This window comes from Lactuca sativa, chromosome 9 (genome assembly GCF_002870075.4).
Source record: "Lactuca sativa cultivar Salinas chromosome 9, Lsat_Salinas_v11, whole genome shotgun sequence".
Classification (NCBI taxonomy): Eukaryota; Viridiplantae; Streptophyta; class Magnoliopsida; order Asterales; family Asteraceae; genus Lactuca; species Lactuca sativa.
The window spans coordinates 6,599,688-6,656,429 of record NC_056631.2 but is presented as its reverse complement, the minus strand read 5'-3'; the positions used below and the strand labels follow the sequence as shown (position 1 = coordinate 6,656,429).

The window sequence follows — 56,742 nt, the reverse complement described above, 5'->3', positions numbered from 1 at the left end:
TCCCGAAGCTACTTGTGCAAAGCAGAAAATAAGAAGATTGTCAACACTGGAGCATAACAGCAGGTATGAGTCGATTCTTTGGGACATATGACTGGTCTTATGAGTAGTAAATGCTCAATTGAACTTAAAATGCCAAATTCAAAAGTTCATAAAAATAATGCAAAATCTTAATGTCCCGCCTTCCAGTGCTCTTAAAAGTCATTTCTACCCATTCCCTTTTATATACCATGTTTGGGGACATAGCTTTCAAATATACTTACGGCTCTTTGCATGTTAACCTTTAGTCCCTTGAAAAATGTCTTAGAAGTCCTTACGGTAATAGACCGTGAGATGTCCCACAATAGAAAAGTCAAGGACGAAAATATAAAGAAATTGGCCAAATAAATAAATAAATAAATTAATAAGAGTGTTATGTGTGTTATGTGTTAACCTAGATATTTGTATATGTGTTACATAAAATAAAATAAAATAAAAATAAATATACAAAAAACGCTATTATTAAGTTAATATGTGACCTTTGGGATTCGAACAAGTAAACTCCGAGGGGTGTTTTACACCTAATCACCTAAAGTTGAATAGTTTGGGACTGATTGAGTTGAAAATTCGTTACATGGGTTCCATAGAAAGTCATGAACTTAATAATAGCAAATAAAGCTAATATGTGGCCTTTGAGGTTCGGGCAAGTAAACCCGAGGGATCTCTTTAAATCTAGCACACTAAGGTCATTTGATTTGGATGTGTTGGTTGGAAGCCCGTTACACGGATTTCAAAGAAAGCCATGAGCTTTATTTGTAATATATATATATATATATATATATATATATATATATATATATAATTAAGAAGTTTGTATACAATTGTGTTTATAGGTTAATTGAATATTGTGTTTAGGAAAAATATTTGGCTGTCAAAAGATTCCCTTGGACTTGGATTTGAATTTATGACATTGGACTGAATGTTAATTACTTTGACTGGTGTAAGTGGTTTGAAGTTTGTAACCAATCTGGATAAATATTAGGGAATTTTTAGAAAAGATTTTTCAGAAAAAGATTGTTGGTGACCAACAAATAGCTGGAATCAGACATTGTTATATTTTATGAAACAAAGATGATTGAGCATGTTTTGTCACATACAATTTCATGAGAGTAAGACCATAATTTGTTCCATGAATTGACTTGATGATATTGAAAGGGAATAAGTGTTGTGATTTTTGATTCTGTTGAGTTGTATTAGGGAGTGACCAAAGTCTTATTTCTATTATCATATAATATTTTGAGACTAAAGCCAAGTTGACTCAAGGCATGACATGTACATTCTCAACTATGGTACAAAACAGGGTAATTGGGTTGGATCTTTTCATGTTTGTTTTGATTTCATGCATTAAGTTTCAAATAGTTTTAACTTTAATTTTCTTTTCTTTTATTCTATTTTATTTTCTCAAGTTTAAATCTTCTTGCTCTTTCTTGAGGACAAGAAAGGTTCAAGCTTGGGGAGATTTGTTAGGTGCATTTCATGCATTCATTTTGTAGTTTTAGTTCATAAAAGTGTATTGCATTTAGGTTTAAACTCATGCATTTTGCATATTTTTCGGGATTTTTCATGATGCAATTCCATTCACACACTTCTATGATATTTCAGGGATTTTTGAAGGTTGGATTTTGATGGAGGAAGTTAAAAAGAGTTGGAGACAAAGTTTCAAAAGTTTTGGAGCATTAAAGAGAGAAAGAATGAAGAAATAAAGAATTTGGCTTCACAGGAGTTTACACGGCCGTGTAAATGATCGTTTATAGTTTACACGGGCCGTGTAAACGCATATACAAGAGCAGTCTACCTTTCTGTTTACACGGTCGTGTAAATGGCACCCTTTAATTTACACGGGCCGTGTAAACGTCTCGACGGTTTTTAGAGTAGTTTTATTCTCATATAATTCAGACAATCAGTTTTGTTGGAGTCAAGTCGGATTTTGGGCAGAGAGAAGGCGATTTTTAGGGCTTTTGGAAGTAGATTAACACTTGGAAACACTTTAATTTCCTTTTTGTAAGTCAATTTGAAGTTTAAACTTGTTTGATTTGTAGATTAACCTAGACATGTGTGTTTGATTTCATCATCATTTCCGAATCTGAATTCCTAAGTATGTGTTGTTAGGTTGTAACTTGAACTTGATTTGTGTTTAACATCTAGTAATCTTTGATTTGATCTCAATCATGTGTCTGGTTTATTCTCTTTTTCACTTGATTAATGAATTAGGGTTTTGTCAATTTAGTTAATCAAATTGTAAAATTCGTATATGGTTTATGATTTGATGCTAGTAACATACACTTAATTGATTGTAATTAAATCAAAATGAGTGTAATCAAAGATTAAATGTTCATAATCCCAAACTTATGAGGAATATTGAAAATTGTTGGTAATTGTTGCAAGAACTTAAAGTCATTTAATGATTTGATGAAAGAGCTTATTTGAATCAAATCAATTAAATGAAGTTTTATTTGAAGAACATGTTTTGAATAAAATATTTTTTGTCAACTTGGATATTAGAGTTTATTAGTATCTAAATTACCAACCTAGATAGAACATAATCATATTCATTTTGCATCTTTCAACATAATACATATATAAGAATCAAAATCGAAAATGTATTTCTTTTACTAAATTCTTTTAACAATCTTGTTTATTTATGAAGTTTAAATCTAGTTTAAACACAATCCACCATTTTAATATTATTTGTATTATGTATGAAAATATGGCAAGATAAGAAGTCCTGTATTCCTGTGGACCGACTCTGCTTACTCTATACTATCTTTAGTATAAGAAATAGTAGTGATTTGAGCTTTATTAATATTATTTTATCCCATTATTTGTTGGTTTGACAGCCAAACAGTAATGTAAAAAATAATTTTTTGATAAATTATTTTTTATCCTTATCAATCTAAACGAAAGTCGTAGTATACATTAAACCGATAACTTGCATAAAAAGAACGCCCAAATCTGACTTCGTATGAGGAAGTTATGATTTTTCTAAGATTTAGCATAGCAGTGCACAACCCGGAACTCGAATTTTAGATCGATCGATTTTTGGCCGACACAACCTAAATGAGAATTGAATATTTCACTGATAAGAGCTCAACGATAAAAAGACAGAAGAAAACGGAGTCGTATGTAGAAGTTATGAATTTACACGGTAGTTTAACAGTGTAATCTTCTTATACTGTTAAATTTAAAATCGTTCGAGAATTAGCCGATGGGGTCAAAAGAAAAGTTGTAGATCTTGTCAATACTTACGCGTTGACATAAAGAACGTCGAAAACATAGTTCGTATGCGAAAGTTACAGGGTTTAGAAGTCGACAGGGTGCTGCTGCAAAAGGGGTGATGTGACACAATATAAGCCACTATTTGTCCTCCATCAAAATGGTGACACTTGTCATCTACTTGACGAGTTGGAGGCCCAAAACTCATCGATTTGAGCCAATATTCAGCTATAAATAGAGGTGCGAGGGTTGCTTAATTCTTCACACCAAAAAGCCATTCTTTATTTCTCTCTCTACCCTCTCTCTCTCTCTAAACTTCCCAAACACCCCCAAGCCTAGGAAACTTCCCTAGCACTATAAGAAAGCCCCGGAGCGCCCGAAAGCTCCAAGAAAAATAGTTTTTTGGTTGGGAACTCTGCCCCCGCAGAGCCCGGTTTTCAAGCAAACCTCTCGGTTTCGTCGAAGCGAAGCGTTGTCCAAGTTAGAATCACCGCCTTATCAAGTAAGTACATAGTTACTTTCATCTTACACAAATATATGAAGTATTTTATATAAATTACCGATTGGTTTGAGCCATAAGAACATTCCTATGTGCACATGCAAACCCTAATGCTTGGATCTAGGTTTCTCTGATGAACATGCTTTTCATCCAAGACTTGCAAACCTTAGATCTATGATATACAATTCGAAATTAACATAACAAAGTAGATCTAGATGATTACCTCTTCTTGAAAGCTTGAATCTTGTTATCCTTGAAGCTTAGAGTCACAAATGTCACTCCTCTAATGGCTTACAAACACCAAGAAGCAAGAGAATGATTTGGAGAGAGGTTGTGGGCACAAAATCGGCTATAGCAACTCCTTAGGGTTTCTGGTAGCCGATTTCTGTAGCCCTTGGGGTCTTTAAATACTTGAGTTGCTAGGGTTACATCCTGAAACACTAATTGGATAACTTAGGCCTTAAGCAGTCCAATGATCCTTCTAGAATAAGGCTTGGACGAATTCAAGGAGTCCAGACACCTTAATTTCGTCCACCCTATAATCCATAAGGATCCACAGCCCAAAACCAACTATTACACAATTGACAGTTCCAACCCCCTTTATTTAATTAATCTCTTTTAGCCACAAAATTAACTATTAATTAATCCTTGTCTAATATTAATTAAACTATATGATTTCTCCTTTAATATATTAATCATATAATATATTAATAAATCATAAAAACCTCTTTATTTATAAATCATCCTATCATGTTACTTTGGTGAAGGCAACCCAAAAGGACCATGCACAACCGGGTCAAGTACTTACCAAATATAGTGACAGGCTTATACACTAATCCAACAGTCTCCCACTTGGATAAGTCTAGTAACTATAAATGTAAGCACGATCTGATTAGCAATCGTAGCTCTCAAAGACATTGTTGATCTCTGATCTTATCAGCAACCTGTCCTTTAGATAAGGGATCGTATAGTCCTCTGTTCTAGATATCGTGCGGACAGTTACATGGAACATAGTCATACTTATTGTACAACAGTTTGTTTCTCGATCTCTGATTCGTTTGACATAGAACTTAATTAAACACATCAATTCCGTCCTAACCGGGCCCGACACATAAGTCAAACTAAATCATCGAGGGGCCCCGATATCGATTTTATCCTCTTAGGATAAAAGGAACATATAAACTTCGACTTATATGCATTTATTCACTAACTAATCATACACAACAATGCATTTTATAACATCAAGTTACTGATGCATTTTCGCATTATCAATGCATAACCAATTACCAAACATGTGCCAATTAGTCCATTGGTTAAGTTTTTAGGTTAATTTGTGTTAAATAAGTCGGCCACCACCCAACTACGACCTCGGGTAGTGGTGGTCAACGACAACTCATGGCAGCAGCCACCACCTCGTGGTGGTGGTGGTTATGATTCTAATCCAAAACATGTCCAACCAACTCAATTAACAATCCGATCACACATAAATGCACACCGCCACCCAACACGGCAGTTGGTGGCGGCAGAAGGCAGCAGCCACCACCTCACGGTGGTGGGGGTGGCGATTTCCTTGATTATTTCGGCCAAAAATACGATTATACAACATAATATCCAAAGTAAACACACACACATGCAACCACCCTTGTGGTGGTAGGAAGTGGTCAGAGGTGCTAGCCACCACCTCACGGTGGTGGTGGTTCTCTTTTGATTTCCGATCATGCAACACACACATGCATTTCACGAGATCTGAATGCAACCACCCACCTGGTGGCGTACAAACGAACGACAACAACAACTCTAACAACGGGTGTTAGCGGCGACAGACTGAGCTGGGACATAGCACCGACGAACGACGAGGAAACAAAAGAAGAAGATGTGGCTTCTTTCGACACCCGTAGATGGCTTCTTTCGATTGACCGCTGCCATAACACCCCAAGGCGGTCTTCGTCTTCAAATGCGGTGGGTGCGACGGAGGAAATGGTGGTCGCGCCTCCACCGGAAAACGATCACAGTGGCCATGGCTCCCGGTCCATCCGATCTTCACGATGGCTGCAGCTCCGTCCCCGACTTCACCGACGACAATAACGAATACGGTGGTGCTCGGCCGTCCATGCGAGGCTAGGTGATGGCGGCGAGCTCAACTGCAGTGATGGTGGCTGGAGAGAAGGTGGCGGCTACCAAAGTTTAGGGTTAGGGTTTGGGAGTGATAAGGTGACGGGTTATATGCTTCCGTCCATTCTCAATATTTGACCATATTAACGTTTTCAGTCCCTCCTCCTCTCATTCTTTTCAATTAAAGTCCATAAATTACCATTCAGCCCTCAACACTCCAAAATCCTTTCAATTTAAGTCCAATATTACCATACACCTCCTGAATTCTGAAAATCTTTACAAAACCAATCCGGAACCTACACTTTTAACCCCCAAAATCCAAAATTATAGCATTTAACTCCTCGAAACCAACACCTTACTAAATTATTATTGATTTTGGCTACAATAATATAAAATAATAATAAAAATTTGCATCTCCGGGTTTTTAGAGTATATAATTTATTTAATTTCAAATAGAATGTTACATTTTGTTTCCTAACTACATCGATCTAAAAAAGCTAAAAAAATCTAGTGGTATGCCAAACATAATTTAAAACCCATAAAACATTTCAATAAATCAAACTGTGGTTACGAATAATGAAATTGATTTTAGCGAACCATACTGCTAATGGATAATTATATGCAAGGTAACGATCTATTGGAAAATGTGTTGCTCATTCAATCCATCAAACAATACTAACAAGTCACCGTATGAGGTTGGACATGACTCTCATTTAATGGAGGATCAGTCACGGTCTACGGTCCAAGGCATTGGTAAAAAAATTGAATTTTGACAACACTTCAAAACACTATATTTCTCTTGCTTGTTTGAACTTTGAAGTTCACTTATTAGTTTATCTACTATGTCAAAGAATAATTAGATATAAGAACATACGAGATATTTGTATAGACTATAGAATAGCCATGGTATCATATACAATACATATCTCTATTCTAATCCTTATACTAATAAAAGAGTAGCTCTTTTGCCATGTGTCATCATATTAGACATTTTAATTAATATGTTGTCACTTGTCAATCTATTAGTTTTCCATTTTAAATTTATTAGATCTCTTCATTAATGTGATTCTATTTTAAATTTTAAATTTTAAATCATTGTTTTCATTAATTCACAAATAAAAAATATCTAATATATATTAAAAATTAATTTTATATACTTATTTGAATCATGATTATAATTTCACATAACTAATAAAAATATATCTTAAATTAATAATTTATTTAAAATAACTTATTAATAATTTTGAGTTTTTACTATAGAAGTTTGATTAACTTTATAACCTTAGTTCCCACGGGTTATAAACTAGTAAATGAATAATTTTAATCTCCATTTGACATGTGTCACTTTAATACAACTCTTTATTAATATCATGTCACATGTCAAAGAGATATATTAGACAACAATTCAAAATTCAAATTTACTTTTTATAATTAAATGTTAAATTTGAAATTATAATAACTTTAAAAATTTAGTATATATCTCATAATTAATGGTTTATTTAAAGGAATTGATAAATAATTTATGAATTTTTACTATAAAAGTTTAATTTATTTTATAACTGTGGTTCCCACAGGTTATAAACTAATATAACTATAAAGAACATGTCTATATCATTCCTATTATAGACGCAACCATAAAAATATGAAATAATACACCTCAAAACCCGTCCTATCTCTCTCTGTCTCTAATACTACCTCATTCACCATGTTGGAAGATTTAAATGTTCCATGATCAAAATAATTATATTTGGTGGATTATGCATCATGATTACATACTGTTACTTTATTAATGAGCACTATGAACTAATTCACCTAAAATATTTGGTTGATGGGTATTCTTCAACGAATATATATATATATATATATATATATATATATATATATATATATATATATATATATATATATATATATATATATATATCCCAACCCGAATATTCTTTTCCGCTTCATATTCTGGATTAGCAAAATCTGTGATTACTAAACAATATATTACAATCGATTTAAAATACCTATGATTATTTTTCTCTAAACAATTTTGTTATTCCTTTAGTTCTTCATTTACAAATAAGATAACAAATAAAACAATTTCAATATCAGTTTCGATATTTTGAGATAATGTTACAAGTTATTCAATTTTTTAATAATAGAAAATCAATTTAAAAACAATGTTTTTGATTTTTAAATAGATTAATTATCATTAAATTAATTACTGGTTATACATATAAATTTATAGGTTTTTATCAAGATATACATATATATATAAAATTTTACAAAGATATAGACATAATTATATAAAAGTTACAAGAATATAAACAGATTTCTCTCAGTTTTATCCAATATATCCAATATGTCAATAAACTTTATTGTGTTTTCATGTTACATCATTACATTTCAACCAGTTAATTCTACTGTTATCCATACAATATCAACACCAAATAATGAATGTCACATGAATGATATATGATTAAATAACAGTTTATCCGGTTAAAGTTTATCATAATATCAAAGATATCTAAAATAAAATTTAAAAATACAATTAAAAGACAAATAAGCTACATAGCAATTCTATTAAATTGTCATTTAATAACATTAACATACGCATAATGAATTGAAATATGTCCATGTGATGTACATGGGAACATCTAAAAGGATCATCCACAAAACATATCTGATATGCTTATAATTTATTAACTCATGTAAGATGTAAGATATAAATATTTTTGTCTTTTACTTATTAAATTATATGTTACTTTTTAATCATTTTTCATATTTAAGTCACTTGAATTTGGTTATGAATATTGCTTTAGACCATATAAAAAGGAAAGATTCCAGGTTTAAGGAAAATAGTCAAACAGTGGATGAATCAAGAAATTTGAAAAAGGGTGGCCGGCTATTTTCGAGAGAGGGTAGTTGGAATTTCAAACCAACTTCATTTCTGTCTCGATTATGATAATCACAAGTTCACAACACTCGCTTTCAAAATCTTCCCCGTTTTAACTCGATTGATACATTGCTACAGACATATCTGAAAGAAAAAAACGGGGCTGTTTGATGACAGAAATGGTGGTTGTACCAAGAGGAGCTGGGTGCGCCGCCGTATGTGGCGGCGGTTGTGCCGGAGATGACACAACAAAAGGGGGTTCTTCAAAAGAACACCAAAACCACCTCTCCTTAGTGGCTCTCATCATAGCAGCTCTAAGAAAATCAATGACAGCTTGCCGAGTTGATGATCAGAGGGAAGAATCAAAATCAACAAAACCAGCAACTCTTCATCATATGGAAATCGGTTGGCCAACTGATGTTCAGCATTTGACTCATGTTACCTTCGATCGATTCCATGGATTTTTAGGTCTTCCTGTTGAATTTGAAGTTGAAATCCCCTGTCGAGCCCCCAGTGCCAGGTGCTATAATTTTTAGCCTTTCTTCATTAATAAATCACTTTTAAGAACAATTTGCTCTAGATTTCAAAAACGTATGTGTACCTTACGATACAAATCGATTCCGAATGGAACCCACTTCTACGTTAGTGTTGAAATTTCTGTAAATAGTCCGAAATCTAGGGTTTATGAGTTCATTGACAAACAGAAAATGGTGCAAATTTGTCAAAGGAAATTGCAGCAAATGCCAAACTGGGACCCTCATATTACTAGCAAAACAATGAAAATTTGAAATCCAAAGTTGAATAATTGGAGTCCATTGACTGAAAATTTGAGCAAGGCCAGGTTGGATTAATGTTTTAAAAGCGATTATTCAGTTGTATATATCCATTGTTATACACTCTGTTGATGCAAACTAAGAAGAGCTAGGGTTTTAACTTGTTATGTGAAACCAGTGATAAAATGTTTTTGCAGTAAATTGAAATTGTGGGTTGGAGACATTTTTGCATTTGGTCACTTTGATTGTGCTTTTGACATATGTTTTGTTGTTGTGTAGTGTAAGCGTTTTTGGGGTTTCAGCAGAATCGATGCAGTGTTCTTATGATTCAAGAGGCAACAGTGTCCCGACAATTCTGTTGCTCATGCAGGAACGTTTATATGCTCAAGGAGGTCTAAAGGTATGCTACTTGTTACATATATCAATATATCATACGAAAAAGAGATAAGTATTTGGTAGAATCTCACACAATGAAAAGTGCTTGTGGATTGTCCCTCTTTAGGACGCCATGTGTTACATAGGTCCGGACAAAATATTTTTGATGATGATGATGTAGAGGGCATTCACGTCTTTTCCATAAATAAGAGATCGAAAGCGAGTCTCTGTCCACTTATTTCAACTTTTTGTCCCTCCAGCCTCCACATCCAATTCAAGCCAAACATAGTACAATGTCTTAGTGTTATGTTTTGTCCCACACACACAACCCCCAATCGATACCACAAATTTGGGTAGTGCTTGGTATGATGGAATCAAGAAGGGAATGGAGTGTAACAAACATGGGGTGTTTTTTTCTTCATTTGATCATGGAATGGAATGAAAATTTGCAATATAGTCCATTTTTATTTAACTAGATTATTATAACACAAATCCCTTTCAGAAGATTTTTGGATTTATAACAATTGTACTTTCTAAAAGTAACTGGAACATACTATATTTTTTATTCAGATATTATTTGGATTTTAATTGGCTTTTCTTTTGTTAAAATTTATTAATCACGATAAAATAATGTATATGATAGAGTTAAAACTACACGTTGTGTTGTTATGTGATGGATCATCTCTAATGGTTAACCTCTCAAAAGCTTTTTTACTTTTGTCCCATCATTTACCTTTTATTTGACAATTGATAAAAAGGTTTTACCAATTAGCTTCTCCAATGGTTAACATTTTTCAAAAGTTTTTTTCTCCAAAATTAACTAATTTATCCTTTATCTATCTTAAATGTTTTATCAAGCCCACTCATATAATTTATCATTTTAGTAACATTTATCTGATATTTTTTTGCCGAAACTATAAAAGATGATAAAATTAATATATGTAGTTAAATAAATAACTATGTAACCGCAATATTTTATAATATTTGATAATTTTTGAATTTTAAAAGTTTTGACAACTATTTTTAAATTATATTATTTTTTCATTAAATATATTAATTTTATTTTGTTTACGAAATCAATTACGTAACTAAATATAAAGCCTAAAAGAAATTTAATATCTAAATATAATTATGGTATAAAATAGAATGTTACTAAATGTACGGATCAAATGTGACAAAGCCTAAAAGAAAATTAAAAGGTTAGTGTAAAGTAAGTGTTTGGAGTGACCTCTCAAATCAGCCTTTTTCTCCAATGGCGAAAAGTTTTTCAAAAGCTTATTCAGATAGTAAAAAGCTACCATCGGAGATGCTCTTGATGTAATATAAAAGTTTGATAAAAAAGATTCATTCCATTCCATTCCATTCCTACAGACCAACCATTACCAAACACACATTTAGACTTTTATAGTATTGAACCACCATATAGGGTATGATGTATTGTATCACACAAGCATGGATGGAGATGGACGTTGAAAATTATTTTTCTCAGTCTCGGCAGTAAGTCATATTTTGTAGGCGGAAGGAATTTTCCGTATAAACCCGGAGAACAGTCAAGAGGAGCGGGTGCGGGAGCAGCTAAACAGAGGCACGGTGCCCGAAAACATCGAGGTCCATTGTCTTGCGGGTTTAATCAAAGCCTGGTTCCGGGAGCTTCCAAGTGGTGTCCTTGATGGCCTCTCACCCGATGAGGTTCTACAGTGTAACACAGAGGAAGAGCGCGTTGAGCTTGTGAAACAGCTCAACCCCACACAATCTGCATTGCTTAATTGGGCTGTTCATCTCATGTCTGATGTCGCCCAACAACAAGAATCCAATAAAATGAACGCCAGAAATATCGCCATGGTCTTTGCCCCCAACATGACTCAGGTAGTAATACTAAATCTAATGAAATTCCTTTTCATCTTCTGTCTTGGTCATTTCCCTGATTATATGTTTAATTGGTGGTGGATTTTAGATGTCGGATCCGTTGACAGCTCTAATGCACGCTGTACAAGTGATGAACCTGCTCAAGACATTGATCGCCAAAACCCTAAGAGAACGTGAAGAGACAACCGCCGGAGTCTCAACGGTTTCATGTCCTTCCGACCATCATCAAGAGATGAAAACCAGATGTGAACCGGGAAGACAACCATCAGCATCATCATCATCCAAAGAACAAGAACAAGATGATGATGATGAAGCGGAATCATCGCTAAGCGAGATTGAAGAAAATTTTCTGAAACGAATCGAGGAGAACAAGAAAGCAAAGGATCGGTTCAAAAGAGAACTGGATCATCTGGTGACACAACGTTCAAGTCCAACGAGCGGGTTTGACTTTCAAGAGGAATCATCGGGTGCTAGTCTTAATAGTCTGGTTTCTAAAAAAACTGAAACCGCCATACACATCGTAGGCCGACATGGTAGACGGAATGGGAATGTATGAACTCATAATTTTCTGATTCTTGAAAACTTTAAGCAGTTGCTGCATATCAAAACCTGCTTGCCATGTCATGTTTTAGTTTTAATAATAACTTTGTAAAATGTAAACCAGCATGCCATGCCCTGTTTTATGCCAATCTTCTAACATATCTTCCTCATCTTGGTCTAGGGACTAGGGTTGCTTTGTTTGACTTGTTAATAAAGAGTCGGAAAAAGCAAACAGTCGTCCTTAGATTCTTTTTCTAGCGTCCACCACCATTTTCTTAAACATCCACGACTTTTTAAATTTTTATCACAAATTTAGAGCAAAAAGTAAAAAGGCACTGTCTAAATTCATTGAAATTTCATTATCTGATAATTAAATATAAATGTATACATGCATCACGGCAAATTACTTGGAATAATCGCCGTGATTATTCCAAGTAATTTGCCGTGATGCATGTATACATTTATATTTAAAGCTTTAAACCGTTTCCAAGATTTATAAATCAAACACAGATTCATTCCTACCAGTCAAATACTATTTGTAGATCATATTTCATATATAACACATAGATAGAGTTAAAAAAGACTAAAGGAAAGAAAATATAAGCTCAATCTGCTCAAACACCAAAGTTTGAGTTAGAACAGAACCATCTGTGTGAATTCGTTATTTCCTTTTTTTTAATAGCAAAATCACGAATCCAAACAAGTTTCCCAGAATTGTCTGTCATCCAGACTTGAAGAATCAACACACAACTCATGACATCTCTTTTCTTGGCCTATCATCTTGCTCTCACCCCAATTATCGTCGTCGTCGTCGTCGTCATCATCAACATCATCATCAATCTCTTCTCTATTACCATCATAAACATGGCGATGATCATGATCATATTGACCATGACCAACACCATACGCATGAACTTGATGATGGTTATCATGGATGGTTTTGACATTAACATGGAATGAGTGATCATAACTGCAGGATTCAACGTCATCATCCATGGATTCTTTTTCTTTTTCTCCATGTTTTTCTTGATGATGATTATGGTAATGATGATGCCGAAGAACATCATCTGCGATGGCATCCTCAGAATCAGCAGATGACTCAAACAACAAGAATGGTGTCACATCAATCATACTATTCTTCATCTTCCAGTTACATTCCATAGTTTCAAAGGAATCAATGGAAATGAATTCAAGTACTGTTAATCACTTGGATTCTTTAATGCTGTAAGTGGCAAACTTTAGAAAAGTTATCAACTTTAATGAGCATGCGATATATATATATATATATATATATATATATATATATATATATATATATATATATATATATATATATATATATATATATATATATATATATATATATATATTCTAATAGTGAGGTGGACGACGGCGGCAGATGGCTAAAATAGAAAATTAGGATGGGATTTATTGGAGGACTTTGACTGGTAGAGAAAATTAAAGTTCAAATGCAGTGATTATTATATACAGTTAAAGCAGATCATATTTTTTTCCCTCTCAAATAGAGTGATTATAAAGTAAGTTTATCGTGATGTTTGTGATTATCCATAAATTACATAATCGGGTAAACAAACGTAGTTGTTCTAGAAAAAGTATACACGGATCTTTAACTAGCACGTGGGCATCACGTGTTTGTAACTTACCGAAAAGTAAACAAAAACTTAACGCCGTAACGACCACGTTGTCCTTTTTCAATTGTGAATAACTGAATATAGGATGAGAAAACCATAAAAAAAAAAAGTAATTTAAATGTATATAATATGAATAAAAAGTTTAGAACATGTTTTCGGTTGATTATATATATATATATATATATATATATATATATATATATATATATATATATATATATATATATATATATATATATATATATATATATATATATATTGTTACGAGCCGGTTATTATTTTGGAATTGGGATATTGCCATGAATATTCTTTAAGATTTTTGAGTTTTTATGGTGGGTTTTTTTCTTCTATTTTATCTCATAATTTATTTAATTTTGGTTTCAATCAGTGGTGGAGTCAGAAAATTGGATTTTGGATATAAACATAGAAAAATTCAAAATAGTGTTCGACTGTTTGTACAAAGTTGCTTAATAGTAATTAGATATATTACTAATAATTTCGAATAATATCTACCATATGGAATTATATAAATTAATATTCAATAATCGATGACTGACTGAATAAAAATTGGAATTTGGAAAGCAATTTATAGAGAGCCCTAAAATCAAATTAAAACAAGTTACAACATTCAATCTAGTAAAACTACACAATACAAACCAAATTATTTCTTGCTACATTGATAGAATTTCATGAACGAGAATATGATCCAATGAATAAACTCGGGCTTAGCTCCAAACTTCATAGAGATAACCCTAAAAATATCATCTAAAATACTACAAATTTATTCTCAACCAGGTTTCTACTTCCTAGTGATCACGAGCATTCAACTTGAAGAATGTAAATAAATATGCATGAAAAAGCAAGAAGTTACCAGAGACTTAGAGACTAAATTGCTTTTAATCCAGCAATCTCTCGCAGCTTCTCACACAATATAAATGTGATTGTTGTTTGTGGACCTAATCGTGCAAAAATTGCAAAGCCCCTGCAATATTTTTGAAGTCAAATCCTCATGCATCAGTTACATACGAATGAGGGCCTTCATGTCTTTTGCACAGACGAGAGATCGAGTGGGAGTCCATGTCCCACCTTATTGCAATTTTTGTCCTATTTACATCAGTCCCAGTCTCAGTCCAATACCAGACACAATACAACCTGTTCTGTAATGTCATGTCTAACAAACACAGGAGCTAAGGGAACAAGTATTGTTGGGGGTCTCACCCTTTGTAGAGTCCTCGAGGTCCCTCCGTGATCAGAACCTAGAATTCATTCCAACAACATTTGTGAATTGTGATTATAAGTTATTTAAAAAAAGGAGGATAAACAAAGAAGTTACCTTATATGTACAATGGAACCCGTTTTTGTAAGCTCCATCACTCATAGATTCTCGTTGTAACATGAGACGCGTTTTAACCATGTCCATAGGTGCAGTTATCAGTGTGCTCACCAAACCCGCTATTGTACTTGACCTTCACATCATGTAAGTCGCACTTTGAAATAACTATAACTATATATGTAATGTATTTACAATGTGACAAGTTATTAATATAGTATTTAAGTATTTCATGTAAATTGAAAGATTGTAGGCAGGGATGCTTACATGAGATGAAGATAGAATCCTTCTTCAAGAGGCGTCCGTTTCATTAAGACCTACATCATAGCCATATAAACAAAATTTATAACATGAATTACATATATATAAATGAAGAAAAAAAAAAACAGTTTTAGAAGTTCACCCGCTTAAATTCATCATATGTTGCCAGCTGTGATGCTGTTAAAGCTCCTGCCCGGGCCATAGCGGGTCCCACCCCCTTCCAAAGAGCTGTTACGCCCTCTTTTCTGACAATTTTCTGCAGTTCATTAATTGCTCCTCTACGTGCATTAGGGTTCATTTGCAAACGCACCTATTCAATATGTTATGGATAAAAACTCAATAATATGGATTAAAAAAAGTGTTTCCGGGTCGACCCAACCCGTTTTGACCCATTACCCAACCGCCCGTTTTGTGTAAAAGGTTAAGAAAGAGAAAGTGGTTTTTACCTTACCTTTAGAACTTCAACAGGGTTGGTAAGCAAAGTGGCAAAAGCACCAGAAACAGCTCCAGATGCAATCTTCATGAAGATGTTAGTGGACTCAAAGGCCAGTTCACAGAAATTTTTACAAGGTTCATACAAACCTAAACGTAGACCTCCATAAAGAACTGACCTTGTCAATGCTGGTGTCAAACCAAGATACAAGGAACGAGTTCCTTCTTTCTTAACAACTTCAACAAAAGTTTGTCCCTGTAAACACCCAAGCATCAGGGCATATCAGTCCATTTTTCTTGTTAAAGCAGATATTTATGATGAATAATACCCAACATGACCTCTTCATACCATTCCAATTAGTGGACCTCTTTGTCCCACCAGTTGCATCTGCAGTCTAACTTTGAGTACATCTACATACAAATTGGAAAAAAAACATATCAAATCAAATTTCAGTATATAGGGATTGTTATAAAACAAGTGAAACATGAAATTATTGAAAATTGAAGGAAGAAACCTAATGGATGGGTGATGCCCGTGGCTGCAGCAACAGCAACACCACTTGTTCCAAAGTGAGATGCAACTTTAGAGGGGGAAGCACACCAATTTTGATTGAATTTCATTCTAATTTCGCCTGAATATTCAAAATCACAAATCAGATCCCTACTTTCTCATCCAAATACCATGTTTACAGAAGTTTTCTAACACCAATGTCCTTTTCATACATGATTTTTACTCAGATGAAATCAAGCACAAGCACAAATTCGTCTGTAATGCAGAAACTTAGCTAAACGAACAAAACGGGAAACCACGAGCCATACCTTATGCTCGCGAAGAAGGGGTCAAAGGCATAAAACAACCAAAATAATCACAAATTTCAGCAAAATTAAGAATGTTTAAAAAGATTTAATCTTTAATGAAGTATATGTTACGATTTAGCATTAAAATTAAAGGGTTATAAGAGAGAACCTGAATCATTTGAGGGGTTCTGGAGAGAGGAACCATTGTTGATTCCTTCGGGCATCTGGTTAATTTTACTTTTCCTATTCGATTTTTGCTCCCCGCCTTGACCCACTTACGTCAAATGCAACTTTTGGAATCATTACAATAATGATCCTTTGGTTTATTGATAACTTCATTATATACGCCTTTGCCGTTCATAATTTGTTTTAGACAAAATTATGGTATCTATAGTTTCCTATGTGTCACAACTTTAGTCCTTATTAATTTTTTTTGACAAATATGATCTTTGTGGTTTTTAAAACTTACGTGGTTGATCCATGTGGCTTCTAAATCTTACGTGATTAGTCCTTGATCCACCTAAAATGACCTTTCTATCCTTTTTAATTTCTTTCATCTTTTCTTTTAACAAAATCTATTTATAAAAATAAAAGAAAATAAACAATTACCTTAACCCTTTACATCATCTCTTCCTTCGCGTTTTTTTCTTTCATTCTTACCCACCGACCATCATTTTTCCCTTCTTCTTGCCGGTAACCCCATCTGAAATCTAACATGTCTAAACCGTCAATAGTTGCTGCCCTTCAGCCTTCGTCGGCAATCCATCCTTACCTTCATCTCTCTTTATTTCTTGTCGCACCACATCAACTTACATCATCTCTCTTTCCAATTCTATCCGATGAAAATTACAGAGATCCTTCAAAAACTATAAGTCCTCCAACCATTCCCCATCATACCATTAAAACAAGATTATTGTTCATCACCAGAATAGAAAGACCCACGATTCCATTCATGATCTACTCGTTGGGTGGAATCACTGCCATGGGAGCTCCATAAAAAAGCTTGATTTGCTCCAAGAACTTTTTTTGTTGCAGGCTTGATATAAATCCATTGACATTCAATGGTAAATTAGCAAGTTGGAACGCAATCGTGTTACTATTCTGACCTGAATCTTGTTCTTCTACATAAAACTTACCGCCTCTTTTGTTCTCAGATTTCAGGTCATCGATCCTCCACTTCCCTCATCTCCTTCTCTTCTCCAATGGTTGTTAACCAACCTACAATTTCACTAACAGCACCACCTATGCCATTGATGAAACCTCTCTCGTAATGGACAAAGACCAATTAAACCCAACCATTGCCGCTTGATTCATCGCTACAAATGACAGTTGCCCTTCCTATTTTCCAGAGGCCAACACCATCGCCTTGTTGTTATAATCGGAACCGTTAGATTTTATATAAGAAATGGGGAAGTGGAAATCAGAACTAAACTCCAGAGAGAGGAAAAGACGGGAAAAATGAAATAAGAACCTCATTGTTACCATCATCATTACCGGCGCAAAACAATGACATCTCTGTATGAAGAGGAAATATCAAGCATTGACGGTCCCTATATGCTTGTTCTTCAATCCAAAAAAAAAAGAGGCAGTGAGAACAGAGAAAAACAAGAAGGGGTAAAGGTTGGTAAAGAAGTGGGTTTGGTGGGCCCAATCTAACATTTATTTTTTTAGTTAAAATTAATTAGAAATTATATAAGAAAAGTCTAAAAGAAATTAAAAAGGGTAAAAAGGTCATTTCACATTGTTAGGACAAGACTTACAAGTTTTAGAAACCACATGGACTTTGTATAAAAAAATAAAAAAGGACGAAAGTTGTGCTATTTGATAAACTACATGGACTATTTATGTAGTTTTTCCTTTGTTTTATTAACTTCATATTTTATAATATTTGAGCTAACTTCTATAATAATGTATAAACTTCTATAATTATATAAATATATCCTTATAAAACCTAAGAGCTTCCACATCGGTCTATCAACGCTCTTGCAAACAACAAATAAAAGGCCACGTGTGTATTCTTCTTTCAAACTGTGAAAGTCTTTCAAAAGGCTATGTGTTCCTACAATTTATTAAATCTCTAACTAGGTATGAGACTAATGTATTATATTTGTTTATTTAAAATATAAAACTAAATATAAGATTCTAAACATTTGAAAAGTTTGAATTTATAAGAAAAATAAAAAACATATTGAATCATAAAAATTAAAGTAATTTTTTACTAAATTTAAACAAATAATTTAGATAAATAAATATATGAAATTAATGAAACTTTAATTTAGTAAATTTTAAATTAAAAGGAAAGTTCATTAAGGAAATTAATATGCATTTATTACTGCATTTAAATACTATATAAAATTAATAAAATAGAAAAACCATAAAATGATATTTGAAATAAAAATTAATTCAAAATAACCACAAAATGACATTTGACAAATTGAATGAGAGTGTGATAAGTGGCAACAAAAACTTTTATTTATTAGAGTAGATTTCATAGCATTTGTATTTATTGTGTATCAAAAACTTTTATTATTTTGTTATTTTATTTTAAAAATATTATTTTAATTATAATAATAAAATTTATGTTTATTTATTATTAAGTAAATATTTTATATATATATATATATATATATATATATATATATATATATATATATATATATATATATATATTGTTGATGTGGCAGTGAGGACCACTATTGAAAGATGTGTGTTATTGTATTGATGTGAGTAGTCATTGCAAAACTGATGTGTCACAATTGAAAGATTAGTGGCATTGCACTGATGTGGATGGTCTAATAGTTGCAAATCGGGCCATTGTATCATATTTTTTTCAACTAACACGAAAACGAATTGATTAGAAAACAACAAACACGACACAACAAAGATAACATAATATAAAAATTAATTTATTTAATTAATACATAATTATACATATCACGACTGAAAAATCCTAAATCGTGTCAATTTCGCGTCGAATTTTGAACAAGAACACGACACGAAACGAAATTATGACGAAACCGAAATAAGAGATTATTTAAGGGCATTTTTGTCATTTTAGGTTGGGTTTGGACCAAAATCACAATATATATATATATATATATATATATATATATATATATATATATAGAGAGAGAGAGAGAGAGAGAAAGAGAGAGAGAGAGAGAGAGAGAGAGAGAAATAGGTTCAAATGTTTCTCACAAGTATTGTGTGCATGTAAGAGCCACTAGGAATTTAGGAATAATTAAATAATTAAAAATTGTTATAAGGGTAATTATATAATTTTAGCATGACAATTCAAATAAAATCCCTTAATTCATGGAAATTACCATAAAAATCTCTTTGACCAACTATTTAACCCTAGCCTCCATATCATACGTATTCTATTTCTGCCTCCTCCCATTTTCTTATTGACGAATGAATATCGTCTGATCAAAAGAGGTAGTCGAAACCTCTTGCTGTAAATTTGTTTCCCCATTCCGTTGATTAAGAAGACTGTAATATTTAATATCTATCGCTCCCACCGATTTGTACACATGGTACTGATGAGACAAGATGAAGATGTTATTCTCGACGGCTCCATCTCCAATCGAAGCTAGCTTCTATCTCCAATCAATTCAATTCCATAACAAAATAGCCACGTTCTTCGATTTTAATTTACCATACTTGCAATTCCATTCCATAGAATACAAGTTTTTTTCTTCTTTCTTCCAACTAGCTAATTTCTATAATTTTAGCCTTTTATTTTAGATTTTTATAATGGTGCTGAAATATGTTGTTGTTCATATGAATTTGATGTTGATGGTTCTGAATTGGAATTTTTTTTTCATTCATGATTCATAGAAAGTGTGGTGATTTAGGGAGCGCCCTTAAAGTGTTTGATGAAATGCCAAAGAAAAATATGGCAGTCTCATATTGTATTCATGGTTAGTGATGGAAATGTTTATTGTTGTGCATCTCATATCCAAAGGTAAACAAAATCAAAACAGAGAATTATGTTATTATATCATACTTTAAATTTAGAATTCCTCTCATTTTCTTTCAATATTGAAATAGAGGAAATGATTTTCGATTATGAAATATATCAGGTGCTGGTTGAACGATTAGAGTTTGGGTTTGCATTCTTGAAGGTATAGTTTCTAGAGAACATTTTGGCCCTGCTCTATCCTTTTCTTTCCTTATTGCTAGTATTAATTTGTATTTTAAAATGGGTTTATTTTTGTGAAATTTGAATGCATTCTATAGTGTATTCCCTTTAAGATAATTAAGCTAATTCTGTGAGAATGATTTTTTTTCCTCATCATTGGATGTTTATTCTTATCTACAATTGTTTCATTCTTTAAGAATACTTATTTCATTCTTTAAGAATTTTCCGCATCTAATGTATTCTTCTATTTGAATAATGTGTAGAGAGTATTATAATCTTGGAGAATTACATAAGAATGATTATGCCAGAATTGTACTTCCGGTATAATCACATAAGAATGATTATCGTAGAATCACATAAGAATTATTTTACAAGGATTGTATTGTAATTGGCTGCTGTTGTAACATATTTTTGTTTATTATGTTTTTCAGATGTTTCAAGTTTTACCTAGGGATCACTTACCATCCTCGAGTTTATCTCCTTTTGCAGCTCCTTGTATAAAATCATTCTAATGCAATACAATTTTGACAGAATGACAATCTCACAAAATGACAATCTCATAAAATGCTAGCATATTTGGAAGTGGCTTAGAGGTCAAACATACACAAGACATCTAGGAATGAAAAAAGAAAGTGAATGAGGATTCTTTCAAGACATCTAGGAATGAAACAAGAAAATGAATGAGGATTCTTTCAAGATTGCCGATATTTTCTTTGCAAGAGATTTCAATAATGAATGTAATTTATGTTCTTAGTTGTATTCTCTAAGAATGAATGTAATTACTTATTCTAAACTATTAAACTTCGTCTTATATAAAAATTGTATTCATTAAAAATTATTGGTCTTGATAATATGTGTTTATAATATTATGTTCATAGTTGTATACCATTCTCACAAAATTACAGAACATCATTCTAACAAAATAACATTTTGATAGTATAAAATCGGTTTATGCTTACAAATTACGTTTGAAATGTTGGATTAGTGTCTAAGTCCATAACTATTTTGGTATGTACTTGACCCGATGGTGCATGGTCCTTTTGGGTTGCCTTCAGCAGAGCAACTTGATAGGATGAATTATGGAGAGAAAGGATTAAATATGATTTATTAATATATTATGAGAATAATATATTAAAGGAGAAATCGTATTGTTTAATTAATATTAGTCAATAATTAATTGGTAATTAGTTTTGTGACTAAAAGAGATTAATTAAATTTAAGGGACTGGAATTGTAATTATAAGATAATTGCAATTGGGCTATGGATTGCCTTATATTATAAGGTTGGACGAACTCTATGGGGAAACCCATTAGAAATCGTCCAAGGCCTTTAAGGAAAGGAGTCCATGGGTTGCTTAGGGCTTAAGCATCCAAATTAGGGTTTCCTTGTTAGATAACCCTAATAGCCTCACTATATATAGAGCCCTTATGCCCTAAAAACGTGGACAAGCTTTCTTCTAGGGTTTCCACACATTTTTGGGCTGCCTCCTTCTCTTCTCCTCTTCATCCTCTTGCTCTTGGTGTTTGTGAACCATTAGAGGAGTGACATTTGTGACTCTAAGCTTTCTAAAGTCATTACAAGAAGGATTTGGGATTGTTATTGCTACATAACAATCAAGGTATGATCTAAACCCTAATTATATGTTATATTGATTATCATATTCTAGATCTAGGGTTTATAGTCTTGGATGAATTGCATGTACAATAGAGAAACCTAGATCCAAGCATTAGGGTTTGTATGAGCACATAGGATGTTCTTATAGCCAAAACCCATCAGTGGTATCAGAGACTTGATTGGTTTCTATTGTATTGATGCATTATGTGTTTATTCAAGTTGCAAAATCATTTTTTGGCTCATCTGCCTGATGAACTCGGCGAGTCCCATTGTGGACTCGGCGAGTCCATATGGGTACTCGGCGAGCTCGAGCGTTAGAAAGAGAGGATTTCATGATTTCTTGCTGTTTTTCTCATGGATAATTGCCTTATCTATTTTAGGTTATTAAAATCCGATTTTAATCATATTTATGAGTATATCTTTGATTAAGCAAAAGATAATTACCAATTGATTAGATAATAACTTCCTTATATGATAAAGATTGGATTATTTGTATTAATTGGGTAACTTATTTTGCAAGAAATTGAAATTAGGTCAAATATAGATAATGATGAAATTAATTGTTTAATTTATATTATTTGTTATTTGATCCTTGTGTTATGAAAAGTTTCAAATTTTCCCCTTTAGGTTTTATAGTTTAAATTTTAACTCAAAAGTTTTGTTTTGAAATTTAAATAGTTGAAACCCTAATGTTTTGAAAAGGTTTCAAAACTTGCCCTCAAGTTTTGGAATTTAAATTTTGATTAAAAAGTTTAATTTTGATGTATATTTAAATTCTAAACCTAAATGTTTTGAAATGTTTCAAAACCTGCCCTCAAGTTTTGGAATTTAAAAGTTGATTAAAAGTTTAATCTAGGAATGTTAAATTCTAAAACTCTAGTATTGTTTTGAAAAGTTCAAATCACACCCTTATTGTTTTATTAATTAATTAAGGTGTATAATTAAAAGAGGTTTAATAAATCCATAAAAGTTTAGGTTTACAATTTAATTGAATTAAAAGTATAATTGTTAAATTTGACCTCCTAGTATTTTAAAAGTGTAAAATACACCCTATACTATATATAACATTAAAAGTCTAACATTATATATATGTATGAGTAAAAGTCAGTCTTACCGTTAGTAGGCCTCATTCACGAAGCTAGTCTATAAGGGGTGTTTAAGGAAATTGCCTATAAAATGGCGATTGAATGGGTATCCACTCTTACCCACCACACTCTTGACTAGTGGAGGGTCGTTAGTCGAACGGGTAGGATAGGACAAAACCTTCCATTATAAGTATAATGAAGTACAAAAGTAACTAAATATTTTACAAATTCCCAATCTTAGTTGCTTAGGCAAAAGTGAATTGATGCAATTCCATGAAATTACACGTTGTGCCCTTGCGAAGACGTTAATGGAGCGTGTGTGGTTTACCGGCACACTAAATGGTTCTAAGAAAAAGTAGCAAAGGGTGACTCAATGTTTGTCATAGTTCGGTGGAGCGTGTGTGGTTTACCGGCACATCGAATAGGTGACTGTAACATGTGAGGTTACCATGTAAGTTTGCATGGTTATTCACACCCGCTTTGTGATCCTCGGCATCCCAGTCACAAACTAGAGGGGCATATCGAGATTTAAACATGCCATTGAAATGTTCAATGAATCTCAAAGGATCTAGGAGTTTTCATAGATTTAAAACTTAAATTTCCTTTTCGTTTTTCATGGTGGAAATTAGTGAATCGTCATTCACTTACCTTCAAATATTCTGCAACTAGATTACGGCATCCCTTTTCTAGGTTGTAGCGTATTGTGTTGGATCCTAGCCTTAGTATCTCATTTGGGTGATTTACTAAGAACTCGATCAATCAACTAACTTGAATTCGTTTCTCCCGTTTTGTAGATGTCAAAGTGCGACAACTATGGTCTTCCCAAATCCCGTGGAACAAGCATTCCACATGAAGATGATATTCCATGATTCGATCGAGGAACAAGAAATCATACTTCACTTCCTCCACCTCCTCCAATTATTCTCCCTAACCCAAAAGTTTGAAGACTTGAAAAGTTCAAACTCACTCAAGCCCTTTTGGCAAGTAAACATAAAGAAGGAAAGTCGGTGTGTGCACACGTCCTAGGGATGAAGTCACACATTGATAGGTTAAGAATGTTGGGATCCGTTGTCTGTGAGGAGATGGCTGTTGACTGGGCTCTTCAGTCACTTCCTAACTCATATAGTGAGTTCGTAAGAGAGTACTATATGATGAACTGCGATGTGACCCTTATAGATCCCACCTATATGCTTATTGTTGCTGAATCAACAATGGTTTGGCGCAATAGAAAAGCAAAGTTGATTGGTGAATCTGCCTTCAAGACCTCTATGGATATAGACAATGGCAACGAAAGACATGCTATGATCGAAAAGTTTGATCATAAGAGAAAGGCAATGTCTGAACTAGTTCCATGTCCTGTTTCAAAAGAGTCAATTTGCTTTTATTGCCAAGAGAAGGGGCATTCGAGAAGAAGCTGCCCTATTTACCTAAGAGATCTAAGAGATGGGAGAGTCAAAACGTATGGCTCTGCTTTAGGTAAAATCCATTGACTAACTCTTTTAAGCTTCTATTCTAGATTCTTAATACATAATAAGATTGATGTTTTGTAGGATCGAAGAAAGGAGAGGAAGCTTAAGGGAAGAAGTGAGCAGAATCTAACCGTGAAGGAATGGATTTCGATCGCATTACTTGAAGATTAGATTCTTGAGCTACTACTTAGAGTTAGAATTAGATTGCTAAGAAAGATGCATTAGCATAGTTTTTTCAAAAAATTGCATTGTAAGGACAAATTTTTCCGCAATAAAATAAATTTTGACTTTATATTATTTATTTATCCTTGCAATGGCGTGTATGAAAATTGATGTTTGAATGTTTCTATTATTCGTAATAATGGATTTGATTCTTAATTATGGAAATGTCGAGAATTTACCAAATAGGGAGAGTTTCTCATCGCCCAAGTTTCAATTGGATAGAAACTTGGAATCATGCAACTTGGTTGCACGATGAATGAGAAATTTCATATTTGGAAATTAGACTAATTCATTGACAAAGTGTCAAGTGAAGGACTAGGAGATCGAGTACACAAAGTTGCGTGTTGATCAAGTCCACCATAAGAGTAACAAGGATATTCGTCATGATTTTCTAAAGGTTTAGTAAATATGATTATACTTATAAGATTAAGTGTAATTAATTGATTGAAGAAGTTTAAATCAATAACAGAACGAATGAGAAGAATCAAGTAGGAAGAAAGATAAAAGTTTCTCCATTCTAAGAAGAAGGGAGAGTACCTTTTATGCTTTATGATAGGTCTTAATGATTAAGAACCATATCTCAATTGATCCTCTAAGTGAGTCTTAGTACAATTGTATGTCTAAGAAGAGGAATCAAGAATTGAAGAAATGGTTAAATCAAGAAGTCAATCATACTTCGTTCCAAAACAAGTCTTAGAGTTAAGATTGTGAAATTGAGTGATAAGTATAAAGAAGGTTTATAACATTCATCAAATGTGGAAAGTTGTGATAAGACAAAGACCAACTAGGACCAATTTATGAAGTGTTTTGATAAAAACTACACTAACTCTTGAATATTTGTTTGTCAATAAATGTTTATTGGCAAAAGAATCTTATATGTCAAGGAGTCAGTGGGAGTCTTAATGGTCTTGAAAGGTTTCAAGAACAAATCAAAATAAACCTTATCGATCATCACTAGCACACGAGTTGAGGTTTACAACCTATCGTGATGACACTATTTTTGTTTATGTGCCATTCCAATTGAGTTAATTATGCATGTGAGTTATATGAGTTCTCATTTGAACGCATAAAAGGCAGACATCTTGATCAATGGAAAGTACATTGATAGGAAAGGGTGAGCTGCTTAACTACTTGGAAGACATGGTGGGCAGCTATGTTACCATAAGGCAAGAAGTCAAGATTAAGAAAGTTCGGTCCATATGAGTTTGAATTTGTCGTAAACTTTGGTTTTGACAAATTCACATGGATAGGAACACATACACCATTAAAATATAAGTATCATAAGATTCCCTCCTTCGTGAAAATGACTGTGAGGAAATGCTTTCACTAAGAAAGATTTTAAAAAGATAGTGATTGTGAAAAATTGTATTCTCGAATTCGATTATGGTTATGGTATCCCTTTCCATAATTTGAATTGTGAGGGTTGGCAATTAGTCTGAATTGTTTAGACACACATATGAGCTATCTAAAGGAAAGGTGTATAAGCTTAGATAAAGGATTATCAAAGCATTAGGTATTAGAAACATGAACTTAGGAAATTCAATAGGTATTGTTTTTTCTAAAAGTTAAGCTGTTTCTGAATACATGTCAAAGCTAGTGGGAGCATAAGTGTTATGTTTTATAATAATAATAATGATAGTGGGAGCATAAATGTTATGATTGTATGAATATTATGGAAAGTATTGCAAGTTAGCAATATTAATTACAGAAAACAATAGTTATACTTTGCAAAGTTGCAAGAGTTGAAAAGTTGTTTTGCTATAATTAAGGGAGAGGATATTATGCTTCATTTCAAATCTAAAGGATTAGGTTATGGAATGTTAATAAATTTAGTCAAGGATACATAGTGTGTTCTCAAATTTCGATTATGATTACGACATTCCTCTTCATAGTTTGAATTTTGAGAACGTATCACATAAAATATTATGGCAGAAGATTGATAAAGTATCAAATCTTTGTATAAGACATTATGCATCGTGTCTCATACGCTTCGGGTATAGGATCGATTGCAAATGCTATAATATTTGACCATTCTAAAATTTTCCAAATGTCTAGCGCATTTAGAGGGAAAAGGACAAGAATCGGTTTTGACTAAGATAATTAAACAACTATCAAAAGACAATCCAAAGTTCGCCGAGGATTGGTCGCTTGTGAGTAGTTGAAAGTATAGTATTGGATGGACCATATCGACATTATTATGAATATATAAGATTCTATTGAGAATGAGTTGTCATATGGAAAATATGGAAAGGTTTCCATATTGGGAGTTAGATATTAAGAGTCTATGTCTAGATTAGAAATTTTATGCAAAAGGATGTTCAAAGGAATGTACTTTGAGTGAGAGACATCACATTTAAAGAATTGTCTTGTAACAATCTCCGATAGAGGACTTTGTAATATCATTGGCAATAGTCATTGTGACTTTTGTGCTATGACATTACGAAAGGATCATTGCATAAAATGTTAGAATCTAGCATATTCTATAAGTAGCAAGAATTTGATATTCTTTCACTTATGAAAAAGGATTTGGAGTTGTGAAATGAGTATGATTGGAAATGTGTTCATTTGATCTATCTCACAAAGTAAGAACCATAGGTAAACATTATGTGCATGATAAGAGCATGAGAAAAGTGTTGTAATAATTCAAGTAAAAGGTTGATTACCCGAAACAACAAATAATGAGTAATCGACATGGTGATAAATAAAAGGTGTTTTATTTATGCTCAAAGGTTTGAGGCCATATGGGATTAGTATTATGCTTGTGTTTCACTTTGCATGTTTTGACTTCCTGAATAATTTAATTGGTTTAGAACAGTCAAATTATTCGAACGGGCCACAGTCGTTCATATGTTGGAAGTAGGTATGAATGAAGATTGTTATGAATTGGTGTGTGGATTGTCTAAAGAGTATTAGACATAAGCAAATGTTTGCTGCAACGTTCATGAGTGCTTATGAATATGATTTGAGCATTGGATTAAACCCACGCCGACTTGGATCACTCCATGAATTGTATCACAAGTGATTGGTGAGACGATAATATCTTATATTCTTGAAACCGAGATGTGTGAGTTGTATCTTGCAAATCGGTTGCACATTGATAATATGTAAACGCACCAGTAACTTGGTGTCATAAAACATATTGTTGTGTGTGATTCGGTGAGTGAGTGCAAGCGAGCATTGAATCAAAGTTTATCCGTTCCTTTTATCCAAAGTAGGATAAAAGCGATATCTTTGGGCCCCTCGATGATTTAGTAATGACAAACGTAAATGCTCGGTCGGGCTAGGGCTAATTTGATTTGTTCAATTAGTCAGTCGTCATAAATCGGAAGTCGAGAAATAGTACAGAGAGAATGATTAGAAATCATGTCTTACGATATCTAGAATGGAGGAATATATGATCCCTTATCTAAAGGACACGCGTATCTGATAGGATCAGAGTTGACAACGGCTTTGGAAAGCTACGATTGCAGATCAGGATCTGAAGTCATACGCATAATAGTTATTAGACTTATCCAAGTAGGAGACTGTTGGATTAGTGTCTAAGTCCATAACTATTTTGGTATGTACTTGACCCGATGGTGCATGGTCCTTTTGGGTTGCCTTCACCAAAGCAACTTGATATGATGAATTATGGAGAGAAAGTATTAAATATGATTTATTAATATATTATGAGAATAATATATTAAAGGAGAAATCGTATTGTTTAATTAATATTAGTCAAGAATTAATTGGTAATTAGTTTTGTGACTAAAAGAGATTAATTAAATTTAAGGGACTGGAATTATAATTATAAGATAATTGCAATTGGGCTATGGATTGCCTTATATTATAAGGTTGGACGAATTCTATGGGGAAACCCATTAGAAATCGTCCAAGGCCTTTAAGGAAAGGAGTCCATGGGTTGCTTAGGGCTTAAGCATCCAAATTAGGGTTTCCTTGTTAGATAACCCTAATAGCCTCACTATATATAGAGCCCTTATGCCCCAAAAACGTGGACAAGCTTTCTTCTAGGGTTTCCACACGTTTTTGGGCAGCCTCCTTCTCTTCTCCTCTTCATCCTCTTGCTCTTGGTGTTTGTGAACCATTAGAGGAGTGACATTTGTGACTCTAAGCTTTCTAAAGTCATTACAAGAAGGATTTGGGATTGTTATTGCTACATAACAATCAAGGTATGATCTAAACCCTGATTATATGTTATATTGATTATCATATTCTAGATATAGGGTTTATAGTCTTTGATGAATTGCATTTACAATAGAGAAACCTAGATCCAAGCATTAGGGTTTCTATGAGCACATAAGATGTTCTTATAGCCAAAACCCATCATGAAATTGAATTAATTTGAAAAAAATTAGATTTTTTAAATCAAAATCATTAAGTATCCCATAAATCTCGATTTTTCCTTTTTTAATTTTGTCTCAATTGACTAAAATGCCCTTATGTTGAAATTTGTGTGATTATATGGTACATGTTACCATATTGTAATATCATAGACTCTCAGATCATGACTTTTGATTCTATTTCATCCGGTGGTGCAGATCTGTGCATTCTGGCACACAATAGTAATAAAAAAAATAACCTAAGCACACACACACACACACACACACACATATATATATATATATATATGTAACATGTTAAAAATATATAAAATTTTACAAGAATAAAATGAAATTGAAAGTTAATTACGAGGAACAAGTGAAAAACTTGGTTGCCATTTTGTTACAAATAACCGGTGTTATATGTAAAGTAAACAAGTTGTGTGGGTGTGAATCGACCAACTTTGAAACATGAAGGGTTAAATTTAGCAACTTCAAGTTATAATAAATGTTTTTTGTGTCCTTTAGGCCATGTTTGGTGAGAAGAACCGAGTGAAACTGAACAAAACAATTTGTTTTAGAAGGCATCCGACACATCCGGAACAAGAACAGAGTAGGGATTTGACCAAGTCCAATGGGACTAACTGTTGAATTTTTAGTCCCGTCCTTTTGGATGGAACACACCGGAACAAAAACGAAAATAACTAAAATACCCAAATCCCCATTCATCTTCCCTGATGACCCCGTCCCTTCCCCATGAAGCTTACTCATCACCTTCCTCGATAAAACTAACCACCACCATTTTTGGTGACCGTTGTTTACCCTTTGCACCACCCACAAAATCCTTTCAAAATCTTGCTCCTGAATTAGTCTCTAGCTACTTATCACAAATCTGAATTAAAAAGGATTTACAACTCTTTTTTTAGGCGTAAAATTAAGAATGAGATTTGTTTGTCTCTTGCATTATTCATCACCTATTACGAGCAATACTGGGAGGAGAAATCTTGATCTTGAATCATAGTGTTTTTCTTGTTTCTGCACCCGATGGTGTTCCCCCTTCGAGTAAAGTTTCTTTTTGGGATCGAACGATAGACACTCCGGTGGAGGATTTAGATGAGTATCAGGTTGAGAGGATGGAGTGGTTAAAGGTAGAGAGACGAGGATTCCTGGGAAATTCTGCACGGATAGATTTTCAGACTCAGTCTTTTGAATGAAAAATAAATTAATCAAAAGGATGAAGGTTAGAGTACATGTCGAGGAGTTTAGCCGGTGAGATAATATAGAAACAATAAAGATAGGTCTATTCAATTTACTTTCCCATGAAAGGTCACAAAGTAATTCAGTTTCCCAAAACTATATTTTATCTCATGATTTATTATTTTTATGTTTAATTTTTTATAAGACCCTGCTAGTTTTGATTTTGTATTGTTTTTGGATATTTTACACAAGATTCTTATTATTAGCTAATTATGTAGAATCATTAGACATGAAAGGTATTTTAAATTATTTTTTTTTATCAAGGTTAGTTTGGTAATTTAATATTCTGTCCATATTTGTTCTAGTTTTGCTAAACGTCAATTCCAATAATTTGTTTTTATCCAGTCCTGTTCATTTCTGTTTAGTCCTTATACCAAACGCTAATCACAGGTACAAAACTTCTCACTCATCGTCTCTCCTACGCACGCTAATGTTTTGTCTGCGTACATCTCTCTGGTCTTCAACTTAGATATAATTGGCATAAGTTCATATATCACCTCTAATTTTTGTTTTTTTTGTTTTAAAACTTAATACGAAAGAATTTTTAATTTTTAATCACCAATTTCCATGAGAATTAGTTTTCATTTTTCGATAAAAATTAAACATTTTTATGTTCATTTTCCATATATCTTTTGTTTTTTTTTAAAACAACAATTAATGATACATCAAACTTGAACACACCAATTAATATATTTGTTCTAGTGAAGATTTCTAAGTGATTATATAATTTGTTACAACATCTCACCGTATCATAAACAACAATTAGATAAACCCATGTCGATGTGAGATTTTTGAAAAGAGATATATGTTTATTCTTTTAAGTGTTAATTTTGATTTAGGATGGGATCAAGAGTGGATATTGGGTGAATTTGAAGGTATTATTGTGATTACTGTGATGCTTACTTTACACATGATTTTGTTCTTACTTCACACATGCTTTTGTACGTCTTATACCATTCAGGCATTCACTCCATCTTTTTATCCATTATTATTTAGTTTTAGTGTAAAGATTTATATTATACACTATGGAGAATTACCATTTTGATGAATCAATTAGGGGATTTTAGCATCTCCAGTGATTGAATGCCTATAAACATCTTTATTACTTAATTACTTTTACGGTGGAGCTGTTGTCATAAAGAATTAAAGAAGCAGACATGCATTTTGGGTGATTAACATTTTCATGATGTAATTAGGGTCTTTAGAATGTTACGTCACACATACTATGCATATAGTCATCATCATTGCTTTGTCTTTACCATGTTACTTCTGTTTCTCCACACGTTCTGTTAATCCATCATGTAACTCGACCTTTTGTTTTGTCGCCTTTTTGTCGTGTCATCTGTAATGAATCAACATAATATTATATGCAAACACAAGGTAACGTGTTTTATTTAATTACTGAATATTAGAAAACAATAAAATGTTTTTTCATTCAGGATTCAATAGTTATAAACTTATGGGCCTGACATGCAAATGTTCAGATTTACTACCAACAATACGAGACACAAAAAAATCAATATCTAATTAACCAAAAGGTGAAAAAAGCGTCTTGGCCAAGCTACAACATATCATCAGGTTTGTGTTGCTTATAACCAGTTGAGGTCTCGTCTTCCTGTTCTACCCAATCCAATGATGTCAATGCCCATAATCCATCACTAATGTATGGGATAAGGCCACTCATTGCTGCCATGCCAAGACCTATTCCTGGTAAATTATACTCGCTTTTTTGTAGACTTTGAAATACTTAAAAAAAAAAAAGGCAATTTCATCCATTTTTTTATACAAAAATATCAATCAAGGTTTAAAAGTGTTATTTTATTGATTATTTAATCAAGATACCTTGGGATGCCTCAAATGGTAACACCACCAGGTGCACTACCTTCTATGCCCGGTCAAGTTAACCCATCTATGCCTGGTCAGGTTGATAATGGTGTGCCAAGACTGATGACAATGATGGTTCCATGGAGATTAGGAGTTCCCTATATTAGTTGCACCCCCGCCTCTAATGTATGCACCAACCATGTATCAAGTTACCCAAACATCATCAACACCACCAACATCATCATCATATTAGGATCCTAACCATTAATTAACTCTCTTATGGAAAGAAAGTAAAGTGTAATTCAAGAATTGTATTTTTTGTAACACCCCATTCAATTGTATTTTTCTATATTTACAAGTGTTCTTGTAATGTTAGAAACAAAACATGTTTCGCTTTCATACTTGTTTTAGCGACATGGAGGTTAGGCTAGAGAGAATCCATAAGTGAGTGAGGTTTCTGATTTAAGTTTTGGTATCACATTCTTAGTTCTTTTCTTTGATCTTTAGGGGAATTGTCATTTATTCCCTTTATATTGGTTGTCCCGGTGGAGGATCTAGAATAAAAAACTAGGGTATCAAAAGAAGATCCAAAACAATAATTCAAGCGACATGTCAGTGAATGACTCTTTCGACTAGTCTATCTTGTGCACAACTTAGTTTTCTACTTTTCTCTGACTTATTCAGGCTAACTTCACTATCTTGGATGTATCAACGAATAAGGAAAGCAAGAGACTAATACTGCAAGGCTTACAAAGAGAGCTTGCATTATAACAACTCAAGAACTTTACAAGGCAACTTTCCAATGGTTTGGAGCAAATAAGCTCTACACATATTTATAATTGCCTTACACTTCCTCTTAGGAAGTTTCTAGACTTTCTTACTATACATGACTATCCTAGAGTATTTTTTATATTCTCTATATCTGTCTACAAGGTTTCATAATATTCTACAATATTCTTTGGTGTCTTAGAGAGATCTATGACATTCTTGGGTCTTCCAACTCGTTCTAGAATATTCCATATTTTTTCAATGACTTCCATGATGTTCTAGAACCTACTAGTATTTTCTTGGATAATTTGGATCTTCCAATATCTTCTTCCATGGTGTTCTAGAATCTTCCATTGTCTTCCGGAACATTATATAATTTTCTAAAGTCTTTTAGTACGTCATAGATTTTTCCAGAGTCAACCCGAGCATTCTTGATTGTTCTAGCGTTCTCTGGACAAGCATGGACACATCTAGAAAGTTGGTTCGTGACAGACATGAAAACATAATTTATTAAAATTAATAAAAAGTTTAAAACAATGAACAAACTATTTTACTACTATAAATTTTTGGTGTTTTAATTTTATGAGATATTCCACCAACAATACAAAAAAATATAAATATCATTTGGTTTTTAGCAAAACCAACAACCTAAATTGTATAACATTACATAATTAATAACCTTGAAACTAATAATTAACTAATTTACATATTAAATTATAAAAAACATATAAGATTTTAACAATCCACAAAATGATAGAATTCTTATCCTAGAATTAATTAGAACTAACAAAAAAAATTAACTATAGAATGCTTACATTATAAATAATGTTATCAAGTAAGGATAAAGGAAAGACATCATCCAATATTATCATCAAATAAAAAGTTACAAAATAAAACACCCTATAAATTCAAACTTAAAATATCTACATAGCTATAATTGTCATAGAAGCTCTGATAATGACAACACGTGTATATACATTACCAATACACTATTACACATAAAGGAGAAAAATAATAGTCATGGTTTTTTTACTCATCATTACCACATAGAAGGGGGTGCCAAATAGGGATGAGAGTGTGATCTTATGAGAGTGGAGAGATGAAGTACATACAAGAGTCTCAGAGAGTCGGCACAACCTAGTGATATAGATTCTGGAATTTTCCATCGACACCACCAGACGATAAGAAGCGGTTAACATGAGACTAACATAAGGGTGGCGAAAAGCGACAACACCAGAGATGGCACACGGTCGTGACCCAAGTTTTTTTAGGTTTTGTTTTCTACAATTTAGAAATTAGATTTATGAGTTTGCTTGAATTTTGATATCTTGATATTTATATTGATCTGTTTGCTTTTGAAATTTAAATACTAGTTGGGATTTGGCTGGTTTTCAAATTTTAAAATCTAGATTTTTTTAGATTTTTCATTTTTATTTTATTTATTTTAAAGTTTGAACGAGTTAAATTTCCAATTTTTTCAACATGTTGATTTGACAAGGTTATACGCTCTTTTGAAATTTGAGACGTCCCAAAATTTTCATTTTCAAAAATAGAGTATAAAGTCAAACTTCGTTTCTAAAAATAATATATAAACTCATTTGTTCAACATTATAAAGACTCAGTTTTCAAAACAGTGTAATAATGTAAAATCAACAAAAGTCTGTAACAAAATCAATAGCAAGATCTATCATATATCACATCACATATACAATGTGTGCGGTACAATCAAGTTGAGTCCTTCCTTTTAACATCAGAACTACCAGAAAAATATTTAATCCACAACTGTATGCATAAAGTTTAGTGAGTTCCACAATATATCATATATCAAATCACATATACAATGCATACATACAAGACTCATAGTCAACATCTTAGTAGGTCTATAGGCACAAGCCATCATCCTAAAGACCCGAAGAACTTCTAGCCATGATCGATTTATAGTCAACACCTTAAAGGGCCTATAGGAATAAGACCATAATCCTAAAGCCTTATTGAACTTCCAAGCATGATTAGACTATAGTCAACACCTGATAGGGCATATAGGCAGAAGGTCATCATCCCAAAGACATGTTGAACTTCCATCTATCATTCTAGTGGGCATGTAGGTACAAGACTATCATCCCCCAGAATCAACACAATCCAAGCAAATAGACTAACCATCATAAATACACAATCGTACTCTAACAATACTTAACCAACCTACCACATTGGGCATACAATGCCACACATAATATAGTGAGAAAACTCAACTGATGCCAACAATAGAATCTTAACAGTAGCCTCTAGAACAAAATAACTAAGACAACCCCACCTAATATCAAATTCATCATAGTTTTTCCAAAAGTCAAACCAGTCAACAGTCAACGGCTCATGCGCAATGCCAGCCCGTGGACGCGTCGCGTACATTAGAAGACAAAATAGTTGTGGAGTGTATCTAGAGGCAGGCCGTAACCCTTCAAAAAGTGTGTCACGCTTCTCGTCTGAACATATTCTTTCCGTAAGCCCTTAATCCCTTCAACCAAGATTTATAACTCTTATATCTGAATTTCACAAGAGTTTTGATGGATAAAGTTTCCGAATTTATCCATATCTATGCCTCAATTAAACTCAATCTCAAAACATGACTAAAATGCTACAAAATTCTTGCATGGAACAATAGGGACACAAACAAGCACTTATTTATCCATTAAAATGTCCAGAAAGTATGTAAAACCCCAAAAAAAAACATATGTAAAAATTTCATTTTTAATTCAACCCAAAACCATCAAATATTCATATCAACCATCCGAAAATATGTCAAAGTAAAAATAGTTATCAAAGTACAATCCCCAAATCATAAATGTGCGCTACGATCAAGCCGGGTCATTCCCTTTCAAACCAGAAGTAACTGAAGCAAAACTTAAACCGTAAGAACAAAGCTTAGTGAATTCTCCTTAAAATACCTCATACTGTACATATAATGGGCCTCACTCGACATCCAATGGGCCTTGCCCGACATTGGGTCCCGCCCAATACAGATTTGTCAATAACATGCGATGGGCCCCATCCAACATACTCATCAGGCTTCGCCTGGCATCGGGCCCCGCCCGGTATATATGCAAGAGTCACATAGACAGTTAGCATTGTAATAACAATAATCAATGGGCCGACATTGGTGCCTTCAACCCACCAAAACACTGTGAGAAGACTCACCTCAATCAAATGATGCACAAATACACACTCACATGTTGCTGCTACGATGGCTCCTCAAATGAACACGTTCAAACTAACTCTAATAAAAAATCAGGATAATAGCCACAACTAAAGTCCAATCGCAATCCTTTCATAAAGGGTAAAAGACCCTTTTACCATTCCTACCCTAGGCCCAACAAGCTATGACCCAAGCCTAAAAGACCTAAAGCCCAAGAAATGGCCCAAAAAGGGTTCTGGTGAGTACATCACACGTACTACCAGTTACGCCCCGCATACAAGCTTATACAACATAAGGGAAATCAGGGCTCAAATGCACTACGCTGAGCGTACCCCTTTGTACACCCCACATACTCCCCAAAATGCTAAAACTCACATTAAGCACTGCTTAAGTCCAAATGTCCAAAACACATATCCTGCTCAAGGGAAACATCTTAAACGATAAAGTCATCAAATTGATGCCTTTGCATGGCTCAAAGAGGCCCAACATGTATTTCTAACACTCTAACTTCATATTAAGACCATCAACTCATGCATGGTTGAGCTTAACCCATCAAGATGTCGTTTTTATGATTCTACAACTCCAGAAATACCATGAAATGACCAATACAAGTTCTGGAGTAACTTCTACTCACAGGAATCAAACCAAGGGACCAAAACATACCGAATATAATCCCAAATCTAGATCTAAGCGAAAGAGTCATAAAGTTTGAAGTTTTATACGTCTAAAAGCTTGCAAAGGTGAAAAGAGTTATGAATCTTCAAGCTCCAAGCAAACTAATCCTCCTCCAATGAGCTCTTCTTCTTCTAGATGCACCAAACACACACCGAAAACACACTCAAGGCTCAAATTTCTCTAAAATAGGATTATGGTTTTGAGATAATGCTTTGGGGACAATGGAGGCTGGTAATGAGAGAAACCTTGGGGCACAATGTGCTTAAATAGGGCTAAACCCTAAAATTTAGGGTTTGCCCTTGGCTCGAATACGCCCAGCGTACCAGGGGAAAATCCCGTGTCCATGAATCACCAAGATACGCCTAGTGTACCTTGATTAAGCCCAATGTAATAGACTAATGTGCAAAATAAAGAAACACTTTATATTTTAAGAAATTTACCTAAGAACTGAGCGTTACAAAGTAACACCAAGCAACCTTGGGGACTGGAGTTTTCATACACCAAAGAGACAATATCAAAAGGGACACAAACAATTCACTTGCTTCCTCTTCAAGACTCAACCAAATGCATCAAGAACACCAAGAATGGAAGAAAGGGGCGATGGGTTTCACTTATGGAGGATGGAGGCAAGATTTAGGGGAAACCATAGTAGTTAGAACCCTTAAATAGCCCCCAAAACACAGGGCCCTAGGGTCTTGGGGTGTTGTGGTGACGCAACTTGCTTTTTCAAAGTCGTGTCGCGTTTTCCTTTAAATTGTCGCTTCGTGTCTTTCCAAAGACTCGCTACGCTTTAGGTTAATTCGCAAAATCCTATGTTCTTAAAACCCTAAAGTCAACAACTAGCAATCCCGAAAACAAGTGTTATAAGAGGTGTCTTTTTTTTTTTTTTGATAAAACATAATCTGTTTTGAAGAAGATTTAGTCGAAATGAGTATGCAAATATTTCAGCTAGGGATGCAACGTTACATATGCAATTACATAAAAAATTAACACTGTAAAATTTTTACATATGTCTCTCTAAAAAAGAAGAATTATATAAAAAATTAACATTACTAGTAAAAATTTTAAAGTATGCAATTGCATATACTTATTAAACTTTACATGTCTCTAGTTGTGCTCACCGAAAAGAAACAACCATGAAAACATGTTGATGGAAAATAATCAAAATATTGTTAGCCTACATTTATTATTATTATTATTATTATTATTATTATTATTATTATTATTATTATTATTTTGCAGATCTCTCTCTACAAACTAAGTCAACTTAACTTGAACCACTCCCATAAACAAGGCAAGGTAGGGAGTATAACCTAGATTTGTTTAGCAAACTTGGAGCTCTAGTTTTGTTTGGCAAGGTAATTTTTTTCATAAAAAAATGTATGCTTTCTAGATCAAAATCAAATTTACAAACACAAATTTATGCTTTCAAACACAGTTTTTTTCAAAGTGCTTGTTAATTAACAAGTTCTTTACATAAGATTTTTCAATCCTTTAGTGGGTCACATAGGTTTTCTACCTGTTAGAATTAGACAACTTATACAAGATCACATAAATAAGCAACTTGAAAAGGCTATACTATCATAGAGACTAAATTAAGCTTTTTTTACTCCAAGTTAATTCATGAAAAAGCTCTAACGAAAAATAAATTCTCCAGTTGTGCATGCTCTTAAAAAAAAAAAAACAAAGTTTGTTGACACCAAAAAAAATTAAGGCAACTAACTAGTATAAGTAAAGGGAAAAGGACGAGCTTACTAGAACTCATGGCATCTCATGTAAATTTCATATTTACTGTGTGTACGAAAAAGGTATGCCAAAAATCCTCATTCGACTACAACAAGAATCAAAATGACATTTGGGAATTGGGATTTGTAGCAAAAAGTGATGAAAACCATATTTCAAAACAGCCATTTTGACAAGTCGCTATAATATGAGAACAAATGTACAAAACATCAGAGCGTTGATGTTGATGTTGATGTTTCTTCTAACCACCATGAACTACACTACATCAAGATCCCCGCTTCCATTTTTCTTCCGTTTCTTTGCATAGCGCTTCATTATAATATGCCCCTTGAACAGTTGATGCCTGAAAATGTAAAATTGGCTAAATAAATAATAGTATGCCCCTATTTCAACCAATTTGTGTAAATATGGGTCACTTTGTGTTATATTTTAATGCTGATGGATCAAAATGATAAAATCAGAGAAAGAATCAGATGCCAAAAGGAGGTTAAAAGTCGTCTTGGCATAATAATCAAGCATTTGTAACTTTTTAAATTGCTTTTTAACAAAAAAAAAAAAAAAAAGGATCATTATTCTAATAATAGTTTTTTTTTTCTACTTACTTGGCATATTCTAGTTTCTGAATAATGATCCCCTTTAGTAAGAGTTCTGAACTATAAACTGCTACACCTGCAAGTACATATACTTAATGTTTTTCATCTAACTTTCAGATTAACATTTAATGGAGCCATAAAAAACACAGCTAAATACTAGAAGAAATAGCAACATACTTGATACATAATACTATATGGATCTATACCTTTGTCTAAGAATGGAAAACATGATACATAATCTTGTTCACAAGACAGTATTAACATATCATCTGAGGTCTTGCACTCCATGCTAGCTTGCTCAATGTCTTCCATGACCTATGGAGCATCTCATATATGCATGACAACAGCAATTCTTTTATATTTTATATTTATTTATTTATTTATTTTAGAATCATCAAAATAAAATAAGAGGATGATCACACCTGACCATGAACAGCCTTGATCAAGTTTTTAATCATTTCTCTGTCAGGTTCTACATTTGGGGTAATGAAGACTCTTCGATCCTGGTATTTTAAGGGCATATTAATTAATGAGCATATTCATATAAACTTTTTATCATGTGTAATATTGAATCATTATCAGTTACCTTTAGAAGTGGATGTGTTGTTGCACGAGACAATGAAACAGGCATGCTAAAGCCGATCTGTTTTTCCTTTTTAGCATCTCTAAGGATGTAATTTTTCTCATCAATAATACACCCTACCTGATCACAGCTCTCTAGCCACAAGGGTGTTACAATTTGTTTACCCAAACCCATTGCTTCCAACATCTTCTTTGTTCTTGCAAATCTATCAGCTACAAAATGTGTAGCATCTGAGCAATCCGTTGCCATACAAGTTCCCAACTTTTTCAGAATCTTCATCAAAGAAATACAAAATTCATGATCAAGAAAAGCTATTTGAAGCAAATTGGATCTAGAAAAGCTTTTTGAAACAAACTGGAGAACCTTTCTCTGCTGCTTAACCACATCATCATCAAGGCTTTGGCTGAACAAGACACGGATTTCTACCTTACTTCTACGTCTCCTCAAATCCTTTGACATAAAATCAGGGGCAGATTCGGAAAATCCCAATCTAGGAAGCTCATTCCTGAGAGAGGAACTTGTAGAGCTTTTCTTGTGCAGTTGCTTCCGGGGTAGACCTACTGAATAGACACTTTTTAAAATTTGATGATGTAAAAAAGATAACAAAAAGTAATAAATTCTAGTGCAATTTGTGAAAAGTTTTGTTGTGATAATGCATATTGCATACCCTGATCAGAAGTCCTAGAGGCGCCACTCATAATGGATGGTGTCTTGTTCTTTCCATTTGATGATAAATCTTTTATCTTCTCCTCACCACCTAAAGCTGGTATAGATTCGAACGAGTGTTCAGATTCATTTAAAGTTTTTGGAATCCTCATTGAAACACATTTAGTGTTGCTAAGTTTCTTTCCAGATGTTGACCTGTATATGGAAGCAGAGCGTGCTTTCCTCTTTACACTTGACATGAAAGAAGCTTCCTTGAAGTTCCCTTCCATCTCACCATTGCCACCCTTGACTACAGGAGATTGAACATTTAAGGTGTTTGTCAATTTTGCATTTTGTCTCCTATTTCTACATGTCCTTTTCTTTTTGGGCCACTTCCATGTATCAAACTTCCAATCACCTGATTTTCTTTTATGAAGTACATCAATCTCCTTACCATTACATGTTGCATCTGCAGTCCTTTGTGAACGTTTTACACAGGACCCACGTCTAGTTCGAGAAGCCACGGGTGAAAAGGTTTTAACTTCATTATCTGGTTTTAAGTTTTCCTTGTCTGCATCTTGTTTTTGCTTCCTTCGTTTATAAACTTTCAAAGATTTCTCATATACCTTCTTCTTTGGTTCAGTAAGATTATCCCCATTTGTGCAGTTTTCATCCTTTCCTAGATTCAGTAACTCAAGATTCAACTCTCTTTGGTTTTTATTATGGAAGGAAGTAGACATTTTATGTCTTCTGTTAGCAACCCTCTTTTGCTTAAAACTTATTCCATTGGTTTTTGAATCACAGTTGGCACTCAAAGGAAATGAGAACTTTTTGGATGGATTCTCAGTGGTTGGATTCTTGACCCTTTTATGTTCATTAACATCAATATGTGGAGGTGTGGCATATAGCAAGGCTTCCATAGCTTCAGCTGCCATTTGAGTGTTAAAACCAACATCAAACATATCTGGTGGTTCATCCCTCTCATTGCTATCGTTTCCAGGCAGCTGTTTGGATTTGCATCTTTCACTCAAATGTTTATCTCTTTGTATGTCAGGTTCTGTTTTCTTTTCCAAAAAGAACCCCCCTCCATGATCAGGTTGATCACTATCCCAATCGAAGGTTGAAACGCCAATTTTGGTCATAAAACTGGTCTTCATTGCCAATTTTTGGGACCCTTTTGCACATGAACTAAAAGGTGATCTTGGCCCATCATATTTCAGAATCTTGACTTCTGGAGACGAGTTTACAGCACTAACTGACAGAAAATGATCCACAAAGTCCAATGCATCAGCTTCTGATGATTCTCCAGGTTCTTGAGATTCATCAACTACTGCATTCTCACCCTCAAAATTATTGGAAGAGGCATTCAAATTAACAAGCTTATCTCCTTTTGAACATCTTGTGTCTGTATCCCTGCTCCCAGTTTCATTTTCATTATGTGACACTAAGTTTCTCTCTTCTGATCTTTCACTGGGAATATTATCAGTTACTTTGTCTGTCAAATTGCTTCCCGCTGAAGAACGAACATCAACTGATTGTGCATGTCGCCATAAACGTCCTGATAAGAAATATAACTACAAATGAGTCAAAAGCATAATTTCTCAAAGCCACAACATGATATTTTTATGAGGAATAAACATAAAAGAGATGCAAAAAAACACAATTTCAAATGGGATTTCTAATTTTTGACATTAATGACTGTTTTGGAAAGCAGCAAGATGCCTGCTTCAATATGTTAATTGGCTTACCTCTTATTTTTCCCTGTTTTTGCTCAGAGATAGCTTCATCATCACTATCCAGCACAATTTCATCCTCACTATCATCTACCATTAGGGCTCTCAGGTCGCCAACAAAATGTGAAATATCCAACTCCTCAGTATCTGCATCCAAATTCTGCAACGGGCTTTCCAATTCTTCGGTGAAATCAAAATCCCCAGCAATAAGATGATCATCCTCAACACTTACATTAAGGTTGTTGCCTGTTGAATCAAGAATGGATGCACATAAGACTTAGTTCATGCTACAAGCCTTCAAATACAATTTCTGAAAGTGCTCCATAGTATATGAGATTAACCATGGATCGTTCTTAACCCTGTAATTCTAAACAAGAATCCATAGCATCTCTCTTGATTACAATAAAAGTAAGAACTTTGCATTGCTTTGAGCTTGGAAATCCCAACCTGATACAGAGTATACTAGAATCCATAACATTCTCTGTTCCATTACTAGGAAACTGAAAAGCATTGATTTGATTTGAAATTCAATCCACCATGAAATTTCAACTAAATACAGAGTACTCCCTCTGATATAGAAAATAAACTCACTTCAAACCATGTGGTTAACAAATGTCACTTATTCACCACCAAAATCATTCTATTTGGAAGTACTTGATATACAAATTCAAGTCCTTAGCTATGCTATCAAAAATTCAAAATGCATAACCAAAAATTATAAATGCTACCCTTTTGACCACCTCAAATCACAAAGCGTAGTTCTTTTTTTTTTTTTCTGGAACAGCTAGAAATGAACAGATGATATACAAGTAAAACACACACATCATATTTAGATCATATATTCGAGTGTGCCAATGCTTATTATTGGGAAATGTAACAATAGAAGGGAAAAACAATATGTACCCGCTTCACGATCGTCCAATGCGGCCATAAATTAAACACTTTGTGCAAAACCAAAACCCTAATCAGTTCTTTCAATTCACACCAAACGCCTACAACAAAAACCGATTAGAAACAAGAAAACCGGCATTATTCTACAGAAGATGGAAGAATCGACGTAGAAGCTTATTTGAGAAGCTAGTGATCACTAAAAAGTTTAAAAGAAAAACTGAAAACTTAATCGTAGATTGGAGGATAAACTCATGGAATATAACGTTGATTATGTAAGATTACAAATTGAATGACAGAAAATGATAGTGAAATCGGGGTGAGAGACTGTAATATGAATTTGAGTTGTGGATTTTGGGGATGCGAAGCGATAAACGAGGAAAAAGAGTGGGAATTTGGAGGGAAATAGGAAAATGAGTTGAATAAGAAAAAGGGGCATTCCGAGAATCGAACTCGGGACCTCTCGCACCCAAAGCGAGAATCATACCACTAGACCAAATGCCCAACTTGATAATTTAGTACAGATATTATAATATAATCCAAATTCCAATGATTAGTTCACGATTAATCACGTCAAACGGTCAAAGTAACATCCAAACTTGAAAATAACAAATCAAACTACAGATCTGTATTATATGAGATTTATTTATACAAAATATCCGAATACACAAAAATAAACTTTACGTCGCAATCAAAACATATAAATATAAAGTTTGGTGGTAAGAACTAATGATAGAGGGTTGTGTTCTTAAATGAGTGTTTGTTATATCTTTTAAAATATCTTTTAGTTTTCAGGAAAAGATAAAAAATTAAAAAATATTTGGTAAAAACAATAGATCTTATAAAAACTACTTTTTGATATAAGGAAAATAAACTTTTTGGAAAAGTTAGGTTTACAACTTTTTCTAAAAACACTTTTGCTCTTTCAAAAGCTAAGCCAAACACCCTCTAAGTACAATAAGAGAGGTGGTTACGTGTAATGGCAGAAATAAGGGATGTCAAAGGAGAGCAGTAGTATATAGGTAATTACAAGTAAATAATGAAATGTGGTTTGTACGGAATGTGGATATGTGGATGGTGTTATGCATCATCCAAAGTTTTAGAACTTTGGTACTGATTATTAGTATTGAGAAGTTTAAATATATGATTTGATATTTTATACGGTAACTTATATATTTTTCTCAAAAATCGGGAACAATAAAAATAATAATTATTATTTTTGAAAAAAGTGGTATTAAAGAAACTATTTTTTTTTTTTTTATAAAATTGTATACCAAGCTTTTTTTTTCAAATGACACTTAACTTTTTGTTTAAAACTGAATATTATTTTGTCAAATTCGTTCGATATATATATATATATATATATATACCTTTGGACTGTCTGTCATTTGTGTGATATTGACTATTAAGATTAACATGAGTTAGTGATTAGGGGAAGATCCACAATAGATCCTAGGGTATCCTGGGATGCCTCTAAAAAAAATTCAGTATTGTAATTTTTTTAGAAAAATTTCGTTTTATGTAGTGTATATATACATAATATTAATATGTTTAGCGAGATAAGAACATAAGTTCTAGTTGGTTTAGATGGTTAATGTGTTAGAATGTGTTTTTGGAGGTTGAAAGGTCAAATTTTCTTTCAAACATTAACTTTTTTTTTCCGTAGCTCCTTTTATATAGTTTTATATGGATTATACATATTATATTATGATGTTGTGAAAATTAAATTCAAGTACTAAGTTGTCCAACTGGTTAAACATTGAACTTTTAATTTTGAGGTCCCTATTTCAAATCTTGAAATTAACTTTTAACTTTGAGGTCCCTATTTCAAATCTAGAAATTTAATACAAGTACTGAGTTGTCCAACTAGTAAAATGCTGAACTTTTAACTTTGAAGTTTCTATTTCAAATCTTGGCCCTTACATAGGTGTACTTTATTTTATTTATCAGTTTTTCAACTTGTTATTTAAAATTCTAAATTATCCCACATCAGCCATAACATGAAACATAGCTCCTATACATCTGTTATATAAGCAACACAAATTTCTCAATTATCAACAAGTTAAACTTTCGAATGGGTTTGGGTTTAAACCCAAAACCAAGTTTTGGAAACCGAGAAACCGAGCATCGGATTGGGATACCCTTTACTTTGACCTTAGCTTCGTATGTGATAGTTGCATGCATTGCATTCTTTATATGAATTGTGTTTCCTTAACCACCCATTTCTTAAAGTATAAAATTGTCATATGTTGTTGGCCAGGTTATTGAACCCAAGCCTTTATTGTGTTTATATGGTTTTTCGGACGTTTGGTTCAAGTAAGTCGGACAGTGGCGGAGCCAGGTTCAAAGTAAAGGGGTATCCCAAACCGGGTTCGGTTTCTCGGTTTTCCAAACTCAGTTTAAAATTTTAAAATTGATGTTATAAGCTATGTTTCATGTTATAGCCGATGTGGGACATTTTAAAATTTTTAAAAACAAGTTGAAAAACTGATAAACAAAATAAAATACACCAATGTAACAGCCAAGATTCCAAATAGAGACCTCAAACTTAAAAGAACAACACTTTACCACTTAAACAATTTAATACTTGTGTTTAATTTTCAAAACATCATAATATAATATGTATAAAGCTATATATGCAAAAATAAAAGAAAATAAATGTTTGCAAAAAGATTTGAAATTGCAACCTTTGGAAACATCACTTAACACCTTAACCATCTAAACCAATTACATATTGTGTTATTATCTTGCTAAAAATATTAATATTATGTATATATATATATATATATATATATATATATATATATATATATATATATATATATATATATATATATATATATATATATATATATATATATATTAGATAAAACGAAATTTTTCTAAAAAAATTATACTACCGATTTTTTTTTGAGGGGATTTATTGCGGATCCGCCCATGAAGTCAGATTGCTATATCTTACTCCAAATAAATCGACCTCGGGTAGCTCACTAGAAAATTTCATTGCATAACTTATTTTGATATGCGCTCATATTAAAAAAATGAAAGATTTAGAGGTGTGAGACATTTAGAAGGCCTCGTTGTGTGCGAAACTTAATCCTTGTTTTGATAGACCTCGCACTTTGAATTAAACTATTAACTTGAAAACTTTTGGGACCGTTTATTTATACAAAACTTTATGAAATTGTGAACTTTTTTTAAAAAAAAAATATTTAAACATGTTTTAAATTCACCTCGCAAAGGATGTAACAATCCCGCAAATCGGACATAATAAGTCGTGGACATAAATCAATTTGTTTACCCGACTTTTCCTAATAGAAAGCCGTTCATGAGCAATCTCCAAACAAAATTATTTATCTTTTTCTAGGCACGTAATGATTCCACTTTGTGACACCATTCCTATCCGGTAAGGAAAAAAATCATCAAGCGTTTTTTCTTACAACATTTGTTGATAAAGCATCTAACTTCCAATACTACGAGTCAACTATCCTATGAACTAAATTTTTGAAGAGTATGCAATAGGTCCTCGAATTGGGTGTGTTCAGCTCCACACCTAATTTGTCTCCTCCGTTTTCACATCCGATGCAACTCATTCTAATCATCCTTGATATAGCAATCCTATGCAACTCACCTAATCTGTCTCCTCCGTTTTCACATCCTATGCAACTCATTCTAATGATCCTTAATATAGCAATCCCTATATTAACTCAAGAAAAAACAATATGTGGAACTTAAATTATAAATCCACACATCAATCTTAATATCTATCTAAAAACGTGGTAGAATTACCATCTCCCACATGTTTCACCAAAACATAATGAGGAATTATGTCTTTGACATTTATACCACTAAGAGAATTGATTATATAGGCTCAAACTCTATTCTTTCGCACCTAAGACTCACCAAACCAAAACTCCCCAACCTTACACCAAAAAGGCCTTCTACTCCTTCAAATCACCACCTCCAATTATTATTATTATTTTGTAGGAGAGCATGGTTGAAACTTTCCAAACTCCCTATATCAATTCCGTTAATTTCGATTTTATGTTTGAAGGTCATAACCAAATCCTCATGCATGGTACTAATTCTAACAACATGTTATGATTCTTGAATTTCTTCAAAATTTGAGTGCTTTTTGTATCATTTATCACTAACGTGGAAGCTAAGATCATTTGCAAATGACATATAATATGGGAACATGAGAACAGTTTTAGTTAGGTAGACTTGCACGATCAAGTGCTAAGGGTCATAATTTTTTATTAGTACGGTATTTTAAAATTATGTGTATAATAAGTTACATTCAAGGTTATTCGATTTAATTCAAACACATTTTACTTTGCATTTAGTTAATTTTGAATTTTCTTAATTCACCATGTAGCATTTAGAACTTTGGAAGCCATCAATCCATTATAAAGAATAATGGGTATTAAATGTGAAAGTTAATATAGGAAATGCATATATATTTTTTTAATGTGAAGTGATTTGTCTACAATATCTTTTCTTCATACACAACAATTTATGTTTTATAAAGTTATACAATATAATATTTTAAAACATAAATTGTTATGTGTAGAAAAAAAGTTGTTGTCTATGAATTAGTTCCATTTTTAATCGATTCTTACATGAAAAACATTCATCATCATCAGTTTCTTTTAAAAGTTAATTAAATGAAATGAAGAATGTATGTCAAACCGAAGTTACATATTGAAACAATCAATTCTTGTACATTCGAAAGGAGTGGATCATATGGAATAATGGTTTTTAAATGTGGAAATTGAAGTGGAAATTCAACAATCAAACAGATTTTCAATTAGTACATAATTTTGTTTAATGGAAAACTCTATTTTATAGTTCGATCATTTTTTTACTTTTTTGAAAACTCAATTAATTACATTCAAGAATATGGGTGCTCAAATACTACCTATGGCTATTTACTCAAAGAATATGAAAATAGTTTTGGTCTGCTAATTAAATGAGAACTAACTTATGATATATATAGTAAAGTACAATTATATCCTTTAGATTTAATTTAATAATGAATTGTCGATACAACACAACCATTTGTTATGTTGTAAGTAATCAATTGGTATGGTACTACCGAGTACTTATCAAACATGTTTGACTATCAAACTGTTGATTATCAACATATAGGTTTCGGTTAGTAAATTTGATTACCTTACTTTATATGTAAATCCAAGACATATGGCATCCCATGTGAATGTGAATGTGAATGTGAATATATATATATATATATATATATATATATATATATATATATATATATATATATATATATATATATATATATATATATATGGTTAGGTTCATGTGAGACAGCCTAATTTTGTGAGACCGTGAGACATATTTTTTTTATTTTTTTATAGTTAACTCAAGTTCTGAAAATAATATTTAAAAAAAAGAGTTTTTGGATTTTTCCATTTATTTTGCGTTTTAAAATTATTTTTTAGAATATGTACAGTGTAATATTCTATTAGAATATTTCACGTATTTTTTTAAAGAAAGGGGATTTTATTTTTATTTTTTTTAGTTAATTTAAGTTCCGAAAATAATATTTAAAAAAAGAATTTTTAGATTTTTCCATTTATTTTGTATTTTAAAATTATTTTTTAAAATATGTACAGTGTAATATTCTATTAGAATATTTCACGTATTTTTTAAAAAAAACGGGATTTTTATTTATTTTTTTTAGTTAATTCAAGTTCCGAAAATAATATTTAAAAAAAGAATTTTTGGATTTTTTCATTTATTTTGCATTTTAAAATTATTTTTAGATTTGGTCTCATGGTCTCAAAAAATTACAATAGTCTCAAATGAATCTGAACTTTTATATATATATATATATATATATATATATATATATATATATATATATATATATATATATATATATATATATATATATATATATATATAACCATTTTATGCTTTGCAGTGTCTTTGGTTCTCTACTAAAGGTGTGTTGTAGGTGTAATCAAGACCAAAGATGCTTAGATCAATCAGATCCACTTGGTGAGTATTTTCTTCTACTTGATCTATCTCTCTCTCTCTCTCTCTCTCTCTCTCTCTCCCCTCTCTCTCTCTCTCTCTCTCTCTCTCACAGAGAGACAGACACATATACACTTTCATTTCATACTTGAGATTTTTCTTTTTTTGGGTTTGTCATGAAGCATCTCCATTTCAAGAGGTCTGGGTGCTCCAAGTTTCCAATTTAGGAGTTTCTCTGCTCAGTCTCCAAGGTTTGTTTCTTATTCTACGATCAACAATAACTCTAACCGATGTTTGTATGCATAACCGGGCGGTTTGTCTCGTAGCTTTTTGTCTGTTTTTAATAATACTAATTAATATAATATGTGTAATTATAGAATCATATTATTAAAATAATAATGCAGGTCTTTAAAATAAAATAATTTAAGAAATTACAGTATAAAAATTTTATTCATTTGACAACCCTTACATGTTGGCCCATTTTAATTTTAATTAAGATTGTAGATCTCACTCATGAATTGTTATAGTTGATCATAGAAACTTGAACACACACACACACACACACACACACATATATATATATATATATATATATATATATATATATATATATATATATATATATATATATATATATATATATATATATATATCGTATTTAGGTAAAAAAATGTAAAATAAAACAAAATAATTGGATGAGACTGCAAGTGGATGGAGTGCATGACAGGTTCAAGTCCAACACATGTTTGTAGGTCTACAACAGTTTCAATCAAAGATTCTCCATATAAAAACAGTACACTTATCAAATCGGAAAAAGGAATAATCATTTTTGATGTTTCAAATGTTCGTTATAGTTTTTTAATTTCAACTCGCCTAAAATAATGCATATAGTTAATTTATATCTATTAAAAACTTAAAGTTGTGATTTGCGTACAAAAGATTAGTTAACTACTTGAATTTTATTGTAATTTAATATTTAGTGAAAATTTAAATGCTGAAGAGTTTATTACTTTCTCTCATCTTTTTCAACCTGAGGGCGTATCAGTTTTCCTTTTTTTCTCTTTGCTTTTATCCTTTGCAACCACAATACAAGTAAATTCAACCCTTTCAACCTAAAACCTTTAAGAACAATATCTAATGCATATTATACAAATGAATAAGAAGAAAATAGAGTAGAAGATATAGATTACGTGCTCAACCAACACATTTTTGCAGTAACACCCACCACATGTTCCGAGATGGGTTTAGGAAATCGATTTAGGTATTTTTAACTTAGGCTTATAAATAAGGGTATAATAGGCAATTGATAAAGATATAAAATTATTATAAAAAGTTTTAAAATGTCAAAAATAAGAATTCAAGACATATATGATTCAGCGGTATCATAGATACGTGTGGTTCAGCGTTCAAGTTTTGTTGAATGTATTAGTAAGTCTTTCTAAAAAATTTAAAGTAAATATAATATTTAAAATTTAAACGGAACAAACATAATATTTTGATATTTAAAAATACGATATCTAAAATTATCATGTTAAATAAGATAATTTCAAACATAAGTTCAATCATCAAACTTTTATGCTGAGTCAAAATTATTTTTATTGTTATTGTTACGAACGTTTCAAAAATCTTTAAACTCATAAACATTTTTGCTCAAATTTTATAAAGCATTACCAATCTTTTTTAAAGTGAAAAATCTAATATGAGTGCTCATGTTTGACCATTACAGACTAGAAGGCAAAGTAGCCTTGATTACCGGAGCAGCAAGCGGCATCGGCAAAGAAACCGCCACCAAATTCATCAGCCATGGCGCCAAGGTGGTAATCGCCGACATCCACCACTACCTCGGCCACTCCACCGCCACACAGCTCGGCCCAAACGCCTCATTCATCTCTTGCAACGTCACCAACGAATCCGACATCGCCAACGCAGTCGATTTCACCGTATCCAAACACGGAAAACTCGACATCATGTACAACAATGCCGGAATCCCATGCCGGACCCCACGCTCCATAGTCGACCTCGACCTCGAGATGTTTGACCGGGTGATGTCGGTCAACGTACGGGGGGTCCTTGCCGGAATCAAGCACGCGTCACGGGTAATGATTCCCCGTGAAAGTGGGTCCATATTGTGTACTGCAAGTGTGACCGGGATTTTAGGAGGAATTGCTCAGCATTCGTATTCGATTTCAAAGTTTACGGTTGTTGGGATTGTGAAATCCTTGGCATCTGAGCTGTCACAACATGGCGTACGGATTAACTGTATATCGCCTTTTGCGATTCCGACTGCATTTGCGATTGATGAGATGAAAGAGTATTTCCCGGAGCTTGACGAAGAAGAACTTGTGAGTATGGTGCGGAATGGAGGGGAGTTCAAGGGGGCTTACTGTGACCCTGGTGATGTGGCGAATGCTGCTGTTTATCTTGCTTCTGATGAAGCTAAATATGTCAATGGCCATAACTTGGTGGTTGATGGTGGTTTTACATCTACCAAAACCGCCAAATTCGATGTGCCACTTCCACATAAACACCACTGAGACCAAATGTTCGATCATCATAATAGTAATATTTTGCAACTGTATTGCAATATATGTATGGATAGACTAGAGATGGAAGTTGAATTTATGTGCATATGTCACGAGCTATCCACTAATTCCTTTGACCTATGTTCCTTCAAACTCGTATTATCCCTTGAAAAGTGTATGTTGTTGATAAGAATAAATGCTGAATTGAATTTTGTGGATATTGAATACTTATTATGGATGCATAAATGGTCCGATTATCCATATATATATATATATATATATATATATATATATATATATATATATATATATATGTTGAGCAGTTGATGGGACCGGAATCAAATTTCAAAAATAACAATATATAAGAAAATAATTCAAAACCAGGAAAGATGCCCATGCTTTGCATGGGTTAGAAGGATGTTGTTTTTTGTTTGATTGTATTGTATCAACAGAATGCAGTTACATAATAAAAAAGGGAATTTACTTTATTTTAACATTTACTTTTCAAAAATACATTGAAGCATAATCTAATATTGTCAATTACTATGTTCTTTAAAGAAAATTTGTTTTACTAAACATATGTCTTGTAACTTTGATGCGGCTTCAGTTCCCTTCATTTTAGGGATTGCACAACAAACTTTTCTTCCAAAACGTTCCAAATGATAGCGACATAACCTTCCAAAATTTTAGCTAGAAGGAATATTCCAAAAAATTAAGGTTAATTTCAGCCATAAAAATCTTATAACTTAAATAATCCGAAGCTCAAGATCCCTTGATATAAATTTAAACTACTTTGCTATTTATAAATATTAGCCATAAAATATACATAAAAAAAACTTACCTAATTGCAGCTCAACAAACACAACAGTCATTCAACACAAATAAACACACACACACCAGTCACTCATGTACATACAAACACAGACAGCAACCATCTAACCATATCATTAGGCCAAATGTCATTTGGTTTATAAAGATTGAAATAAATCACTGAAATGGAAATGTAAATTTATCACAAATAAGAATAGGGGAAAAGGTCAAACCTGGCTAAATTACTTCATGATAATGGTTATGAGAGGCTTCAAATCTCAGAGGTTAATTATCGGTCTATGTTTCCCTCACCAATGTGCAACACTCTTCGGTCCTTATGACTTTAAAGAATCTACGCTAGAATATACCAAATACAAAAAAATATAGTAATCCAAGTTATGAATTTGAAATACTATTACATTACCCATGTATTAACTTTGGAAATTGACTTCGAAAATAAATATGAAGATTGAAAATTTTCACATGAAAATTTGTTCTATTTTCAAAGGAGATGTACTCTAGAGTAAAATACAAAATCGTCCCTGCTATCAGCCTCCTACATATGTAAAATGGTAATAAGAATTAATAAATAATGAAATATTCATAATCAATTTTGCATATACATGTTTAGTCATAAAATATTATAAATATTAGATTTTGACTAAATAATGGAAGAAAAAAAAGAGTGGTGCCTAATTGTTTATTTGTTTTAACAACAATTAAAGATCATTCTATCAAGTGAAATTAGTTTTCATAAATGTTGTTTATGAAATGACCAACCTGACCTTGGCGAAACCAAGCTTTTGCATTGTTTCCACCATCACACAAAGCAAATTCTGTGTTCAACAATGCTCCTTTTGCATCACCTATTTTCAACTTTCAAGCATGAGGGGTAAAAATAGAATTTTGGGTCATTAATTGAGAAAGACCTTATATTTTGCAGGAGTTGTTTCCTTTTTTTTTCTCCCATTAGGTAAAGTAGCTAAACTGTTAATTATGATAAAACACACTGCATATAAGGTTTGTTTTTGTAGACCGAATAAACCGACTGAATATTACTAAATGACCATTTTACCCTTACATTACAAAGAAAGAAATTTCACTGTATTCATTATATTTGAATGTAAGAGCAGGGAGAAACTTACAACACTATTTGTGAATATATGTGCCTTTTTCTTTCCAAGATAAATACTTCAGTCTACAAATTTTTAACAAATAAGAAATTTGTCCAAATGGAAATTACTAAATCTTTATAAACAATAAGGAAATGCTGGTGTTAAGTATACCATCATCCATTCCTTCTTCCTCCCAAGAGAGATCCAAATATATCACAACATTTTTATAAAACTGAAATAGTTCATATAGAAACTACCATGAAAGCTTCATTTCCACAAGCTTTTATTGACTCAACAACATCCAACCACCAAGAAAGTTCAACAGAGCCGTTGTCAATATCTGCAGGCCAATCCCGATACACATCTCCATCGTTGAAAATTTTTCCAATTCCATCATCTTCATCTTCTTTGATTTCTCCAAAATCTGCAATTACAACATCTAATTAAAATCATGTACGCCCATCGATATTTCCAAAACTCTACTGGGGTTTGGAGTCGCCAATAATCAGTTTAATTCATCACAAAAACGCATAATCTCATATCAGTTTCACTTGGGCAGTTCCACAAACAGTTGGCATGCATACTTATGCATTAGAAACAAATAAGCAAAGAAAATGAGAAATACCTTCAAACAGAATCGAAAGAGACCAAATGAAAACCCAAAAACTGCTTTTGATGGTATTGGTGTTGTTGCTGCTTTTGATTTAGGAAAAATAGCATAAACCCAAAAGTTTCAAAGATCATCTACAATAAACAACGATTTAACAAAACAAATGGAAACGTGATTGTTCAGTGGTCAATCTGGAACGTCGTGATAGACGAAAAGAAATAAAACCAAAAAAAATAAGAAACAAACCTGGTCAATTTCTTCTGTGAGGTAAGATTTAGTCGTTGAGAAACCTTGGTCAGGCAAAGTCCTAAAAGGCAGAACATTGGTGACCCTTTGCTTTGTGAGACCAGAGACCTGTTGTACCTCCCCTTGCGCACTGCCTTTTTCGAGCCTACAACCAAGCAACCCCTCGCCTGCTACTTTTCAATCTCCTCTCCATCTAAAAACCTGCAACAAAAATGATAAAAGGAACCAACAAAAAAAATGCTGCTGATAAGTCGGAACCACCTCCTAACGATTGTTCATCCGTCGAGAACCGAAGACCTGGTGTTCGGTTTTATCCCAACCTCACCACATCCTTTTCCCTTCTGATTGGCTGCTTCCGTTTAGAAATCGGACCACCCCGACGAAATTCACCCTTACAATCAGATCTCCGAGGGATCACTCCGAATAACTGGAATTGGAGCCGGCGATCGTTAGGTTTGGACTACATCGCATTCGATGTTTCCGTCTGAAGGCCTGAATGGTGATGTTTAGGGCTAGAAGTCTTTGCAGAGGCCAGAATGTTGGAGAAGGACTGGAGATGGGTTAGAGCAAAACCAAGGCGGTGGAAAAAACAATGAAACAACACGTATTGGTGACATGTGGCAGGAAACGGTGAAAGGAAGCGATGACGATGGCAAGACGGTATCTTTGGACTTCACACCACGTGTAATATATAACTGCATAAATAAATAGAATAAATTAAACACAAAAGAGAAAATTAAAAAATAAAAAAACAAATAAAAAGGGTCCAATAGGGGTTGTTTGACAAACCAATTGAAATAGAGGGCCAAAAGAGAAAAAAAATACAATTTCATATATATATATATATATATATATATATATATATATATATATATATATATATATATATATATATATATATATATATATATATATATATATATATATATATATATATATATATATATATATATATATATATTGATACTAAAGAATAAAACTACTAAAAAAATCTTTGTATTGCTGATCAAAACGGAACTAGTAGATTTTTTTTTTGAAAGTCTTGCAAAATTATTTTTAAACTAATCTTTTGGTTAATTTCCTTTTCAAAGAACAAAACGAACAAGTCATTCAATCGCTTATCTTCTATTTTACTCTTTAACTTTGTTTAAATATATACACATTCTGATTTTAATACTGTTAATTTTTGTTTATACTAGAGATTTTGATGTTTCTAGTTTTTTACAACTTTATATCACCAAAGAGTATATAATTAATCTATAACAATAAATAAGTAATAAATAATTTTACTTTATAGATAATAGTTGTCCTACAAATCTGTATCTACATCACACTTCTCACTTTACAATGTCTCCAAGTAAGGTCTAAAGGTATTCTATATCTACTAATTCATAGATAATACTTTTGGGAGAAAGAGAAAGAAAAAACAAAATAGTACCATTTTTAGTTTCCTGTGGAGAGAAGATCGGAAAAGGAGGTTGAGAGCAGTAATCGGCAAAGCACGATGAACATCAGATGTTCTTAAACTCCGTCGATGGAAGGCAAAGAATGGTAATCAGCGCGGAGCAGTAATTTTTTTTTTTAAACTCAACGTTTGAGTTAAGAATTGTGTAAATATGGTTAGAATTTTGATTATTTCTATAGGATTTTAGTTTCCTAATTTTCTTTTTCGTAATGAAATAAGATCTCTCTAAATTTTAGCATTGATTTCTGGATGTTTTCGGATGCCTCGTGGTTGTTTAGACTTTTTGTCAATAAATAAGTTTTTTCTATGATTGAAACACAGGGGCCAAATTAGTCAATTTCTTAACTGTTGGATAATTTTTATAAATATATTATACATATATGGGTATTAGACTATTAGGAAGCTCAAAACCTGGGGGCCATGGCCTCCCCAGCCGGGATTTATG

At 32.7% G+C, this 56,742-nt stretch overlaps 5 protein-coding genes, 1 long non-coding RNA gene and 1 other non-coding gene across 26 annotated transcripts; 2 read left to right on the top strand and 5 right to left on the bottom strand.

The window, feature by feature from the left end:
- Positions 1-8,699: 8,699 nt before the first annotated feature.
- LOC111886406 (rho GTPase-activating protein 2) lies at positions 8,700-12,468 on the top strand. Its single transcript, XM_023882645.3, has 4 exons — positions 8,700-9,264; positions 9,797-9,917; positions 11,408-11,758; positions 11,847-12,468. The coding sequence occupies exons 1-4, from the start codon at positions 8,915-8,917 to the stop codon at positions 12,312-12,314; spliced, it is 1,290 nt and encodes a 429-aa protein (XP_023738413.1). The 5' UTR covers positions 8,700-8,914; the 3' UTR covers positions 12,315-12,468.
- Positions 12,469-12,758: 290 nt separating this feature from the next.
- Positions 12,759-13,560, bottom strand: LOC128128373 (uncharacterized). The gene has a single exon (XM_052767152.1). The coding sequence runs from the start codon at positions 13,457-13,459 to the stop codon at positions 12,986-12,988; it is 474 nt and encodes a 157-aa protein (XP_052623112.1). The 5' UTR covers positions 13,460-13,560; the 3' UTR covers positions 12,759-12,985.
- A 957-nt stretch (positions 13,561-14,517) lies between these two features.
- On the bottom strand, positions 14,518-17,073 carry LOC111886407 (uncharacterized). Of its 3 annotated transcripts, none has more exons than XM_023882646.3 (9): positions 16,941-17,073; positions 16,489-16,605; positions 16,323-16,384; positions 15,993-16,229; positions 15,684-15,851; positions 15,548-15,597; positions 15,284-15,416; positions 15,169-15,206; positions 14,518-14,932 (listed from the first exon to the last, which is right to left on the bottom strand). In XM_023882646.3, the coding sequence occupies exons 1-9, from the start codon at positions 16,993-16,995 to the stop codon at positions 14,836-14,838; spliced, it is 957 nt and encodes a 318-aa protein (XP_023738414.1). In that variant the 5' UTR covers positions 16,996-17,073; the 3' UTR covers positions 14,518-14,835. The 3 variants fall into 3 exon arrangements, with proteins under 3 accessions (XP_023738414.1, XP_023738415.1, XP_023738417.1); XM_023882647.3 differs by lacking the exon at positions 16,941-17,073 and adding an exon at positions 16,697-16,914; XM_023882649.3 differs by lacking the exons at positions 14,518-14,932; positions 15,169-15,206 and having other exon boundaries at positions 15,316-15,454; positions 16,941-17,015.
- A 22,036-nt stretch (positions 17,074-39,109) lies between these two features.
- Positions 39,110-44,044, bottom strand: LOC111886366 (uncharacterized). Of its 2 annotated transcripts, none has more exons than XM_023882596.3 (9): positions 43,539-44,044; positions 42,651-42,881; positions 40,925-42,460; positions 40,621-40,817; positions 40,261-40,530; positions 40,097-40,177; positions 39,881-39,989; positions 39,684-39,750; positions 39,110-39,424 (listed from the first exon to the last, which is right to left on the bottom strand). In XM_023882596.3, exons 1-9 carry the CDS (start codon positions 43,564-43,566, stop codon positions 39,337-39,339), a joined length of 2,607 nt encoding a protein of 868 aa, XP_023738364.1. In that variant the 5' UTR covers positions 43,567-44,044; the 3' UTR covers positions 39,110-39,336. The 2 variants fall into 2 exon arrangements, with proteins under 2 accessions (XP_023738364.1, XP_042754487.1); XM_042898553.2 differs by having other exon boundaries at positions 40,621-40,814.
- TRNAP-UGG (transfer RNA proline (anticodon UGG)) lies at positions 43,956-44,027 on the bottom strand. Its single transcript has one exon. It is a non-coding gene; the product is annotated as a tRNA-Pro (tRNA).
- Positions 44,045-49,456: 5,412 nt separating the features above from the next.
- On the top strand, positions 49,457-52,269 carry LOC111886432 (secoisolariciresinol dehydrogenase). The gene is made up of 3 exons (XM_023882680.3): positions 49,457-49,553; positions 49,712-49,780; positions 51,256-52,269. The coding sequence occupies exons 1-3, from the start codon at positions 49,528-49,530 to the stop codon at positions 52,061-52,063; spliced, it is 903 nt and encodes a 300-aa protein (XP_023738448.1). The 5' UTR covers positions 49,457-49,527; the 3' UTR covers positions 52,064-52,269.
- Positions 52,270-52,439: 170 nt separating this feature from the next.
- Positions 52,440-55,635, bottom strand: LOC111886436 (uncharacterized). 17 transcript variants are annotated; one of them, XR_002848446.3, is made up of 7 exons: positions 54,833-55,631; positions 54,602-54,720; positions 54,148-54,400; positions 54,007-54,059; positions 53,791-53,848; positions 53,642-53,727; positions 52,440-53,417 (listed from the first exon to the last, which is right to left on the bottom strand). It is a non-coding gene; the product is annotated as an uncharacterized LOC111886436 (long non-coding RNA). The 17 variants fall into 17 exon arrangements; XR_008226678.1 differs by having other exon boundaries at positions 52,440-52,741; positions 52,893-53,417; positions 53,791-54,400; positions 54,833-55,635; XR_006187208.2 differs by having other exon boundaries at positions 52,440-52,741; positions 53,095-53,417; positions 53,791-54,400; positions 54,833-55,634.
- Between the last annotated feature and the right edge of the window lie 1,107 nt (positions 55,636-56,742).

Bases quoted from the DNA above. Each gene is read 5' to 3' on its own strand.
- LOC111886406 (XM_023882645.3), top strand. From the start codon at position 8,915: ATGACAGAAATGGTGGTTGTACCAAGAGGAGCTGGGTGCGCCGCCGTA. The intron at 9,265-9,796 runs GTGCTATAATTT...GTTGTTGTGTAG, and splicing joins TGTCGAGCCCCCAGTGCCAG to TGTAAGCGTTTTTGGGGTTT. The intron at 9,918-11,407 runs GTATGCTACTTG...CATATTTTGTAG, and splicing joins ATGCTCAAGGAGGTCTAAAG to GCGGAAGGAATTTTCCGTAT.
- LOC128128373 (XM_052767152.1), bottom strand. From the start codon at position 13,459: ATGGAATGTAACTGGAAGATGAAGAATAGTATGATTGATGTGACACCA.
- LOC111886407 (XM_023882646.3), bottom strand. From the start codon at position 16,995: ATGCCCGAAGGAATCAACAATGGTTCCTCTCTCCAGAACCCCTCAAAT. The intron at 15,852-15,992 runs GTAAGGTAAAAA...CATATTGAATAG, and splicing joins ACCCTGTTGAAGTTCTAAAG to GTGCGTTTGCAAATGAACCC. The intron at 15,598-15,683 runs GTGAACTTCTAA...GCTATGATGTAG, and splicing joins CATATGATGAATTTAAGCGG to GTCTTAATGAAACGGACGCC.
- LOC111886366 (XM_023882596.3), bottom strand. From the start codon at position 43,566: ATGGCCGCATTGGACGATCGTGAAGCGG. The intron at 42,461-42,650 runs GTAAGCCAATTA...ATTTCTTATCAG, and splicing joins AAAACAGGGAAAAATAAGAG to GACGTTTATGGCGACATGCA. The intron at 39,425-39,683 runs GTAAGTAGAAAA...TTACATTTTCAG, and splicing joins CAGAAACTAGAATATGCCAA to GCATCAACTGTTCAAGGGGC.
- LOC111886432 (XM_023882680.3), top strand. From the start codon at position 49,528: ATGCTTAGATCAATCAGATCCACTTG. The intron at 49,554-49,711 runs GTGAGTATTTTC...TTTGTCATGAAG, and splicing joins AGATCAATCAGATCCACTTG to CATCTCCATTTCAAGAGGTC. The intron at 49,781-51,255 runs GTTTGTTTCTTA...TGACCATTACAG, and splicing joins TTCTCTGCTCAGTCTCCAAG to ACTAGAAGGCAAAGTAGCCT.